Source organism: Carex rostrata, chromosome 25, assembly GCF_964058835.1.
Source record: "Carex rostrata chromosome 25, lpCarRost1.2, whole genome shotgun sequence".
Taxonomy (NCBI): Eukaryota; Viridiplantae; Streptophyta; class Magnoliopsida; order Poales; family Cyperaceae; genus Carex; species Carex rostrata.
The window spans coordinates 314,385-386,473 of record NC_135942.1 but is presented as its reverse complement, the minus strand read 5'-3'; the positions used below and the strand labels follow the sequence as shown (position 1 = coordinate 386,473).

Here is a 72,089-nt window from a genome sequence, read left to right as displayed (position 1 = left end):
CAGTATCATCAAAACAGTTGAATTTTACTGGTACGAGAATACCCTTCTACTCTCCGCGCTTCCCTCTATCTACTGCTAAGCTCCTAATTCTATTTGCTGCTTACAATCCTTCTAAGTTCTTAAAGCTTCCTAAAGCTACAACTACTGTCTTCTAATTTAAAACTACATCTATGCCAGTCAAGGAAAATTAAAGCTTCTAATTTAAATTCCACAACTTAATTGAACATCTTCACCTCAAAGACCTGAAGACTTTTGAGCTTTTCCGAGTTTTCTCTGTGATCTTAGCATATGGGTCTTTCCAGGACTAGCCAAAGTGTGGTTGTGCTCTAGTTCAGGTTTAGTGATTTTGAATTTTCCGTTCTTTTGCAATCTGATATGCATAGTTGCCTGACAACCTGTTCTTGTTTCTGGACGATGATTTACAACATTAGTCTCCCTCTTATCCACACCACGGAAGCCTTCTTTTGAACAACAAAAGATTCGAAATTTCACCACACCTTGAGCTGTTTTTATCTTGTGATTTCTTATACTGAAACCCTTCTTTGCACCATATCTATTATAGAACTCGTATGCAGCTTCCACATCATCAAACTCCATCCCAAGCTTTGGTGTTTCTTGATCTAACAAGGTAGTTTCTTTCGGTGAATTAAAACATTTGTCACGATCATCGTTTGTGGGGCTGTAAAGATAAAAAAAACTGAGCAATATAAACATGATAAAGTTGAGTACAACTAGGGTGTTCTTAAGCTCACCAAAGTGTTTGGTGAGCTTGACTCCAAAACTCGTCAAATCGGTTTCAAATGACGAATCCGAATCGTTGGAACCCGTCTATTTTACGTGTGATGCGTCTACATGTGAAATTTTTTAACTTTCGAATTAGTTTAGTATAAAGTCAATTGGTCAAAATTAGAAGGTTAATAAATTAATTTTAGTGCATTCATTTTTTGAACATGTTTTGACTGCTTGACTTTATACTAAACTAATTCGAAAGTTTAAAAATTTCACATATAGACGCATCACACGTAAAATAGGCGGGTTTCAACGGTTCGGATTCGTCATTTGAAACCGTTTTGACGGATTTTGGAGTCAAGCTCACCAAACACTTTGGTGAGCTTAAGAACACCCTAGTTCTACTCGATAAAGTTTTTATTATGAATTTATGAGAGTTCATTATTTACCTTACAGAGACATCGGATTCACTTCCAATTTGTTGGTTCTCTTTCTCCAAATTGTTTCTCACGCATGCTTCAGAAATTTCATTATCAACTCCAAACTTTTCTTCATCTATAAACCTAGTAGTTCAAATAATAAATATATTATAAAACTGGAAAACTTTTTTATACAATTTTTTTCCATTACATGATTTAATTTATTAAACATAAAAAACACAATAAAAATTACCTCAATTGATTAACATCTTCCAATCTGTATTCGAACAATTCGTTGAGTATATTTGAGGGGCTTTTGCTTGAAGTTCCAATTTGTTGAATATTATGCGGAGAAGCCACATCAATGCGTAAATTCAAGTCCAAATTTTTTTCTGATGCCATCTATAAATTGTTTAAAATAATTTGCACATTAGACTTTAAGTAAGGAAGTGTTAATTGCTATGATTTAAAAATGGGTTTTTTTTTTTTTTTTTTTTCTGATGCCAGGGATGCTGTGTGTTTGCCAAACTAGAATACTCTAGATTAGGCTTGTGAGGCCAAGTGACTGGGACGCTAGGACTCAGTGATACTGGTTCTGAAATGGTACTGGTATTATCAGGATTTTATACCGGTACACTTGATTAATACACTATGAATGTAAACATTGCAGTTGAATCAATGAAAGCTGACTACGGACTATTTATCCAAAAAAAAAAACGGGGGGGGGGAAACATAAGAACCAGTAGAAGTTATTTTGCAAGTTGTAACTCATATAATGTTGTTTCAGTTTAATACATATTGCCTACGTGGTTTCTCTCTAAAAAGAATTCAAAGATTGTAACTTGCAACAGAAAATCTAGAATATTTTGCAACACAAAATACTACCAAATGTCAAAATCTAAAATTTACAAAAAAATAATAATAATAACTTACAAGTAAAATATTTTGCAACTTGATTCAACTCAAAAGTTCTGTCATAGATGGCTTAAACTTTGAAGAAAAAGTTTCTCATTGCTGATATAGAGAAGAGAAATAATCCCAATTTGGAAGGTGAAGAGACAGAGAGAAAAATGTGCAAGCTACAACTTTCTATAAAAAAAATTAATTGAAAAAGGTTGCCATGTGTCAACTAGAAATTGGCTAGATTGAAGAAGGAAATTTACAAGTAGATCCTCAATTTTTCTGAATTTGAAAGTTAAAGAGACGGGGGAAAGAAAATATGCAAGCTACAGATTTTATAATAAAATAAATTAATTAGAAAGATATGCCACGTGTCAATTGAAGATTGGTCAAAATGAATGGGGGTAGGAAAATCCTGCCCTCTGGGGGGCAGAGGATTCGGTTCCCTAAAACACTTGCCTGCCCTTTTTTAAACTGCTTGGACTATTGTTTTGCACTGAAGTCCCTTTAATTGGAGAAATATTACCTCCATCCATTGCATTCCCCTGCTTATTTTCTGAAAAATAATCATCCTTGAAACAAGTTAATTTGGACATTCTATGCACTGGCCTCTTTTACCGCAATTTCGGCAGTCCTCCGCAACTTGAAATGCATCACTTTTACCAGGAGATAATTGTTTGCTTATCTCAGTTCCAGTAGCAGCTGTACTATTAGGGTCTTGTTCTTTGCACCAAAAATCAATGGTTCTCATGTCATTCTCCCCAAAGAGGTCTTTTACAGATTCATATGGAGAGAGTGTTTGGTTTGGCTCAGGGGTAGTCACATCAACTATCGATATATTATTTTGGATTCTTTTTTTTGTTACTCTCTGTTTCATGTGGTTTTACCAGGCTATCAACCCATTCAAAGTGTTTGCAAGTTCCGTGACCCTAAAAAACAAAATGGAGAAACAATTAATGCAACATGAATATATGTGCATTTCATGCATTACTGACTATGCCGTTCCTTTTTTGCTTTACACTTAAGTTCCTGTCTAATGCATCCTTTCTGTTGAAACATGCCTTTTTTGGTATAGCTTACCTCTTGCATTAATACATGTTTGTCTAAATAAGTTTCTCTTTTTGGTATAGATTACCTCTTTGCTAAGGATTGACAATTTTATACGCTGCAAAATTCACAGGGGTGTGCATATAAAAAAAAAATATAAAAAGACATCAATAAACTGATAATTGAACTTATGTACCTTCCTTATAGGGCAAGCATAATACTTGCAGCCCTTGTTTTCTCCTTGGTGCATGGTCTAGCCTTGCAAGAGCATGTTGGCTCTTTAGGCTCTAAAGGGGCATTTTGGGGATTGATTATTTTGCCCGGGCTCCTACTGCATCTTGGGCCTGGCTTCGAAGGGCTTTGACTACTCGGGCCCAACCCATCACACCATTGAAAGAAGTCGCACTTTTGAAGTACAAGAGCATAATATAGATTATTGTGAAACAAAAGATACAAGAAATAAAATATTTAAAATGGCACGGAGATATAATTAGGGGATGCTACCAACATAGAATCAATTCTATAGGTAGTAACAACTTGTTTATCTATACGTACATATCTGACCTGAAACAAATAAAAAGGTACGGTGGAGGGTGTCATGCAAATTTCAGATTTTCATCTGAGGTAGGGTGAAAAGTTAACCTGGGTTTTAGCGAGGTCAATTCCGGGCATTTAATTTTCATGAGGAGGTTTTTCAGGTTCACATCCATCTCCACCAAGGTAAAAATTGAAGTCTCAATTTAAGAATAAACTTTATGAAATTTTTTATGGATCAAATTATCGAAATATTGAGGTAAATAAATGATAGGCGCCATTGCAAGTTTCATTTGACTCTTGTTGTGAATACATACTGGTTGCACCATCACTTTTATGGTTTTTCCCGAAAAATAAAATTACCAAACTCAACCGTAATCAAAATTCACCACAAGTTATACAGTGATGCTAGTTTGAACTTAAGCTCACGACAAGTTATACGTGAGCTTAGCTTAAAAGACCATTGAATTAGCTTCGAAGGATAATTTTTTTTTTTTTTTTTTTTTTGCAATGCAACATGCCCGTAGTCTTTTCATTTCAATAGAGTTTACAAGTTACAGTGTTTCGCATATTACAACAGATATCATATTAATCCCAATGCTTGCTCTAAACTTCAACAGATTTTAAATGTTGGATAGGAGTATCCAGTAAACCCGTCACTCGACCTGCTATATAGATGGTCAGCCACGCAACTTTCACCTGTCATGCACAATCATTGCCTTTTCACTTGCACCTATTTTACATAGTCAAATTATCAGAATACTGTAGGTCATGAAATTGGACTGATGTCCTTCACGATCTATAGTGGCTGTAAAAACCTATATGTGATTACATACTAGATCATTTAATATTGCATCTTTTCCTTTCATGTCCCCAAATCGTGTCCTTATCTTTTGGGCTGGAGTTCGGTGAATTGACTACTTTTTTCGTATAACTCATTGCTACTTTCAACAAAGAAGGTAATTACCTTTCTTTATACATTTTGTTATCCACAAGTATCTCATCAACTGTTTCTACCGATTGGATTATCCCACTAATCGTGCACCGGATTGAGATCTTACAATCGTGCTCAATTTTATTGTTGGGGATAATTTTATTCTTTGGGGATTGAGAGATGGGAACTTCTATGTAGATTTTGTCTGATAATGTTAATTTTGTGGATTTTTTTATCAAATCAGTCAAATGTGAGAAAAATTTGTTGGTGATTGCGCAAAGAAGGCTGAAATAATCAGAATTTGTGTACTGTGGTATGATCGATTTCAAATCAGGCAAATGCGGGGAAAATTTGTTGGTGATTGGGCAAAGAAGGCTGAAATAATCAGAACGTGTACTGTGGTTTGATCCATTTCGTGATACTGACAACTTCGTTTGAATTGAAGCAATAGTAGCCTAATTGAAAATTGGAATCATGGCGGGTTGGTTTCTCATTTTGTATATGATTATGACTTGAAAAGGGATGTGCCAAGTTAAGGAGTGGGATATGTGAGGCAATTGGAAGAGCTAATGTCAGATCGGCAGGCAATGCCACATGGCGAAATTGGAGAGCCTCATGCATCTCCTACTCCCTTCCAAGTATTTTGTTTCTTTTTCTTTTTTAATTTCCTTTTTTGAAACATAGTTCACTTTGGAGGGTTCTGAACAGTTTTATTTTTGTTTGTAATGAATATTTTGTGTAACTGGTATGTACCAGTTTGTGCAAGTTTCCTGCTCCAGTGGTTTGGAGCTGGCAACAGTTGAACTATTAGATTTCTAATGAAATCGGTGAGTTTCACCCACTTTTTCAAAAAAAAAAAGAAAAAAAGAAAAAAAATCACTTTGGAGGATCTTTGTAATTGATTGATATCAGGTCTACAACTCTGAATACCTTGGTGCTGGATGTTAAGGCACTTGAGATTTTATCAAAATGGAATTATGAAAATCTAACCCGGTACTCTCTCTTTCCCTAATTGTTTGAATTATTTTTTAACTTCAATTTATTGGTTGGTTGCTTCAAAGTTAAGATAATATTATAATTTCTTACTATTGATAGGTATGAATCGAAGCTCTTGAAATACGCGAACGATGTCATGACCGTCGATTGGGTGGTTGAGGGACTGGTCCCTGGAACCGTCGCAATCTGAACCTAATTGTTTCATAGTTAATAAATCTGAACCTAATTACTTCGGACAGTCCGTGCAGTCAACGCATCTGGCGTGACTGCGTGAGCCTGTGCTAGTGTGCTGTCTCCATATATAATAGATTATGAATGCGCATTCCAATAATAGGCGTTGGATTCGGAACGTAAACGGACGGAGAAGATGGAGTCTACGAATGCGCATTCCAAGAGATGTCGGTGTTACAGCTTAATTTGCGTCAGAGCTGGCAGTGGCACCATGCATGAGATATTTTGAGATATGCTAAAATCAAGCTCGGCTCGTTCTAGTATGAGTTTAATTGACACCCCTAAGCTCGACCCGTTTAACAACCCTATTTTAAAATTTGGTGACCCAAATTAATATAATGAAAAGTTCCCTAACTAATGTTAAGAACTTTTAAATATTAACATAATTTTGCAAGATTTATTTTAACTAAATAGGACTGATGACATTTTCTAATTTCTCGTGAAAGAGGAGTGAACATTTTTAATATTACAACAACAAGTTTTACATGACATTTTTACTTCTTTTCTATTAAAGTTTTATAGGAATTTGTTGAAAATAATAATATTTAAAGATGAAATTATCTTCACTTCACATTGTTTTACTCTGACAAATATAAAAGTAAAATTTATATTTAAAATCCAGTATTATTATTTATAAAAAATAATGAGATTTGATATTTCAAAAAATGTATCAATAAATAAGATTAAAATTGCATGAAATATAATTCTCATACTATCTAAATATCTCCCAACATGTTAATTAATAAGCTTACTTTATATATATATATATAGAGATAGGCTAATGTGCATTCGAATGTATATGGTCCGAAGTGCTTACGGTCCAAATTTGATTTTTCAAAATCCAAACGGTCGATCTGAACCGTTCATCTTGTTCTCCATATTAATATGTGCTTGGAGACCAAATTTTACATTTTTCTGAATTATTTTACTATTTATTAAGCCACTTTGAAAATCGTTGATCCAACGGTTTTACTGTTTTGTGCAGCCACCGTTGGATCAGCAATTTTCAAAGTGGCTTAATAAATAGTAAAAAAATTCAGAAAAATGTAAAATTTGGTCTCCAAGCACATATTAATATGGAGAACAAGATGAACGGTTCAGATCGACCGTTTGGATTTTGAAAAATCAAATTTGGACCGTAAGCACTTCGGACCATATACATTCGAATGCACATTAGCCTATCTCTCTCTCTCTCTCTATATATATATATATATATATATATAGAGATAGGCTAATATCAAAACGATTGTTCCTGAGCCATGGAGCAATCAAGTTTTAAACCGTCCGATCTGATTGAAGATTTGTGCATATCGGATTGATCTGATCTAAGAAGTTTCGCTGGAACAATCAAATTTTGTTATCCAGTAACTGAACGTTACTGGACCCGTCCAGTGGAGTATCGCCCCCCAAACCCCGAGCCCCTCTCTCTCACACGCCATCTCCCGTCTCTCAGTCTCTCTAAACCTAAATCTCTCAGAGTCTTTCACACGCGATCTCCCTTCTGTCCTGCTTCTCTCCTCTCTTGGCGCTAACTTCTCCAACGACAACCTTTCTCTCTCTCGGCACATTCTCGGTAAACCGTCTTGACCTTTTTTGTTACTTTGCTCTGTGTTGAGCTACTCTTGATGGTGGGCTGAGCCCCTTGAACTTTGAATTTCTGAGATTTGTGTGTTAATTGCTTATGGTTGTTAACACAGCTCGAATCAGATTTTGGGGAATTTCTCAAACTGTGAAAGACGAACCGAACTGTCGCAGTACTTGTGTTATGTATTGCTTGCTGCTTTTAGCTTTGTTCGGGGCCTGTATATAAAATTTGTAGTTTGAATTGTGTGAATTGATCTCTTAAAGGGAACAAAGAACTCTCATATGAATTAAATTATTATAAATGCCTTCTCTAAAATTTTGTAAGGGTCTGCGTACATAGACAGGCTGTATCAACCAAGTGGATTAAACATTTTTATAAATTTGATTCTGTTACTAAAGTGGGCTACTATTTTTACCAATTCCTAACATAATCTTTGGTAAATTGTGGTGCCTTTTCTTTGGTAAATCTGATTTGGTTTACCGACAATCAAATTTAAGGGAGAGCGAGCTTTGGCAAAAGCACCAGTAACTAGTGAAATTGTTGAAGGAGCTATTATGTACTAACTAGTGAAATTTGAGGATGGGAAGGCATTACTGGTACCTTATACATGGTCTATGGATTAAATAATTTCAGACCATAAAATCAGAATTATAAATACTGGTACCTGATACTGGTAACAATTTGATGTGTAAGTTAAAAAATTATAAGTTTCAGTAGTATAGTGACCTCTATGTCAGTACTTGGTAACAATTCGATGCTGTTCATTACTATGAGAACAAAACGTAAATGTAAATCAGAATTAAGAAAACCGGTTGTAAACATTAAGTAAACGAGTACGGCTAATGCAATCAAGGGTAATTTGCTAATTTTCCTTTTTGTTACCGCTGGAATTTTTCTGTTTTGGTACAACTAATTTCAGTTATTCAATTAAGGGTAATATGGTTGTAGTATTTGTTTTTTCTTCTTTTTAATAATTTCTACTAAGTATTGATCTGTTCATCCAATTAACAGATATCATAAGGCCTTGGAAAGGATAACCAAAAAGCTTCCGATAATGAGGACAATGATGAAGATGAAGATGAAGATGTTGGAGATGATGAATCTGAACGATGTATTTTGTTGTTATTTGTTTTCTTTTGTTAAGAGTAATGTTGGTTTTCTGTTAGTACATTTTTTTTTTTGATATAGTGCATTTTGTTGTACAAGTTGCAGTCAAGGGTATTTTAGAAAAAATGAAAATTCATCATTTGTACTTTCTGTTTTTATTAATTGTGCAGTGGAACTAATTTTGTTTATTTTGCAACTGTTTACTCCAGCAATTAAACTGCAATTCAATGAAACTATTTAATTCATGTATCAAAAATGTTTTTAATACAAAATAAATAGAAAACAAGCACTAGAGCAGTAAAAAAATGAATATGTATTCATCGTAACTGTACTTAGCCTATGCTTACAAAAGCTAAACAATAAGATCTGGATCTCAACATAAGAAAAGTAATATATTAATTAAGTATCAGTATCCAAAAAAAATTAAGCATCACTACTCTAACAATGTCCATATACTTCATGCACAATCTGGAGTGAGCATTCCTTTAGTACAACCTGCAATTAAAAAAAATAGAAGTTTAGAAAGTCAAAGGTATACTGCAATCTGTCATTATACCAGATGAGAAACTTAATCCAATATTATGCATTAACAAAAAAGTTGCATTAACAGAAACAAAGGGTAATGATTTTTAAGGGAGAAACATGATAATTATGAAAACTTTAGCAGTATTGACAAATTCTACTTATTTCCTAGTTTACTTAAAAGTTTTTCTTCCTACCATTGTCAGATGAATCAAAAGAGCCGCGACACTTCTTTTTCTCAAATTTTGATTTCTTCAATCTGCTTTTATCCTGAAATATAGATCCACAATACAACCAATCCTTCAATATATCAATTAGTTTTTGCTATTAGAGAAACTACTTAAGAAATTAAATCAAAGATATTTTGTCACTGCATAGATACCTCGATAACAGAAAATTATAATTCATGGTGAAAATAAGGTGCTTCAAAAATTGAAATAAGTCATTCAATAATCCTAGACTGGTGCGAAGATAAAAACTTAGAAAATTTGATTACGCTAAAAACCCTAAATCTGCTACTTCGGATTGGTGCGATTTCTGATTTCTCCCTTCGAACGGAGATACCAATTTTGAGGTAGCGTTTTGATGGACTGGTGCGATAATAGTAATATTAGTACCAATTTCAGGTCGGGGAGAGAGAGAGTATAAGAGAGAAGAGAGATCGCCTGTGAGAGAGAAGGGGTCGGGGTTTGGGGGGAGGGTTACTGCACTGGACGGATCCAGTTACTGGATAGCGAAATTTGATTGTTCCAGCGAAACTTGTTAGATCAGATCAATCCGATATGCACAAATCTTCAATCAGATCAGACGGTTTAAAACTTGATTGCTCCATGGCTCAGGAACAATTGATTTGATATTAGCCTATCTCTATATATATATATATATATATTTTGTTTTTAAATATTAATATAATTATCAACATAATCATTGTCTAAGTTACTCGGTCAATGATGTCCTCGTACGGATGGGTCAGCAAAAACCAAATGGGGCCATATGGATGGTATTAATTAAAGTAATCCACCAAGATAATACCTATGCAGGGTGTGTATTTTAAATTAAGAAAAGAAAAAACGATATTGTGTTACTAACAATAAAAGCAATAAAAGCGACATTGTTGAAAACAATAAAAACATATATATAATATAGGTAAATAATATTATAAAGAAGATAAAAAGTTAGAAAAACGGCATAGGAAAATTGGGCAGAGCGCCAACGGACGGTCAAAGCAAAGCGAGAAAAGTAAAACTAACACGTACGAGATATATCCGAATGAGAATAAAGAGGTGCCAAGGTCTTTTAGAACAAAAAAAAAAAAAAGAGGAGGGAGAGGGACTGAGGGGAGAGAGAGTTGCTGAAGACTGGAGTGAAGAGTGCGAGCGCAGCTGTCGAATCAATTCAGTTGTGGTTTCTTCTTTCTCAGATCCAGCAACAGCAGGGGAACAGGGGCCTATCTACTCCATAGAACAGTAGCAGCACTCTCTGTACAGTGGCCCGTTATATTATGTTATTGAAAATCTTGCTTCATCTCTGATATCAATGCATGAATGGTAGATATTTAGGTGAGGAAAGAGCTAGAGTTTGATTAATTAGCTAATTACGGAAAGAGCTAGAGTTTGATTAATTTGCATGAATGGTAGATATTTTGTGATTCGTTTGAGATAGGTTTATATGTGGCTCACAACATGAACGAGTTGTTAAAAAAAATTGATTTGTCTTAGTTCGTGATCAGCTATGCTAAAATCAAGCTCGGCTCGTTCTAGTACGAGTTTAAGTTTTACCTAGCTCGACCCATTTAACAAACCTATTTTAAAATTTGTTGACCGAAATTAATATAATGAAAAGTTCACTAACTAATGTTAAGAACTTTCAAATATTAACATAATTTTGCAAGATTTATTTTAACTAAATAGGACTGATGAGATTTTCTAATTTCTCGTGAAAGAGGAGTGAACATTTTAATATTACAATTTATAACAACGAGTTTTACATGACATTTCAACTTCTTTGCTATTAAACATTTATAGAAATTTGTTTAAAATAATAATATTTAAAGATGAAAAATCTTCCCGATTTTTTTATTTATATCCAAAATAAAATATAAATTTAAAAAAACTAACCAACTAGCTAATGAAATTGCAAAACTACCCAAACCGGTTAACCATTAACCGGACAAAAATCAAATTTCCGGTTATTGGTTTTCCGGACCCATTGAAATAGTCCGGTTAACCATTAACCGGAAATTTGATTTGAGTCCGGTTAATGGTTAACCGGATTTGTGCATTTTTTTTTTTTTAAAACAGAAATTTTTTATTTTTTGTATTAAAATATTAGAAATGTTGAATATATTTCTTTGAAAATAAATGGAATACAATATAATTTGATTTATTAGAAAGACTGCAACTAATAACCCGGATCAATATTTTTCAGGCAGAAATTTTCGCGGCTGTAAGAAAAATTAATATATTTCTTTATGTGCTATTGGAAAAAAATAAAAATGCTTAGATTCTGAGTTGTTGATCCCGGTTCAAAAGTCACTTCTATGTAATCTAGAAAATATTGTGATCCTTCTAGGACATTTAATTTATGAAAAGTTGTATCTATTTTTGAAAAAAAACAAAAACTTTAATTTATTTAATGATTTTTAAAAAAAAAGAATTCTCAAAATAGATACAACTTTTTATAAATTAAATGTCCTAGAAGGATCACAATATTTTCTAGATTACATAGAAGTGACTTTTGAACCGGGATCAATAACTCAGAATCTAAGCATTTTTATTTTTTTCCAATAGCACATAAAGAAATATATTAATTTTTCTTACCGCCGCGAAAAATCCGGCCTAAAAAATATTGATCCGGGTTATCAGTTGCAGTCTTTCTAATAAATCAAATTATATTGTATTCCATTTATTTTCAAAGAAATATATTCAACATTTCTAATATTTTAATACAAAAAAAATTCTGTTTTCAAAAAAGAAAAGAAAAGGAAAATGCACAAATCCGGTTAACCATTAACCGGACTCAAATCAAATTTCCGGTTAATGGTTAACCGGACTATTTCAATGGGTCCGGGAAACCAATAACCGGAAATTTGATTTGAGTCCGGTTAATGGTTAACCGGTTTGGGTAGTTTTACAATTTCATTAGCTTGTTGGTTAGTTTTTTAAATTTATATTTTATTTTGGATATAAATAAAAAAATCAGAAAATCTTCACTTCACATTGTTTTAGTCTGACAAATATAAAAGTAAAATTTATATTTAAAATCTAGTATTATTAATTGTTTATAAAAAAAAGAATGAGATTTGGTATTTCAACGAATGTATCAACAAATAAGATTAAAATTGCATAAAATGTAATTCTGAGACTATCTAAATATCTCCCAACCTGTTAATAAATTATCTAAATATCTCACGTGAAGTACTTATCACATACTACATACAGATTTCCCTATTTAAAAATAAGAAGTTACCACCAAAAAAAAAAAAAAACGAGCGGGAGTGACGAGCCAAGAAAATAAAAATAAAAATAATGCTAAATAATTTTGAAAATTACCTTGATTAGTATCCATGTTAGTTTTTGCATTGGTATCAAGTTGATTTTGTAATTGATATTATTTGCCAACTAGAGTAGGAAAATTATTTAAAAATTATGGCAGTATATACGTAAAATAAGTTCAAAATTGCTTGAAAATCAAATAATAAATATGTTGGTATCTTTTTTAATTTGAGTATCTTTTTTAATTTGAGTATCATTTGATAATAAATGCAGAAAAATAAAAATAAAAACGTTCTATAAATGGTACATATCCATAAATTTTCATAATATTTTACATGATATTTACTATGAATTATGCCTATAAAGTTGATTTTTGTATTATAATTTTTACTTGTTACTGTTGTTAAAATTATTAAATTTATTATCTTATCATCTATAAATATGGGGGCGGTCAATCATGGAAGAACAACATTTAATCAGATAGATCTTAGAAATGATACCAATAACACAGTGCCTCCATCTGATACACTAGTTCACCCTGTGCCAGTAGTGCCTTCTTCTACTCCAATAGACCACACTGTGTCAGTAGTGCCTCCCTCTGATACCGTAGGCCACACTGTTCCAGTCACTGATAACCATAACACAGTGACTCCAGTTGTGTCAGCAGTGATTCCCACTGAGAAAGAAGATCAACCTGTGACAGGCACTGATTCCAATCGCACAGTAAGTCCAAAATCTTCCTCTCCCCCACCCAAGGAAATCCCAGTTCCTGTCTCTCCACACCCTAAATCTACCTTCCCTGTTTCTTCCCCCCCCCCCCCCCCCCCCCCCCCCCCCACACCACCTCATTCGACTGACAGTGAGGATAGTGAGAACATCCCCATTGCTGGCCAGAAAACTTAACCCCTCCCCCAAGTCAGCTCCAAAACCCCTCTCTCCAGCCAGTAAAACTAGGACCATACCTCCTTCTAACCTTACGCCCAATCAGCAACTGTGGGCTGAAAGGCTCAAGAAATTCCCTCCCAAAGGGGATAAATCTAAATACACCTGGGGCAGGAAGCCAAAAACCAACCAGCTATCAGTGAAGAAACAGGTGTTCTTTGCTGGTAAGAAACCAACCTCTCACCTAGGCAATGGTACAGCTTCTCGGAGCAGTGCCAGACTTAGAAATGCTCATCTCAGAGCTGGCCCAGGCTCTACTCCTGACAAAGCCATACCACTCTCTGATTCCAAAACTGAAGAGCTTCCTATTCCTACACCTGAGATACCTGCTCCTGTTGGACCCAGAAGAAGCCTTAGAGTCACCAACCAAGCTGATCCTGCTTCCACCATGAGCAAAGCCAGAAAAAGGAAATAGGCCAGTGGGGACACTGTTCAGTCCTCAGGTATCCCTCTCCTTAATACATTTCCTTATTCTAGACTTAGTTTAGATCAAATAATAACACTTTTTTAGGTATATAATATTAGATTAGGCTCCTCTTCTACGGATTGTAGATTCTTGATAGAACAGATACAACTTATGGATCGAAGTAGGTTTGAGCAAGTCATTCGAGAATTACTTACCCAGTCTAAAACACATAATATAGTAGTCACTCTAAATTTAGCACAACTTAGTTATAGTTCACCAGAGACACAATTAGAAAATAGATGAAACTACTTAACTGGAACAGTAGAGGTCTTAACTCTAGTAGTAAGAGGCAGAGACTTAGGGATATGATCATAGATAATAAAATCAATTTGATAGCTATCCAGGAAACTAAGAAACCTTCCTTTACCACTAGATGTCTAGCCAGTATTTCTACAAGATTTGATATCTGGTTTTGGGTCCCTTCCATTGGGAGATCTGGAGGCATACTCTTTGGAGGGGATAGTAATATAGTTAAGGTCTTACACCATTCTCCACATATTTTTAGTTTAAACATCATTTTAGAACACAAGTTAGACAATACTACCTAGCAACTCACTATTGTATATGGTCCTGTCTTATGACAACACAAACAAGCCTTTTGGGAAGAACTTACTCTTCACAGAGAAGATTCTAGACCACTGTGACTTATTTGTGGTGATTTTAACTCCATTAGAATGAGACAAGATAAATCAGGATCCCATTTTGACATAGGTCTTAGCCGTCTTTTTAATGATTTTGTGCAAGATCATCTGTTAGTAGAACACAAATTGCCTTCTAGAAAATACACCTGGTCCAATGGGAGGCAATTTGCATTGTTAGATAGGATATTCACCACTCCAGAGTGGGATGCTCAATATCCAGATAGTTCAATTTCTGATCTTAGTTGTAATGCATCTGATCATTGTCCCATCATTTTGCAAACACATACCATGACTCCACCTAATACCCCCTCTTTCAAATTTGATCCCCTTTGGTTACAACAGGAAGATTTCCTTCGTCTCCTTCCTAAATGGTGGCAAGAAAAACCTTTACAACCCCCAAACATAGCTAAAACTTGGACCCAAAAACTCAACCATGTTAGGAAACGAATCAAAGGCTGGACCAAAAACTTCTATGGGGCTAGAAAGAAAGAAAAGCAACAACTCCTTTCCCTGTTGCATGATTTCGAACTGATTAGAGAAAATAGAGATTTAACACAGGTAGAGGAGGAAGAATGGATATTGTATACCAACCTATTAGATGACATTTATCATCAAGAAGAGGAATCGTGGAAAATGAAGTCCAAACAGAAATGGTTAGACGCTGGAGATGCTAACACAAAATTTTTCCACACAGTAGCTACACATAGATCTAAGAAAATTAGGATTAATACTTTAGAAATAAATGGTCAACTCACTTCTGATCCTGATTCCATTCAACAGCATATACTAACTTTTTATAAAGACCTATTAGGCACACCAGGGCTTAAATTTGGCTTTTTAGATGACCAATTTTGGGACCTCGAAGACAAACTCACATCTCTGGAGCAATGGTCTTTAGAGAGACCATTCACAGAAGAGGAATTGAAAAAGGCTCTGTTTGCCTCTGAACCAAATGGAGCCCCTGGACCTGATGGGTTCACATTCAAATTTTATCAATTCTTTTGGAATTTGGTCAAGTCAGACCTTATGATAGTCACACACTATTTTTTTGAAAACACTCTAGATTTACACAAAATCAACAAATCTTGCATTTGCCTCATCCCAAAAGAAAAAGATGCTAAGCTGTCTTACCAGAGAAAGATGCAAATTCAGACTGTCACCCGGGTCCCTTGGGACGGGTGAACTGTAAAAGCAAGGTAAAGGTCGGCTTTGAAGGACAAATATGTTTGCTGGTACTCTTTCAAATTTGTTTGGTTCATTCTGATACAACTTCATACCATATTGGTGTATTAAGGTCTCAGATTAGTTGTTTAATTTCTTTCAAATTTTGGAGTTAACCCTGGATGGCCAGATATTAATATCATTTTTGCCATGATAACTTAGATAGGGCTTTAATATACGTGCTTGCGCACACGCCTCCGTCATTCTGTTAGTTATGTCCATCAAACAAAAAAAGAAACATCAACAGGACCTTTTTCCCATATCAAATGTTAATTTCTTTCTGTTTTCTTTACAAATGTGCTTTTGAGCATATAGTCCCTTAGCTAAAATACTTGAATTCGAGTATAGTTTTATTTCTGACTTTGAATTTATGCAAATTTTTTCATTTAGATTATATCTCATGTGTAAAAAAAATATGCAGGAGGACATATGAGATATTTCAGTAACTTGACAACACAAGTGCAGACAATATTTGTGATTTGTGGTATATAAGAAGGATTGTAATATTTAACTACTATTTACATAGTTACAACTGTATCACTTATTTCAGATCAAATTGTGCTATTTAAATGGGACTATGAAAATCATGTTCAATTCAAAATTTATGATATATTAAATTGTCAGAATTAGAGAAAAAGTTGTTGCTGCTTAATTACATTTCATTGCGATTAAATAGTATTAATTAAAAATAATAAGAAATATTTTCTAATTATTAAACAACAATTAAGGCATTAGATTGGAAATTTTTATTGAAAAAAGATAATCGTTAGACACCAATTGTCTCTTATATTATTATTTTTTATAGTGGAAATGCATATTAAAAAAAGTATTATTTTCTTTCTCTTATAAGATGTTAATCAGTGTATGTGTCTGATATATTTTATTGAATTTTTAAAAAAAATATCATTAAACTTTGTTAGTTTTGATATAAATATGTATTATCATTTTTTATTCCAAAAAATATATTAAAATTCTTGTTGTAGTCGCTTATAATTATATTAACCGTTTGAAGGGAGAGATCATATATTCACCAATAAATTTACATGAACCTTTCGTATAAAATTATTGTAGTCACTTATAAATTTGTATTATAATTTTCTTTCTCTAAAAAAAATAATTAAAGTTTTTGTTGCTGTGGTTTATATTTATATTCACCATTCAACTATTAAAGTCTCTCTATTTAGAAATTAAACAATAAAATATAATAAACAACATCCTAAAAGTCCTTTTGAATAATAATAATATAAAAAACTACATTAAAAACAATTGCAACGGTGTCGCTTGCAAATAGTAATGGACTTCACAATAAAATAATATAAACATAATCCTTAAAATTATTTGCAACGGTGACCCTTGCAACTAGTGTGTGGGGCCGTTTAGGACTCATGTTTTGAGTGGGTCTTATTATTTGCAAGGGGGAATAAGAGATATTAGCAAGGGCCAATAGGAGCCATTAGCAAGCGTGATTATTTGCAAGGGTCTGCCGTTGCAACTATATTAATTTAATCAGAAAAATCAAAAACTCAATTTCTATTGCAAGGGCCCTTCCTACGCTTGCTAATACCACTTAGTACCGTTGCTATTATTAGGAATTCTAGTAGTGGTACACTAGCTACCAGATTTCCCCAAATTTACAACCTATGCACCAACAAAGAAATACTCTTGTCTGAAGTCTTATCTACTCATGGGGGAGCTATACAATTTAGGAGAACTTTAGTTGAAGCAAACCTGACTGACTGGTCAAATGTCCTCTTCATCATTAGTAACACACATCTTCCACCTTCTTTAGATACACTTCACTGGAGGTGGGAAGTTTCAGGAAAGTTCACTACTCATTCTATTTACCATTTGCTTAATAATAGAGGTGTGTTACCTCATAATCCCCTCATCTGGTGGGTCCTACCAGTACCACCTAAAATCAAGGTGTTCATGTGGCTCACAAATGCATCAAAAAATCCTTACCAAAGACACATTAACCAAAAAAGGGTGGGTTGGTAATCAACAGTGTCAGTTCTGTACTGAGTATGAAACCATATGTCATCTTTTTCTTCACTGTTTCTTTGCCCAACAGGTTTGGTTTTGGTTAGGTAAAAGCCAGCACTTCCTCGGCCAATGGAATACATGGGATGCAATCTATAACTATGCTCTTTCACTTCCCCCAGTTGAATGCCGAGGCCTTCTAATAGTCCTTAGTGTTGTATGTTGGACACTCTGGAAATATAGGAATGACCTATGCTTCAATGATTGTGCACCTAAATCTGTTAGAACTATTATTTTTCTCATCAAATCCTTAATTGATTACTGGTCAGGTAAAATGAAGAAACAAACTGCTGAGGCTGCTCATTCCTGGATGCCTGTGATAGAAGATGCTGTGCCATTGAACATCATTCCACCTAACATGGAGCTGGTGCTGTACGAGCCTCCTGAAGTAGCAACCGCTGGCGTTCCCTCCACTTCTGAATGAATGCCAATGAATCTCCATTAACAGTTCTCTTAATACTTAGCATACTTTTGAGTGGCTTAAGCCTTGCTACTTGTGTTTACTTTTGGTATATTGCCTCCAATAGAGGCTGGTTGCATTGTAGGTTAACGGTTGAACTTTTATATTTTCTTCCTGTTGCTTTGACTCAAATTCCTCGGTCATCTGGCTGATGGTGCTTTTGTAATTATAATATTTCAGTAATGAAATGGGCTTCTAGCCCCTTTTTTTTTTTTTTTTTTTTTAAATCTTATTGTATCAAGAATCAAGATAAAGAGAAACACATCGTAGAATTAACAATTATTAAGGTGGGTCAATCCAGATATTAATTCTTACCACGGTTACATGGTAGCACATGCCTAAATAAATCTGCTGTGATTCCAAGGAACAAGAGGGAGCCTGTAATTCTAAATTCAACCATTCATCTGTTTTAAGATTCGTGCATAAAAACTATCTGTTTCTGAGATTCGCACATGAAAAGCAATGAATGGTTGGATTTAAAATTGCTGGCTCTCTGTTATTCCTTGGATTCACACCAGATTTATTTCCAGCACATACGGCTCCTGATGATTTTGATCGGCCTTTCTTCAAAAAAAAAAAAAGGATTTTGATCGGCCTTCAACTACCGTGTATCTGTACTGCAGGTCTGCAGCGCACCAACACAGGTCTGATTCAACACACACACACACACACACACACACACACACACAATGACACAAGCCAGCTCTGATAATTAACCTGTACAGTGGACCCGTCTTATCGATTCAAATCGCTTTCTCTATTTTTTAATATGAAAGGGTCAAGACTGAAGATAGTGGCGTCGTGTGTGTCAGTATCACCCAGGAATCCATTCACCCTCCTCTTTTTCATCACACTCCCAAGTCTCTCTCTTCTAAACCTCTTTTAATGCAACACAATGGCCTCAGCATGTGCCATTAACGCTGCCACAAGCTCGCCTGATACGCTTCTCTGGTTAAGCCCTCGCCTTTCCTTCAGCCGCGACCTCTCCGACCAACCCGAATCCGACGCGCTTCCTCAGTCGGATCCATCTACATCTCCCAAACCCGCATCAGATTTCGAGTTCCACCTCCACGAACCAGCCTCCATTATATCGGCAGATGAGCTATTCTCCAATGGTAAGCTCGTCCCGCTCCAACCTAGCTCTTCCCCTCAACCTCTATCGGATCAGGAGACCTCTTTGTCGGATCCGGATTCGGATCAACCCCCTAACGACAGTTCATCCTCTGATCTCCTTGCTCCTTCACCTCGGGCACCAATGTGTGTTAGTCGATGGAAAGATCTGTTAAGGCTGAAGAGAGCCAAAGGAGTACCAATTCCCGCTAAAAAAACGGGTCCCAACCAGAATCCGAATCCGCGAGCACTTAGATTCCTTCTGAAGAAAAACTCAAATCCGAAAGCTACACCTGAGCAGTCGCAGTCCATGAGTTTACCTCTCCTCCCATTTGGTTCTGACCAGGAACAAAAATCCGAATTTGCTTCATTTCCGCCTACGATTCGCTTAGTCCGTCCTGTTCCACCTGAAGAACCTCATTCGGATATGGACCCGATAAGGCCGAACCGGGTCGCTGCTCACCATGCTCCGACCCAATCGGCTCAACCACTGAGAACGGGTCCCTCGGTGGATAGTCCTAGGCTAAATGCAGCTGGTAGGGTAGTCTTTACGGGTCTTGAACGGAGCTCCAGTAGCCCGGGTAGTTTCACTGGTGGACCCCGTGTGAAGTACCGAGGCATCGAAAGGTCTTACTCCGTCAATGTTAACGGGGTGAGGATTGCACCCGTTTTGAATGTACCCGTTTGCTCACTTCGTGGTTCGAGAAAGTCGGTGTCAGTTTTTGGATTCGAACGGATCTTTAAAGGTGAGAGAAAAGAGAGAGGAGGTCCCACTTCGTCAGTGGGTGCAAGAGCTGGTGCAAGTGCTTCTACAAACAAGGGGAAGAGCGAGGGTGAGTAGTCAAGTCAATAGAATAAAAAGACATTTTTCTGAAGGCTGGGTATTTTGGTTTTCCTTCTTTTCATTATTTTTTTTTGCTGCTGGAGTGCAATCCTTTTCTTTTATTTTTTGTTAATTGGATAAGTTTGTACATAGATTGAATTTTAAAATGTTGTTTTTGTACTGATGGGTTTCCTTAATTGGGACTTTTGTCTCTGCACCTTGATCCTAATATTGCCCAAGAATAAGGAGGCGTATGCTATAATTTATATGCGTTCGTTTGTGCTAACATGCGCCATTAGGAACACAGCTAGATACTTCTTTTGTGTACGTGTAGGTAGATGCGAACTTTAGCGACAGCCGCTAATCAACCCTGTCTTTGGCCTGAAGTGGAACCGACTTTTGTAACATGTGCTTAATTTACCGCGTTTTCATCTTACCCTGTAGGTTGTAGCTCTTTCCATTTTAATTAATTTCGTAAATTCCCTTCTCAAATAGTTTTAATGTAAAAATATTTATTATTCAATCATTGTTGGAACGGCCTAATTAACTAGGGCTGTTATATCTGTTCTTTCCCATATGTACTTCATGGGAAATTCAAATAATTTGAATAGAACTAGGGTGTTCTTAAACTCACCAAAGTGTTTGTTGAGCTTAACTCCAAAATTCATCAAATTAGTTTCAAATGACGAATCCGAACTGTTGGAACCTGCCTACCTTACAAGTGATGCGTCTACATGTGAAAATTTTAAACATTCGAATTAATTTAGTATAAAGTTAATCGGTCAAAATTAGAAGGTTAATAAATTAATTTTAGTGCATTCATTTTTTGAATGTTTTTTTGACCGCTTGACTTTATATTAAATTAATTCGAATGTTTAAAATTTTCATATGTTGAAGCATCGATCACTCGTAAGGTAGGCGGATTTCAACGGTTCGGATTTGTCATTTGAAACTAATTTGATGAATTTTGAAGTTAAGCTCACCAAACACTTTAGTGAGTTTAAGAACACCCTAATTCTACTCATATAATTTTAGTACATATAAGATGTATATAAAATTACACGATTTGAAAAGTTATTTGGTTATGATAATTTTATACTACAATTTTTTTATAAAGAATCAACTTTAACTTAGTGACAAAAGCAACACTCTTTGTTTGAAAGATTATAAGTTTGAATTTCCATTCAAAGATTATAGGTTTGAATTTCCGAATGGGAGGTTTTATATGGACATTGTTATTTAAAAGGCTTGACGGTCTCCAATTTTTCTCTCAAAAAAGCTACAATTTTTTTGACAACTGTTAAATGGTTTTCATCATTATTAAATTTTCCTGAACAGTAAGAATTAATGTCTGGAATGACCCACCTTAATAATTGATAATTTTGTTGTTGTTTTTTTTTTTATGTTGATACAGTGTGCTGATTAAATGATGCTATTCCATAATTTTGCTTTCCACGTGCCGACTGACTAGAGATTGAGGTGCGTGAATGTTGAAATGATAGTCATAGACAAAGTATCTGTCGAATCAATTATCAGATCCGGGCATCCGGCAGCAGTAGAGGGCCTATCTACTCATCTACTGTAATATATAGCACAGTTCTGCAGGAACTCGTATCCTCTGCATTAACTCAAAGAACAATCTTTTGAATTAATGCCTATCGACCGTCCAATAAGCTTTATGATCCGTGTGAACTAGATTCGCACTAATATTTAAGAATCTCGGAATTATAGACAGTGATTGGATTAGATCCGTTTAATATCAGACGGTCGAGATGCGTTAACTCAAAAGATGCTCTTTCGAATTAATGCAGACCATGGAGACTCGTTCTTCAGAGCACCAACACATCTGTACAGTGGGTCCATCTTATCAATTCAAATATCTTTCTCTATCTTTTTTAATATCAGATCAGGAATCCATATCTTGACACGTTTCGACAAGTACAGCTTAATTTTGTATATTTATGTAATTTTTCCCATTTATTTATTTACAACACTGTGAGCGTGTTTCTGATTGCAGGAACATGGAATCCTTCTCTTTATTTCGCTGCTTCGTCCCGGAGAAAACTTTTATATATATATAGAGTAAGACTTGGGTGCTATGGATAGCATAGAGGGCTACGGTGCTACAGCTCAATATTTGAGTTTTTAAAATTCTAACGGTCGATCCGAACCGTTCATCTTGTTCTCCATATTAATATTTGTTTGGAGACCAAATTTTACATTTTTTGGAAATTTTTTACTATTTTTTTTTAGATAGGTAGAAAATTAAATATCTGAATGGTGCATAATTTTTTAGATCAAGTGATTTTCTACCAAGCTAAAAAAATAGTAAAAAATTTTCAAAAAATATAAAATTTGGTCTCCAAACACATATTAATATGGAGAACAAGATAAACGGTTCGGATCGACCGTTAGAATTTTGAAAACTCAAATATTGAGCCGTAGCACCGTAGCTCTCTATGCTATCCATAGCACCCAAGCCTTACTCTATATATATATATATATATAGAGAGAGAGAGAGAGAGAGAGAGTGCGGCTAATTTGCTACCGGAAGCACTTCGGCCGAAGTGCTTCCGGAGTTATATTTTAGTGTGTGATGATCAAACAACAAATCTAAACCGTTAGATTTTCAATCTATTATAAAATCTGCTTTGAGACCAAATTTTATAATAGATTGAACATCTAACTGTTTAGATTTGTTGTTTGATCATCACACACTAAAATATAACCCCGGAAGCACCTCGGCCGAAGTGCTTCCGGTAGCAAATTAGCCACACTATATATATATATATATATGAGGTTGATTACGGAGAGTTATGAAGTAAAACGCGTTTGTACTTTACGTTATATTTTTATTTTGAAAGTTCAAACAACCGATCCGAACCATTAAATATGATCTCTATATTGAAATGTGCTTGGAAACTAAATTTTATATTTTTTGAATTTTTTTTACTATTTATTAAGCTACTTTGAAAATGGCCGTTTTGATGTGAACAGTAAAAACATTAAAAATTCCTGGACCGCCGGATTAGTTATTTTCAAAGTGGTCTAATAAATAGTAAAAAAAATCTCAAAAAATGTAAAATTTGGTCTCGAAGCACGTATTAATATGGAGAACAAGATGAACGGTTCGGAACGACTATTTGGACTTTAAAATCTCAAAAACTGACTCGTTATAACTCAGGTTGAAATTATAACGTTATGACATTAGCCGGACTCTATATATATCCTGATTTCCTTACAACACCTCAGTATTGTCCTGTAATAACTAATAACTATAATTTAATCAGAACATATAAGAATATCGATATTACATGATTATAAGACTTGGATTGAATTCAAATTTCTCATATGCAATTAATGAATGAGCCTGACATGCACTAAACTTAATTACAAGTCTCGGTATAAAGAATTAAATTTGATGCAGTTCAATCTTGTCGATCAAATGTTGATGAAATTAAACTATCATTCTACTATCATGTCCATCTGACCATCTCAATTTATCCCATCCCCTTATATTATATCAAAAGTTTTTCTACTTTAGTCTGAAAAATGTCATCCGATTAATTTCAAAATATTAATTTGGTTCTTTTCTGCAACTTAATTATTTGTCACATCCGACATATAAGGTGATGATGGACAAAACATATTATTATTATTTTTTTTTTGACAAAAATGGTGGACAAAACATTAAGCAATTTTTTTAATATCTGATCCAAATCGGTATGATGCAGAATCATCTAATTTGCTTCATAATTTGTATATGTTTGATCAACATAGATAGTAAAGCGGTACATAGAGGAAAAAATGGCATGACGGAGCCGGTTCCGTCACATAACAGCACGGAACGGCATGATATGCATATCAATTACGTACCGCGTGATCATATTTTAAAACTTTGGCACGATACGGCACGTCACGTGAAAGATCTACTCACAGCACGTAACGTAATCATGCGAATCACATCTAATTAGGACCATTAGATATTGATTAAATGATGAATCTTGAATAAACATAAATTATGATTAAATAGTTACATAAGACATGTTTGGACACGACATGACTCACGTGGCGTGACCACCCCTTGATATTTTAGTCACTGTGCGACACGATACGTAAAAAATTAACTTAATCACAGCATGGCATGGTACGAGACTAAAATCACGTGTTAATTACGGCACGACACAATACGTTTTTCCACTCTAGCAGTACACATGAATATTGAAGCAAACCACGTGGATCATGAAACAAACGGTTTCAAACGGTTATCGAATTGGTTTAAGATTTTCAGTGTTATGTCCATCGGACAGGCCCCGCTCTATTTTAAAGTAGCATTCATTATTGTAATATTGACGAAGATTAATTAAGGGTTATATGCATATATTTTTCAAGTATTATAACAGACGAATGGGAATTTCCATATTCACTTTTTTGGTAAGAGTCGGTCGTGATATTGTGACAAAGTGGTTTATCATATTCTCCACAAATAATTTTCTGAAATAATTTATTTAGAGGAGGGTTCAAATGCCTCCATGTTTTTGTGCCTCCATCATGCCTCCATCTCTCTCCATCATTTTCAAAGTTCAAACAGTCGATCCGAACTGCTCAATCTAACCTCCATACTAAAATATGTTTGGAGACCAAATTTTATATTTTTAGGAATTTTTTTACTATTTTTTTAGATAGGTACAAAATCAGTAAATCTGAACCATCTAAAAACAGTATTTTTGTACTATCTAAAAAAATAGTACAAAAATTCCTAAAAATATAAATTTGGTCTCCAAACATATTTTAGTATGGAGGTTAGGTTGAGCGGTTCGGATCGACTGTTTGAACTTTGAAAATGATGGAGAGAGATGGAGGCATGATGGAGGCACAAAAACATGGAAGCATTTGAACCCTCCTCATTTATTTATTATACTTTTACTTTTACTTTTCGGATTTTATGTAGGATTGTTAAAAAAAATAATAATAATAATCCGTCCAACACATCCGACCCATCCAAAATTTGTGATTGTTTATTCCTAAACAAGAAGTTTGGTATTGCAGATTTGACTTATCTACATTTGGACTATATTATTTATGATTTCAAGCTTGTACCATTTCCTGTAGATGAGAAAAAAAAGAATAATTATATGAAACCTCCCAATTCCATTCCCCCATCTCTTAAACAGATTTTAACTTCCATAAACTAACTTAACAAACTAGTTTAATTAAATTTATTTAAAACAATGTGATCTTCCAAGTTTAATTAAATTCATAGGTATAAATACTTGAAAGATAATAAATTAATACTTGCAAACTAAGATATTAATACTTGCATGTCTAACTTGATATAACTATATGGGGGGACCACTTAAACTACGTGGGAAGAAGAATCATACACGTTTTTAGAGGTGAGTTTTTTTTTTCAATGTCGTTCACATTTCTCACTATCTATGAGGAATTTTGCGAATCTAAAACCACGAACGTATTCTATGCAATTTTATCTCAAATGAGATCTATGATGACATACTTTCGAGCTCATCGTCACACAAGTATTTATACCTCATCGTGCAAGTATTTATACATATACTTGTAAGTATTTATCTCCAATCGTGGACTCCACATCTCCTCATCAACCTTCCCCAATCGTCCCTGTGTCAACCTTTCTCTAATAAAAATAGTTGACCACATAGGTATAAATACTTCAGTGCATATGTATAAATATTTGTAATACTTGATACTAATACTTTTAAATGTCAGTAGTGTCATATGTGGAAAATACTAGGTATAAATATTTGTGTGACGACGAGCTCAAAAGTATGTCATCATGGATTTCATTTGAAAGATAAAATTACATAGAAGACGTTCGTGGTTTTATATTCGCAAAATTCCTTATAGATCATGACAAATGTGGATGAGATTAAACAAATAAAATTAGAGGGATAATGAAAAAATGAGAGTGGGGGACAATTATCAAAGCCAAAACAAACAAAAAAAAAAAAAAATCCAAAACCCATGTAGGTCATAGGTGGAAAAAAATAAAAATAAATAAACTAGGTAGTTATGCTATACACAACCTAATTATTGTGGCCCAGAGTGTTATTTGTTAATTAATTCAAGGTAGTTGGCAATCAGATTTGACGTTCAGTACTTCTATTCCTGTCATGTAGAGTAGAAAGTGCAACTGTCAAACCACAATGCAAGAAAGTTGTGCTCCTTTCTGCTGTAGATGATTCATCTCTTTTGAATAGAGCTGGGCAAAACAGTTCAAACTCGTAACTCGCTTATTTATAGCTTGTTTAACTCGACTCATTTACAATTCGAGTTGGCTAACTCGTTTAATAAATGAGCTGAGTTCGAGTTACATAAAGTTACATAGTATAATCAAAATTCGAATCTCTAGACTGTTATTTGTGCTTTGAGATTCGTGCAAAATATGTTTGAACTTGTGTTGTAATACTATCACTGGTTAAACGAGTTGTGAGCCAACTCGAGTTGATAACGAGCTGAGTTCAAGTTGGCTTTACAACTCGTTATTATCATCTCAACTCGAGTTGGCTCGCTCGTTTATTAAACGAGCCAAGTTCGAGTTGAGGGTAACTCTCTCAAACTCGGCTCATTTACAGCCAGTGTTTTAATATTTGGTATTCGGAAAGCGACCGAATATTGAATATACAGTATGCGGCTGAATATTCGGATTTTTATTCGAATTTATATATATGGATTTTCAAATGAAAATTCATAGACATTAACTCTAATAAACATAGATAAACATAGATAAATATTACAAATAAATATAAATAAAACATAACACAAGTTAACAACCCACGGTACAAATTACAAAACTACAAATAAGCATAAATAAAACATAAGTTCAAACTTAAATAAATGAAATTATAACTTATTCGGTTCTTATTCGGTTCTTATTCAGATTCTTATTCTCTATTCGGTTCATATTCGGTTCTTATTCGGATTCTTATTCTCTATTCGGAAATATTCGGTTCATATTCAGAAATATTCGGTTCATATTCGGAAATATTCAGTTCTTATTCGGATTCTTATTCTCTATTCGAAAATATTCATCCGAATAGATAATATGCGGAAAAATATATTCGGCCGAATAGTCGAAACCGAATATTGGACCGAATACTCATTTCCTATTCGGTTTCCAACCGAATACTAATATTCGGTCTCGGCCGAATAGACCGAATATTAAAACACTGTTTACAGCCCTACTCGGGAAGATTTTTTTTTTTTTGTGATGACAAACTAAACGATGAATTATTCGGTTGACTGAATGATTTGCAATTTTTTTTTTAAGAATTATTCGTGAATTTTTTCTGAACTTTTTTGTTTTGCTCTTTTGTGAGACTGAGATTTGCGGTCTGAATAATTTCAAAAAATTCGGAATAATTTTAAAATTATTTATGAATCACAAATTTTTAACCCATCGAACTGAACCTGAATAATTTAATTATTTGTCACTATGTTTGTGAGGGGTTAGTGCTTTGAAATGAATTCTTACTGGAGTTGGGTTTAAAATGAATCTTGTTCCCAGAAAATAATACCTTAACAACCGTCACAAACGTGATTTTTAGAAAAAAAAAAAAATACAAAAGCAAAGAAAATAATTTGCATTTGTTGTAGATATTTATGGAATATTTTAACTCGTCTAAATGCATTCACTCTTTTAAAATTGAAGCCTTTCAGTATATAATTTATTTTTTGAGAAATTATATTATTCAATGGAAGATGTGGATCTTGAGATGAAAAATAAATTTATCTATGTTTATTATGCTATATATTTTTAAAATATGTTACTGTATGGATCAGTTTTTATTTTGAGTGTTGAGTCAGTTGTTATTTTTTTTTAATTTGAAACTTAACTTATTTTTACGGAGAATTTGAAACTTATCATTGTCATGAAATATAGAAATGATTAAGATAAGATGCACATAAAAAGAATATCTTTGATTCCAACATATTTAGCAAGATTGGAACCAATAATCCCGATCTAATTATAATAAATTTTCTTTTTCTAAATATGTTACAATCAAAATCAATGGATCAGGTCATCGGTCCTGGTCTTTCTAAATATATTGCAATCAAAATACTCTTTCTATTTCTGTACATTTTGTTTTAATAATTTCCTAATAATTGCAACTAAAAACTCAAGCTCCTATGCATTATGTAAACTTAGTTGTGCTTCAGGTTGATGATATAAACTTTAAATTTCGATCAATTAATAAGGTTTTACATTCCAAACAATATGCACGCCCCAAATTGTAAATTTCGGCAGAATATTTCAAAGAAAATGTTCTGATCCAACACAAGTGGCTGAACGAGCCTTGAAGGAAGCCAGGCTGTGGATGAAGTTCTGTTAATGTTTTTCTTAGAGTAGTTCACTTAATTTGTATTTATTTTCCATGTGGTATATAGCTAGTATCCGGTTTTTCAAATTTTTTTTTTTTTTTTTTGTAAATTTCGGATTTTATTATATGAAGGGGCAATCTGTGCTACAAATCTTTTGCATAATCATATGTCACAATCTCTCTTTTATATTTATTGAAATTTAAATTTACGAATTTATGCATCATTCTGTAACAAACATAGATTAAGAAATTCCCTTATCAATCGTCGCATGTGGTTCGTTGTGGACTATTCAATTTTGAGCGGTTTCAAATATCTTCAGTGTTTTCATTTTGTAAATATTAATAATTTAAATTTTCAAATTTAAATATCAAAATAAAATCATTATATTTGATCGATATTATTTTCTTATGTACATATAAAAAATTATGATATTTCACTTTTATTTTGATTTTGATTGATATTCAGAATCTGTAAAAATACATATATATTGATAAATTATGAATGCTGATTTTTCAACTTATCATTTTCTATTAAAATAAAACCGAAAATTGATAACTTTTTTATGTAAATATAGAAAAAAATAATATAAATTATATCTAATAATTTTATTTTAACATATAAATTAAAAAAAATGTTATTAAAAAATTAAAAAGTGAAACCTTGTTTAGATATGCACCCATCCAAACTTGAAAATTAGTTATTTCATTTAAACTCACTCATATTATTAATATCCCCATTTTTCTAATTTAATCACTTAAAAATAAAGATTAATATTAATAAAATATTTAATTGGACAATATTGCCCCCTATTTCAAACTGTTACTAATTTGTGCATATCTTGACAGTGAACAGGACAATTCCAGGCTCCCTTCCTTGAACACCTAGGCTCAGTAGTAAGTTCTCCCACTCTTCAAAGCTGAGACTACTTAACTAATTTTTTAAATTCTTTTGGTATATCAGAGTTCTGTTTTGCACTCTCAGCCAAAATCTACTGTTGGCACTCCAGCTTACATTGCCCCGGAGGTTCCATCTAGAAAGCAATATGATGGAAGGTAAATCTAATGCTGCTTTTCGTTGCAGTTTGGTCAGATCCTGTACTGGCACGTACCAGTATAATTTCCCATTGCTTAGTGTTATTGGTTGGTTATTTATTACTGACTTTGTGAGTTCTCATACTAAGTGCATCAAGTTGTTGCTGTTTTTAAACCAAAATCTATATTCTGTATCTGTATAGTTAAGTATTGTATTTGCCAGTCAACTATCAGAACCAATTTGTTTTATTGTTTTCAATACATCAGCAGGGTCTGCTGCTTCACACTGGAAGAAAGCATTCAGTAGCACCAAGTTGTTTTAGTTACAACATTACTTGTACTGGTATGTTATGTTTTACCAGAACTGCCATATACTTAATTTCTTAACCACTAACAGAAAAGGAATGCAGAAAACGTGAAAGAATTACGTACTGGTTATTATTAGATTTTGGACTGTCTGGTTTTGCATGTTCCTGGTGAAATAATGTAAACAATGTTAAGGACTAAACCTTTGTTCAATTATGCAAAATGAGATACATCATCTGTGCCAGTGCCATCCAACAAGGAAACATATCTCTTATGCCCCTCTTCTGCCAAGTTGCCCCAAAGTGAACAAATTGCCCCTCTATTATTCTTGTTGGTTAGAGATAAATCATGTGAAAGTAGTGGCACTATAGGTATCTTTCGAAGTTATTGGGAAAGGAAAGGTCAAATGAGATGATTTTCGCATGCTTTTCAGGGGTTAATCTTGATTTTCCTATTGCTGCCACAATGCCACAGTATTTCTCCTTTTGCCAAGATGAGTTTTGAGTTCTGACATGTAAAATTTATAGTGGATATACATTAATTGTCTTTTTTTTTTTTAGTTTTTACCAATTATTTTTCAGGACATCACAGTCGCAAATTTTCAGATGATCAGGTAAACACGATTAAACCGAAAACTCATATTTGAAGGACATTGGACCAACTGTGGTACAGAAGCAGCCTTACCAATTTCATGAAAGTGGCACATTAGTCCCTGTCAGCACCACACCAGTACCAGAATCGGCTCCAATCTAGCACCAATCTGGTACGAGTTTCCAAAAATCTCACATTTAAGGTCTCTACTGATTTACAAAGAATATTTCAATTGTAAAGCTTTGCTTTGCCATAAATTACACAAATGGGCATTTAGGGCTGGTACCAACCAGTACCAGCTAGTACCAGCGTCGCAAGGCTCTAGAATAGGCAATTCAGGGTGCTAAAAGCTCTGGTACCAAGTGTACCACTTGGTACCAGAGTACATATCGGATCCTCAGCTAAGATAGTCAAGAACAGTGCATGAGTCAAAAAAGGGCACAGTACATGAGCAAGAGGGGATGCAAGCAAGCAATACTAGCATTATACAATCACAACTTGAGCGGAATCAGATAAAGTACCAAATATAGGTTTTTACAAGTCAAGTGCATCAAGTAGAGCCTACAAGATGGGGTATGCAAGTCAGGAATCAATTTACCCCACAACACATTATCACAAAAAAGGGGAAGTAGCAATCAGGATGTGTCAGAGAGAGAGGAGCAAGGCTTAAAGCCTCACTAATTACAACCAACAACAATTCAATTACACATTACATGCTCAGCAGAAAGGGAGAAATTATATAGCGCTTTCTTTAAAAGAAAACTTTCTAAATTAGAAATCACTATAAATTGCAGAAAGCAAAATAGAAAGTACCAGTGTACTTTTGGCAATCAGAAAAAAAAAATTATAGATGAGGACAATGAGATAATACACGATTCCAATATTCAATTTTCAATCAAGGAGCAACATCTTATAATAATACAACCACAAATGTCTTAAATTTTTTTTTTCCCAATAATCTTCAATCAAGGAGCGACATCCAATAATAATACAATAACAATTTTGTTCTCCACTCTCAACATGGCAGCTCTATCACCACACTTTCCCAATTGTCTTCTCCATTTCACGTCCCTTTTAGAAATCATGACATTAGCCCATCTATAAGACTGCTGTAGGTTACAACATTAGGCTCATGCCCTTTGGAAATCATGACATCTACAAAATTAATTGCCTTCTCAGTTTTGCCATTCTTGCACAGCCCACCAATAAGACTATTATAGGTCACGGCATTAGGGTCATGCCCTTTGGAAATCATGAAATCTACAAAACCTATTGCCTTCTCAAATTCACCTTTCTCGCATAGCCCATCTATAAGAGTGTTGTAGGTCACGACATCAGGCTCATGTCCATTGGAAATCATGACATCTAGGAAATTCATTGCCTTCTCAATTTTACCGTTCTTGCATAGCCCATCTATAAGAGTGTTGTACGTCACGACATCAGGACCAAGCCCTTTGAAAATCATGACATCTAGAAAATCCATTGCCTTCTCAATTTCATCGTTCTTGCACAACCCATCTACAAGAATGTTGTAGGTCACGACATTAGGCTCATGCCTTTTGGAAATCATGACATCTACAAAATCCATTGCCTTCTCAATTTCACCTTTGTTGCACAGCCCATTGATAAGAGTGTTGTATGTCACGACATCAGGCTCTTGCCTTTTGGAAATCATGATGTCTAGAAAATCCATTGCCTTCTCAATTTCACCATTCTTGCACAGCCCATTGATAAGAGTGTTGTAGGTCACGACATTAGGCTCATGCCCTTTGGAAATCATGACATCTAGAAGATCCATTGCCTTTCCAATTTCACCTTTCTTGCACAGCCCATCTATAAGAATGTTGTAGGTCACAACATCAGGCTCATGCCTTTTGGAAATCATGGCATCTAGAAATTCTAATGCCATATCACCATTCATGCAGAACCTTTTCATAAGAGTGCTATAAGTGACGACATCAGGGTCACACCCTTTGGAAATCATGACATCTACAAAATTCATTGCCTTCTCAATTTCACCATTCTTGCACAGCCCATTTATAAGAGTGTTGTAGGTCACGACATCAGGCTCATGCCCTTTGGAAATCATGACATCCACAAAATCCATTGCCTTCTCAATTTCACCATTCTTGCACAGCCCATTTATAAGAGTGTTGTAGGTCACGACATCAGACTCAAGCCCTTTTGAAATCATGACATCTACAAAATCCATTGCCTTCTCAATTTCACCATTCTTGCACAGCCCATTTATAAGAGTGTTGTAGGTCACGACATCAGGCTCATGCCCTTTGGAAATCATGACATCCACAAAATCCATTGCCTTCTCAATTTCACCTTCCTTGCACAAACCTTTTATAAGAGAGTTGTAAGTCACGATATCAGGGTCATACCCTTTTGAAATCATGACATCTACAATATCCATTGCTTTCTCACTTTCACCTTTCTTGCACAACCCATCTATAAGAGTGCTATAGGTCATCACATTAGGCTCATGCCCTTTCGAAATCATGACATCTACAAAATTTATTGCTTTCTCAATTTTACCATTCTTGCATAGCCCATCTATAAGAGTGTTGTAGGTCACGACATTAGGTTCATGCCCTTTGGAAATCATGACATCTAGAAAATCCATTGCCTTCTCAATTTCACCTTTCTTGCACAGCCAATCTAAAAGAGTGTTGTAGGTCACGACATTAGGCTCATGCCTTTTGGAAACCATGACACCTACAAAATCAATTGCCTTTTGGATATTACCTTTCTTGCACAGTCCATCTAAAAGAGTGTTGTAGGTCACGACATCAGGCTCATGCCTTCTGGAAATCATAACATCTAGAAAATCTAATGCGTTATCAGTTTCACCATTCTTGCACAACCCCTTTATTAGAGTGTTGTAAGTGACAACATCAGGGTCATACCCTTTTGAAATCATGATATCTACAAAATTCATTGCCTTCTCAATTTCAGCTTTCTTGCACAGTCCATCTATCAGAGTGTTGTAGGCCACGACGTTAGGCTCATGCCCTTTGGAAATCATGACATCTACAAAATCTATTGCCTTCTCAATTTCACCTTTCTTGCACATCCCATCTATAAGAGTGCCATAGGTCACGACATCAGGCTCTTGCCTTTTGGAAATCATGACATCTATAAAATCTAACGCCTTATCAGTTTTACCATTCTTGCACAACCCTTTTATAAGAGTGGTATAGGTGATGACATCAGGGTCATGCCCTTTGGAAATCATGATATCTACAAAATCCAATGCCTTCTCAATTTCACCTTTTTTGCATAGCCCATTTATAAGAATGCTATACGAGACTACATTGGGTATACATCCTACCTTAGCCATTTTATAGCGCACTATAGTAGCGGCCTCACCAGTTCTTTTGTCCCTACAGAGACCTTTAAGTATAGGACTGAAGATCGCAGCATGAGTTCTGTGACCCTCTTTAAGAAACCGTCCCAAAAAACCAAACATTAGGTTGATCTGATTCATTTTAGCACAATAGTCCATCAAGATCTCATAGGTATAGTAATTAGGACTAATTCCTTTAGCTTGAATTAAGCAGGTGAAGAGGGAAAAGACAGTGGGGTGAGGGTTTCTTGAGATTTTGGTGTAGTCCTTGAGGTATTGATTGATTTCACGGAGGTTCTTGGAAGCCAACAGTTGATCAAACTGGTGAATTGCCTCTTGGTCAGGAGCAGCATCCGTCTTCCAGGGCCGCCTTTTCTCCTCCTTCTCTTGCTTACCCTTCCAATGCAGCTGACGTCGTGGATTTGGTCTGTTGTATTGAGATTGAGACTGGGGGGACGCATTAAAAACAGGGAAGAGGCCTCGGCGATAAGCAAATGGGGATTGGGAAGCTGAAGGTGAAATGAAGGGAGCAAGAGATAAGGTTGATGACACCATTTGATTTGATTTGGTACAGGCTTACAGACTTACAGTCTCTTTATCTAACAAGGTTGAGCTTCGGTTCCAGGTTAAACTACTGCCTTAGCAAGGAACACAGAGAGAAAGGGAGTTCTGAGTGTTTGGGAGGGAGGGGCACGAAAAGAAAACGGGCAAGTTGAAGGGATAAGGTAACAAGGGAACGCTGTCCTCTGCGGTGCGGAGTTTTTCCAATATGTTTCTTTATTTACCAAACGATGGCCCCACAGCCTGACGAATCGTACATTATTTATGATTTTTCAAAATCGACATATCGTTTTCCTGATTTTTATAGTTTTATACATGGATCCTCCGAAAATAGTACTAAGCCGAATTTATGCATCTTTCTGAAACAAGTATTGAAAAATTCCCATACATTAATCTCAGTATGTGGTTCATAAGCTTGGGGAAAATAAAAAACAAACAAAACCTTTTCTCCTACATAAATGAAGATTACAAGTTTACAGCAATCTAACCTTTGCTCCTACAAAATTTTTGTAGTGCTATCCTCTTTAAAACCTTCCGTCTGGGAAAATTGCAAACAGAAAATTAATAACATTCCATCCATTGCAAATTTCATGTTTAATTCAATAATTTGTCAACATCATTTCTCTATCGCACCTCTATGTTAACTAATTTCCAATCACGAGCTTTTCATCTGACCTGATGTCACCTCCTTTAACTCGCAATGTAGCACAAATTTCACATTTTTTTTTTAATATATGATCATGTAAATAACCTTAAATTCATTTCATTTGGATTGATGCAGAACTCTTGTTACTAAAATATGGTCCTTTCCTGTAATATAATTTTAGTTGGGTTTTTTGCCAATACAGGGACATGGTTACTGTGCCACCATAAATTCCAATGTTAAATTATTTTCAGCTGTCCTTATTTTATCAAATTAGCCTTAATGTAATTAAATTTCACATCACCTAATGTTATTTGTTCAATAGACCCTGACTTCGTTCCTTTTTTTTTTTTTTTTTTTTTTTTTTCCTTCTCTCTCTTTTTTCTTATGCTTGATGTATTGACATACCAGCTCGAAGCCTTGGCCGGAGATGTACAACCTTTGTTGCATGAGGTGCGAGACAGTGCATTGATTAAAGATGTTGAGACTATAACCAAAGAGGAGGGTTCAAATGCCTCCTCTTTGTGCTTCCATCATGCCTCCATTTTTAAAAACTTAAATAACTCAAAATTTACAACTTAAACGTCAAAATAAAACCATTAGATGTGATCTATGTTATTTTCTCTGTGTATATAAAAAATTATCATATTTTGATTTTGCTTTTATATGAATCAATAAGTTGAAAAATTAACGTCTAGAAATTATCCACATTTGTATACATTTTTACAAGCTCAAAATGACAATCAAAACAAAGTTGAAATACCATAATTTTTTACATGTGCATAGATAAAATGATATAGTTCATAATTTTTTACATGTGCATAGATAAAATGATAGTTCATATCCAACGAGTTTTTTTTTTTATAATTTTAAGATTTAAATTTTGAGTTATTAAAGTTTTTAAAAAATGGAGGCATGATGGAGGCACAAAAAATGGAGGCATTTTAACCCTCCTCATAACCAAAAGTCTAGCGGAAGCAACAAAAGATTTCAGGTCTATATTTTTCTGCTTACTCTTGTGGAAGATTTATGACACTATTAACCTTCTTACTATTCATAACCTCTTTACTATTCATGAGGGTATTTTGGTAATTTAGAACCGCCACAAATGCCTATAAATAAGGGTGGAGGGGTAGAGAGAGAAACTGTTGTTTGTGCAATAATCTTTCTTTTCGTCTATTTGACTAATTTGCAAAAACATACAATTATTGAATTTTACAATTTCTTCTACTTTTCAAGAGATGTAGGTTCAAGTCAAATGGAATTGCATTGAGGAATACTTGGACTGAAGAAATCATGAAGACTCTTATGAAGAACGTAAATTGTAAAATCAGAAGTTTAGTCAAGTAAGCTTGAGGTTGTTTAAACAGGGATAAACGTTACTAAAACGTTGTAACGTTTCTAGCACATCTTGATCAAAACGCAGAAGGAATCCAAAACGTTGGTAACGTTTATAGAAACGTTATAACGTTTTAGGATTGTCAGAATTGCTGAAGCACAGCTGTACAGAAATCACTTGAAACGTTGTAACGTTTTCCTATAAACGTTGTAACGTTTCAGAAATGTCAAAACATTAAAAACAGCTGTATCAAATTCAAAATTCAAGTCCCAAAACGTTATAACGTTAATAGAAACGTTGTAACGTTTTATTTAATTCTAAGCTTCAGAAATTCCTGTTTTTGAGCAAGATTTTTACAGAGCAAAACGTTATGGAAACGTCAGACAATCGTTATAACGTTTTATGACATTTAGCTGAACTGTCAGAAAATTGAAGACCTAGAATCGCATTATGAGATAAAACGTTATAACGTTTTAGCTCATACAGCTCATTTTTGAGCTGATTCTATAAATAAGGGATTGGGCTTTCTTCCCTTATCATCTGAGCCGACCCTAATTAATTCAAAAACGATTTTCTGAGAGCTTAGCCTACTCCATTGTTGTGAGAGCTTAAAACTTCAAAATCCCTCAAACAATCTCAAACCCACTTCACTAATCTCAACTTAGATTAGGTTAGAGTGATCTATTGAGTGTTTCTCTTGAGTAGCTTGAACTAAGAGACCTTGTTCTCATCTCTTTGAGTTGGCCGTTTGACTTCCCGCTTGGTGTGTAAGGGCTCAACGGTTCACAAGTTGTAATCCTTTCGTATTGGGTAATAGAAAAGCGCACCACTCAAGGTTGCAAACCTCGGAGACGTAGGCCTTTGTTTTGCCGAACTCCGTTAACATCCCGCATGTCAAATTTCTCTAAACTCTTCTCTTTACTTTCAATTGCTACTTAATTTCAGTTTTTGAGCAATTAGAGGTGCCCCTTTGTACAACAAAGTGGTATCATAGCACGTTACTCGAATTAAGACACACTTAATTGGAGATTAGATCAACTTGACAAATGGCACCCTATAGATCCGTGAAAGAACCCTTAATTTTTGGTACTACTACCAAAAATTTCATGCATTGGAAGAAGACCATGATTAATTACTTGAACATCATTGAGGTGTAGTACGTGGTTGAAAAGGGGTATACACCAACATTCACTAATGTCGCTACCGATAGTTCAACCGAAATCAAAATTGAGACCGTCGATTCCAAACAAACCAAGAAAGACAATGACCTAGCAACCAATGCCATATTCAATTTGGTTAGTGAATCAGTAGCCTCACTCTTTGGTAGTGCATCAAGTGCAAAAGAAATGTGAGATGCTCTTGTAAACCGGTATGAAGGAAATACCCAAATCAAACGAACCAAAATAACCGGTCTAGAGGTGTATGTAATTATGTATATATTTTTCAAAATATGTTGTGTGTCAGTATATATATTTTTAAGTTTTACAATTCTTTTATAAATTCTTGTGTACATACATTAAGGATTATTTTTTTTTTGTTTGGTCCGTCATCATAACCGCCAGTATATTTACTATTTAAGTAATCATATATGAATGTTGTTTTGAGATTCAAATTTTAATCCAATTACAAATTGACATAAATTTGGCCAGCTCATTGCCATCTCCTGTGGAAGAGGATGACTTGAGAAGTCATATAATTAATATAAGATTATGATAACTACTTCCAAGTCAATATGTGACGAATAAAGATATAGTTTTTTTTTGAGACAGAAACGAGGGTCAAGCCCTCCTTTAATTGAATCAAAGTAGGTTACAAGAGTTTTGAACCTAATTCAAGTAAAAGCTAAGGTCGGCTCAGAAATTTGAGCCTAAAATGTGAAAGAAAGTGAATGTGAAAGACAGATAATAAATAAGTAAAAATGCAGACAAAAATTAGGAAGAAGTTCCGTATGTCTATCTGGTTTCATTGTGCTCGCGCCTGTTGTGTTAACCTTCTTGCCGTAAGCACTGCCGTGTTGTATTCTTGTTGAATCTCGTTTGCCAGTTCTGTGATATCCTTGCAGGTTCCTCTGAATATGCGACTACATCTTTCCCGCCACACCACAAACCTTGATATTACCATCACCTCCTTTGTTTTTCTAGCGTATGTGTGTTGTAGTAGCGCCTGTGTGTGTACCGGTATTCCTTGTACCAGTTCAATTGCCACCGCTGCTTGCCGATATATTGCAAGGCTGGTTTGACATGAATTGAATAAGTGTCGCACCGTCTCGGATTCTCTCTTGCACATCTCACACCTGTTAACTAGTGCCCAACCCCTCGAATAAAGATATAGTTGATATCTAGATGGTCGCCTATGTATGTCATTGCTGATGTTTAAAAGATCATCTTCTTATCTATTAATTTACTTATATTAGTTTTCACTGTTAATTTACTTATTATAGAAGTTGTATATATGCACATCTCTATACAAACTCTAGCTAAGAACCAAATTAATAATTTGATTTCTTTTGTGACCTTGAAAAAGATTTTCATCTTTCTGGTTCTTTGTAAAATATTTAATACATTTCTAAAAAAAATGGTTTTTATTGCATATTCCGAGATCGTAAATTTAAATTCAAAAGAAAGACATTAATTTTGCCTGCTTCAACAAAGATTATAAAACTAGTCCAAATTTATTATTGCGTGTGGCAGCAGTGATTTCATTGACTGAGTCCAATCAAGCCAGCGTGGATTAGCGACCTGTCACATGGTCTCATTCACTTCGACGCGCACAATCGGAATTTTTTTTTGGTAGAGAATCAGAAATTCATTCACAAATTTGTCGAGAATCTAGCAAATTAGTTTATTTTGTAATCATGAAAATTTGAATTTAAATTCCGATTATCACACAATATGTATTCTCCGCATTTTACGTTTCAAGATTTTCAGAGTAATATCTTTAGTTCTGCTTCTGTCAAGTCGTATTAACAAGTTATGTGCATTAAATGTAACCAGTGGCATCAACTTTTCTTCCTTATAAATAAAAATAATAATCATTACGCGTTAGTATCTAGTTTACATAATTGATTATTGGATATTTCTACATTGTATTTGTACCATTCAATTGTGCATAAAAAATAAATAAGAACAACACTTGTATTAACTATTAATTTATTTATTAACACTACTTGACATGTTGAAGAATATCCCCTCTCTTGACTGGAATATGCCAACATAAATAGTCAACATTTTTCCTCTATCGGTTTTTAAGCAATATTTGATTTTATTTTTTATTTTTCCCCCAATTTCATTGGATGAATAGTTTCAACGAATTTATACAGGCATAATTAAATTCTAAACATGTTTGTCCGACTCTTCTAATTTTGGTCTGTGGTCAAAATTTGAAACCTTTAAGGTTGAAGATGGTGAAAGCATTGAGGATATGTATAATAGACTTATGCATATCCAAAATGAATTTACCGAATTGGGAGAACCGCTTTCTAACAATAAAATTGTAGGAAAGATATTGAGGGTGATGCTTATGAGGGATAGATGGTCCGGATTGGTGAGTGCTCTAGAGGCAATCCAAGGCACGCACGACACATTCACACCGGATGACCTCTATGCTCATTTTAGGAGTTTTGAAGAAAAACTTCGACAATCCGGTGATTTGAAGCAAAGCTCAAAATCCAAAACTATAGTTTTTCCGGCACAAAACCGTAACTTTCTAAGCTCCTCAAACACCCGTCTCTCAAATGATCAATTTATTAACAAAATTGATCATAAAACATCCAAGGATGCTCTTCTCTTATCCAAGATGTTCCAAGGGATGCTTGATTTTGAAAGAAAATACAACAAGGAACGAGAAGAGAAAAACAAAAGGGTAATGTGTTTCGCTTGCCATAGAGAGGGGCATTCCATTCAAACATGCTTCAAGCTATTTCCACAATTAAAGAACACGGATGGTGAAACACAACAAGATCGAAAACCAAGACAAAAGTACGATGGGTACAAAAAGAAGAAAGCCAAGGCTATGCAAGCCTTGTTCTCGGATAGTGAGACGGATAAATCCGATACGGAATCGGAGAATGAAGAAGAGACCAACCTTGCATTGATGGCAAGCGTAGATGAAGCTTCCTCGGAGATTGACATGGACTCAATTATTGCAAGCAAGAACATCATCGATGAGACTACCATCAACTTTCTCATGGAGCTTGCTAAATCAAGAAATGCCAAGAAGAGGGATGATGGAGTCGAAACCCCAACAAACTTCACTAATGAGGTAAACTCAACACTTAGTCTTGATGGTTATGAGACCGAACTTGAATTTATAAATGAAGGTGGTGAAGAATATAGTGGTGAAATTGACATTGAAAATTGTATAATCACAAATGAGACCAATAATGACTTGAGTACCAATCGGTTAGAAACCAATGATACGAGCACTTTCACAAATAAAATCCTAATGCACGACGCTAATGAATCTAGGTTGCGATCTCTCATTGACGAGTCAAATAGAACCTTGGTTGAAAATGAAGGTATTATTCAAAAATTAATTGCTAAAAATGACATGTTAGAACTTGAAAATAAAAAGTTAAAAGCATCGCACCTAGGTGAAATAAGCATTTTAAAAGTTAAAGTTCAAACCTTAGAGACCGAAATTCGGGCATTAAGATCTCCTAGTGAATTTTCAAATGTCGCTAGTCTAGATTCCTACTATGTGAGCAAGTTGATACATGATCAATCATATTGTAAAAATGATAGAGTTGGTCTTGGATTTGAGAAGGGTAAATCAATCCTATGAACCTAAATTTATGTGCATCAATAAGTACCTTTGATCTTATTTGTAAAATTAATGTCAAGTTGTAGCCGAATCAATCAATCGAAAACAAGTATCATTATGAATTATGATACATGCAGCGAACCGGTTAACAAATAGTAACAATTAATTAATTAATATTTAGTAATGATACTTGGAATTTCACATATTAATTAGGTCCTACACTCCACATTAATTAATTCACCAAAGCATGCATGTATCAGCTCCTATCACTCATAATTTTGTTCACAATAATTAATTGTATTTCTTGGGATCCATCGTCAGGAAATAATTTAATTAATTATGTTCTTGATTCATCATGATTACATTTTTTTTTATCAGTAATTATTTAATTATAAAATAAATATTGTCAAATTCAATTAATCTTTTCCAAACTGTCGGTTTTACAAGTTCAATTATAATTTAAAAAAAAAATACAAAATATGACATAGAGGATGCATGCATATTATTTTCTTTATGTGCACGTGTAGAGTTTACTGCCCTTTGATTTTGTTTTAATTGATATCAAGAGCTTTCACCGATGTACTTGTGTGAATAATTTATCATGTTGTTTTTTAACTCATTGATTCCTATAATAATCTGAATGGGATGATTTATTTCTTTATATAATCTGAATAGATAAAATTAAGTCTAAGAAAAAAGACAATAGACTTTTTATTTCAAGGTGCAAGAAAACAACTTCAAATTCTCAAACTTTAACACAAATTAAAAATTCTCATAATTATATTTTTAAATTAATCAATTCTACACATGATGAATATTAATAGTTTCCCTGATAATTGGAAGAGACCCTGTTATTGAACAAATTTCTGGACAGGTGTAGTGATTCAACAAGCCATATTGGCCCAATACTTATCCTTTCTCCCACGTCAGTAATTAAAAATTGGAAGAATTGAATGACTTAATTCTCTGAATGGGGTCAGTTACTTTAAAGTGTTCTTCATTTCTTTTCTTTAGACTGCATAACTTTATTGAGATTAATTGCGTCAGTTCAATCACAAAATGAACTTCAAATTCATCACAGAATTAATCAAAATTAATTTTGTTATCATAGCTTTCTGTCAAAAAAGAAAATTGTTATCATGCGATATGCAACTATGATACCAAAAAAAAAAAAATACTAAAGACCATGTCGTAATGCTTGGGTCTTAATTTTAGTGATGCCTAGTAGGCCAGCTCTCAAGATGATAGGCTCAAACAGGGGAAGCTATCCATATTTCCCAATAAGCGTACTGTACTGCATGTGCCTAGTTAGCTAAATTTTGACTATATATAATAGGTATGAAAACCGAGTATTCAACTTCGAGGCATCACCAAAAGATCAAGTACAATGCAATTAACAATTTCTTTGCGCAGCTTTTCGTTTCATGTTTTATATTAATTGTCGCTGAGTCTTCCTTTAATTGAAGGGATTATATACCGGCGAGACACAGGTAGAGTCCCATCTCGGGTCACCATCTGGTCTCTTGTGCTTAATAATTTATATAAGTAAATATGCTATTTTCTCTAGTGATTTTTGGCAAACATAATAATTAAATGTTAGTTGCCAAAATATTTTTTCAAAAGTAAACAGTCAATAAATTTATAGAGCCAGAAAAAAATTATCAACATATATAATTAATGCTGATATACTTTTGTAATATAATAAAAGATTTCCTCTTCTAATATATTTAAAAATCTCAAAGATCTAACGGAATACAAATAATGAATATTGAGGAATATTTATTTATTTATTTTACATCTGACTTTAAAAAAGAAAATCATTTTAGAATGCAAGAGATAAAAACAAATTTCAAACAAAATAACATATTTATAACTTTAAAAATAACATTTAAGAAAAATAATATACAATAACATACGATCGAGAGAGCAGCATTTAAATGTCTATTTATTAGAAGTTTTATATAATGTCATCTTGATAAAAAAAAAGCGGTTCAAATATTATGAACCATATCTGGATTGAAATCCTGCAGTCCTCTTTAAAGGAAAATAAAATGCCTTTCTCATCCTGAAAAGAAAACAAATTAATTAAAGATTAATGGAGATTTGAACTGATAACTTGATGAAATGTGTCTAATGCCTTCCCCATCAGCTATATATGACAAAATATGTACTAAAATTTGATATGGAGAATTTTATTTTCTCACTTGCACATTCCGATAAATTCAAGCCATATTATTTATTATCTTACTGACTTTAAGACTTAGTTTTGAATTTTTTGTTTGTTTAGTTATGTCACCCGATAATATAAAAATATAGTTTTAAATACTACTGATTAAATTAAACAAAGAAATAGATTATCTTAGTGACTTTAGAGATTTAATTTGAATTCTTTTACTTGTTTTACATGTTTAATTATGTCGTAAGATTATGTAAAGATATAGTTTTAAATACTATTAATTAAATTATATCAAAAAAGAAATATTATTTTGGAATGGTAATAAATAAAAGATTTTCCGTATCTTTTGATCGCACCGCCACAGTAGTTTTACTTGTTTAAGAAGTAACAAAAGAAGTAACTTACCTTTTCTCAGCTCACTAAAGAATAAGAGTTCATTCTTGAAGTTCCTTCAGCTGGGAGAGAAAAAGACAAAGCGTGAGGAGAGAAAAGAGCAGAGAGAGAAGAGCTCGTGCGAGAGAGAGAGAGAGAGAGAGAGCGTTCGCGCGCGCGAGAGAGAAAGCGATCGCGCGAGAGAGAGCAGGCGTGCTAGAGAGATCGCGGGAGAGGAGGCGGAGGAGAAAGGGATGTCAGCCATGGCGAAGGAGAAGAGATCGGGGAGGAGAGAACGCCAGGAGCGGCAGACGGAGACGAAGCGGAGCCGGCCTTTCAGACCTCTAACGCGCACGAGATAGCCTATCTTTCGATTTGGTCATTATTTTCTTCAATTTCGTAATGTAGAAATCGTGTGTCTCAGGGTTTAAGACGCAGAAACAAGGATTTTCTGGGGCTAGGGAGCTTCAGATCTCTAGTTGGATCAGGATCTGGTGCTGTCAGAGCAGGCTACACTCCTAACGCAGAGCCATCTTTTGAATCAAACTAGCAGGTAGATTTCTTCCCTCAAATTGAGAAAAACTAACTTCATTTATTATATTATGCTAGAGGATCTAAGTGAATGTTGGAATTTTGATGAGATAATTTGGCAGTGAACCTCTGATTCTAGATATCATGTTTCGTTTTGCTAAGTGCAGTGTTAAACAGAGCTAAGAACCCGTTAAAGGTTGTCGACTACGTCGAAGAAATATACGGGACTTACAGAAACATTGAGGTACTTTTTTCTTCTTATAATGTGCAATCAAGCCTTATTTTACAATTTTGGGAATGTTGTCAAGTTAAGTTGCAAAACTGTGGTAAAATGAGGTCACAGTTCAGTCTGTACTCTGGTCTATTTGCTATTTGCCAAATATATGCAAATCAAGCACTTTTGTACTGTTTTGGAAATGTGTTTTTTGTCTGGTGTAGTACCTGTTAAGTAGTCGTGCACTGTTCAAAATTTTCTGGTTACCTATTATTTCATTGGGCTGTCAATCTATTTTATGTTGCAAAAAAATGGGTGAAATAATGCCAAATTGAGTCATAATTTTGATCTAATTTCCAAATATAATTTGGTGCCCAGATGTGCTAATCTGGCAATATTTATTCCAAGAAAACAAACTTTGAGGAAAAGTGGTGATCTCTCAGGAATAGGCCCTTTGATTATCAACGAAAAGTGTATTAATATTATTTATTTTAGAAGTAATTAATTAACTAATTTTACTTCACAGGAAACAAGTTGTGTGAACCCCGAGTACATGGCTAAGCAACCAGACATCAATGATTGGATGCGAGCTATTGTGATTGACTGGCTCATTGAGGTAATTTTGTCGGCATTTGTGAAACTAGTAATGTTTTCAAACCAAGGTTAAGTAAACATGTCAAAAGGATGCACCAACTATTTAAAGGTAAGAAAAATCACAAAGGTGCCCCTAATTTTTTAACGAAAGAAAAATGAATATAATGCCCCGACTTCTAAACATAACCAAAATCTTTCCACAATAGTTCATATGATCTTCATACATGAAAATTGTAACTAGTTAAAACTTGTGATAAAAAAAAGCTTGTTAGATTTTCAGGATTAAATTGTCGGAATTTAACTTATTGTTACTCATCTATATTAATTTTTTCTTTCTTTCTTTTCCATATTCAGGTGCATTACAAGTTTGAGCTCATGGATGAGACACTATATCTAACTGTGAACATTATTGACCGGTTCCTAGAACGGAAAAATGTTCAACGAAAGAAGTTGCAGCTGGTTGGAGTTACTGCAATGCTACTTGCATGCAAATATGAGGAGGTCTCTGTGCCCGTAGTTGAGGATCTGGTGCAAATCTCTGACCATGCCTACACACGTCAGGAAATCCTTAACATGGTAAGAAGGCATTATAGACTTGTTGTGTGCACTCGGCTGTTTATTTTATTTGGCAAAACCAGCTTAATCATTTGCCGAGAACACCTATTTTTAATGGATAGGTTAGAAGTAATTTTTGTTTTAGCTTCAAGAATTATTTTCTCCGTGAAAAAAATTGGGCAAAGGTCACTGCTTTTTATCTCTCTCTGGTAGCAGGGAAATTATGTTCATGTATGGGGTGCTTTTTGCAAATACTATAACTAGTTGGTATATTTTTTGTAACAAGAAGAATTTCTTTATAATATTGCAACATTTTTTTAACATTTGATCAGGAATGGCTGATTGTAAAGACTCTCCAATTCAACATGTCTGCACCGACTCCATATGTCTTCATGAAACGGTTTCTCCAAGCTGCTCAGTCTGATAAACAGGTTATTAAACTATTATACTCTACTTGTTTTTACAAAATATGATTGTTTTTAATTTTTACCCAACAATTTTATTTATTTTTTGTTTTGTGATCATAGATGGACCTGCTTTCATATTTTCTAATGGAGCTGTGCTTGGTGGATTACAACATGTTGTAATTCTTAAGGTAATGCTGGATTCTTGCACATATATTAAGTACCTTATTCTTAGGAGGTTAGAATGTGAACGATTTCTATCAGGATACATCATTAGTGTTTACTTTTGGATCATGTCTACTAAACATAAACAATTGATGAGGAACTTTGAATAGCGGAATCTAAACTATATATGTGATATTATTTTTGCATAAGCCTATTAAGAATTTTTATCAGCTCTTTAATACTCTGGAACTATTCTAGAATTCATGCCTTAGGTACATAGGAGATATGTAATGCCAGACCATATTTTAGACTATTTGTTAATTGGCTCTTAGATAATGTTTCTCCAGATCTTGATGGCGCTAATTGTCAGGTATGTTTATTATATGGACCATAGCATTGTAATAAACTGTACCTTATCTTACTGGAAGTATTACGTAGATATTACAATTTCTCGTATCTGTCAATGTAATTATGAAAATGTAGAGGTTTTTCTTGTATATAATGCCATCAACCTGAGATTTATTTGATTCAATTTAGATGTATGATCAATTAATATGAAGCCATGGCTTCTATGTAAAGTCTTCTTTGTTGGTGCTCCTGTTCTTTTATAACATGAGGTTGTTATTTCAGGTCTTGACTTGTTTTGCAAGTGCCTTCCTTGCGTTGCTGCCACTGATAGTGCCAAGCTTTAGGTTTATCTCTCTCTTTTCTTTCCATTCTATTGGTTCATTAGTTTGTTTATTCAAGCTTGCTGCTCTTATTTAGAATTTTCAAGTTTGTCTGATAGAAATTTTTTTTAATTTCTCTATAATTGGGAATTATTTTATTTATGATTTTATTTTCTCTTTGTCCTTTTTTCAGTTTTCCTTGGCTTGAATTGCTGTGCCACGAGAAAATCATGCCTAAAATTCTGACATGCAATTCTCCTAAAGGCTGGCCCCATTTCCAGCGCTTGCTTGTTTGTTTATTCAAGTTTGTGGAATCTTTCTTGAGAAAATCACAACTTCCTGAGCCGGTTTGTCTTTGTACCTCTTACATTATGTTTTCCATGCAAACAATTTTAGGGGTACATGATTTTGCATTCTTTTTATTTTTTATTTTTTTTGAACCTTTTGTTTGCATGAGGGTAATTATAGAAATAGAGACTTGCTTATCTTAATTTACAATTAAGATAAATTGAGCACATAGTTATAAGAAGAACCAAGTAGCTTGTTATTGCAGAGTCTGATCATTATTCTGGCAAATTTCCACTGTATTATTTAGTTTTTTACCATGTTAGTTGTAGTAATTGTGTTACTCATTTAGGTAGCAACTCTCTTCACTAACTCATGTGATCTCATTTCATGTAGGTTGTACTTTTGTATAAGGGCATTTTGGAAATGATACTCCCATACTTCTATTTAGTGCCATTTAGTTCTTCTCAACGGAGAAAGAGCGAGGTAGAGAGCGCAAGAGAGATCGGGGAAGACACTACAACAAAATGGGGTTATACTGGTGCTAGCCAACCGGCTCTGAGTAAAAACGCCAGCCTTTTCTCTCTGTGTTCGATCGAAGCAAACAAAACGCCGACCTTTCCTCTCCGTGCGCCAGACCAAATATTCCCTCCAAATTAATTGCGCCAAAGCCAAAGCCAAACCCCAAACCCTCCCTCCTCTTTGCCTCTCGACCAAAACCCTATCCCCCTACCTCTCCGCCTTCCCGCCTCTGGACCCAAACCCTATCTCCCTGTCTCTCCGCCTCTCCTCTCTTTGTCGTGTCGTCTCCTGGTACACTTATCACTAAATCAAGAGACTTGAGTAAGGTGTGTAATATTCATTTTTAAATTTATGAATTTTGAAATTTATGCTTCCTGCTAGCCCTTTTTGCGCATTGGAACAGCATTTTGTATAACCTGTTTCACCTTAATTAAATGTTTTCTCACATGATCAGATTCTTCAACCTTTTCTTCCTTGAGAAAAATGATTTGTAACTTAGGAAAATCAGATGCATATGTATAACTTGTCGGTCTTCTCTTTTTGGTTCTTGATGCACTTCTTCTTTCTTCAGATTTGTTTGAAATCAAAACATGACTTACTGGTACGTAATGTACACTGGTAGACTGGTATGCTTGTGTTGATTGGGTCTTTCTTATTTGTATAAGATTATGCCTTAACAATAACCATATTTTATCTGTGATTTTTTATGTGTAGGTGCTAGACATGGCATGGACCATTATTATGGAAGCGAGTTAATATCGAGCTATCTCTAAAGGTGGAAACCTAATATCAGGTCGACAGATCAGGTCAGCACTGCTTCTCGAGCCCAATTTGTTAAAGCCTCTTCGCCAAGACCCGCCTCATTGTGAACATACTACCAAAACCATATCATTTTTTCCCAAATATATTAATTAGTGCATCACTTGATTGATATCCCATGCATGTATTTCCTCAATGTGATCTTCAACACCCTTAACAAGAAGATCACAATTACTTCCTGTACCCATAGTACATGGTTATTTGGCTTTGCTTACTGTCCTTTCTTTTTTTTTGTAAAAAGTGTGGGGCCCAGTGTCGAGCTGTTGAACTTATAGTAAGCTGACATCTATCCTTCTTTTTCAGCAGTTTTGTGTCAGCAATTCATCTAACCGTGGGAGTAGTGTATTTCCTTGTCAGCTGGGGCATGGGTCTACTAGAGCGTGCAGTAAGTTAAATAGAAAACTTTGTTAACATTTTAATTTTCAGCAAGGCTATGGTACAATGCATAGCGCAGATTGGTCCGTACTACGGATCAATATTTTTGTTTTCGATGTCCAAGTAGTTAATCTGAACCGTTCAATGTGAAATAATATAAAAAATATACTTGCAGACTAATTGTCACTACTTTTGAAGGTCTAGAATCTTTAGATAAAGTGATTTTCGACCTTTTTAAAAAAATAGTAAAAAATTCTAAAAAAAAATGTAAAATTGATCTGCAATTACATTTTCATACGAAAATCTTATTGAACATTTTAGATCGATTGTTTAAACTTTGAAAATGAAGAAATTGATCCATAACACGAACCAATATGCACTATGCATATTACTGTAGCTGTGACTTTTATTCTGTCTCTTGTCTCTACGCCAACATTTTTTTGTTTTGTTTTGTGTTTCTTCAGCCTTCGAACCAGTTGCATTCTTTGGAAAGAAAAAAAATACTAATGAAATATAACAATACCTTGTTTGTTTTTGTAGCCCATCAACTCGGAACTGGTCAAGCTACTTATTCCAGTTGCAGTTTGCCATGGGGTCACGTCACTAGCAATATATCCTTCGCTGCTGTTGCTGTCTCATTCACGCACACTATCAAAGGTACCAATCATTTATTGTTGTTCTTTATTTTGTAATTGTGTTTCGACATTCTAACTTGTATTTAATTTGACACAGCTTTGGAACTGCCTTTAAATGTGTCCGCTTCTCAGTTCATCCTCAGCCAGCCATATCTCTCTCTCTCTCTCTCTCTCCTACTTATTTTGAACATATACATTCTTCTATTTTTGTCTGTATTGTGACCTTGTATTGCAGTGTCACCTGGTCTGGATGGTAGTAGTACTAAGAACAAAATCTTATTCTTCTAAATACGGCCTATATCATGAATTCTCTGCGGTGCGATTTGCCAACTGTCCTTTAATAATCTAACGAGTAAAAGAAAGACAAAAACTGGTTTATTATGGATCGTGACTTGTTTCGTATTACAGAAACTCAGTTGCATGTTTTTGGCTATATGGATATTCTGGTATTAGTGGTTTTAGTCCATGTATATATTTGTAACTCTTAGTGGGGCGTATTGAGGGGTTCTATGTGTCAATCCAACGTGTCAATTTATATAATTCAGATTCAATTCTAGAGTAATTTGTAGTGTAAAATCATTGTTCCATGAAACAAGTAAATGTTTAAATCGAATGGACCATTTTGTTTCAGAAGAACATGTCAATGAGCAATTCATTCATGATTGTTGGATTTGTTTAGTATATCATATTTGTTTGAGAATTTGCATGGTAATTCTAACTTATCAGGTGTACATTATACTTTTTTGAGTTTTTTGCAAGTTTTTTGCATTGCTGCAAATTTTTGTTCAAGATACCTCTTAAATCTGTAATTTTTGTGCCATAATACCTTCAAATTTTGTTTTTCTGTTCTGAATTGATTCCTTATTTTTTATACATGGTCATTGATTATTCCTAAGTTGAACTTATTTCCTATATTCGCAGAGCATACTTACAAGCCTAGTTCTGAAATGAAATGTGACAATGCTGGATATAGTTAGCACAAGAATGCTTGGTCAATTTGGCTTCCTAGCTAAGGTACGTGCAAGCTGTTAATTGACTTCAAAAATCTAACTAAATATTTTTTCTAGTTTAATTTCATTTCTTTCCATTTATTTTTTCTGGAGTAGGTATTTTCTATATTTGAAGACTTGGGTATATCAGTTGACTGTGTGGCTACAAGTGAAGTTAGTGTCTCTCTCACACTTGATCCATCTAAGCTTTAGAGTAGAGAACTAATTCTGTTTTTTGAAATTGCTTGGTAGTGGCTACCAAGTTTACAATAAATGAGAACTAATTCAACAGGTCAGCTTTTTTTTACTGTCGAGTGTAGTTTAGTTTGTTTAAAAGTGAGTCTATGGTACTATGCATAGCACATATTGGTCCGTACTATGGATTAATATTCCATTTCAAAGTCTAAATAGTCGATCTGAACCGCCCAACATGATCACCACATTATAAATATTCCATAAAATTGATCACTTATGTTCTCTTCCTTAGGATATTGTGCGCATTTTCTTAGAAAAATGCTTTCCCAGTTATTTAATACACAAACTAATGAAAGAAAACATATATTGGTTTTAAGAGCTGCTTTGATAACACATACTTCCAGTTGCTGGTACAGGTTATTGCATCTTAGTATTACAAAGTTTTTCAAAAGAATAAATGATACATACTTGTAAGATCTTTGTTACATAGTTTGAATCATAGATTTGGAGATTTCATAGAATTATTGAATATATTCAAGCATCACATTCAAAATCCTAACCTCTCAACAATTGCAGCCTAGAATTCCATTTCAGCCCCTTACAAATGTTGCTCTTCCACCTATTTCGGATGAGCTGTTCAAACTTGAAAAATTGAGAAATTGTTTTGTAGCACAGTTCGGTCCATATATGCATATTACCAGAACTTCTCGAAAATTAGCGTTTAAAAAAGAGATTAAAATTAAACAAATCCATCATATCAAATTCAAGTACACTTTAGTTCTATACGACAAATTTCATTAAATCTCATTAAATTTCATTAAATTTTCATGTTTGTTGTTGTTCAGAGGTTGATTTAACTTTCATCCCACGAAGACATGCTACATGTGTAATTGACAATATCTTCAGAAGAATAGAAGCTCTCCTAGACTGGTAAATTATCAATAAAACAATATGAAGTTAATTAATTCCAAATTTAGTTATATATTGAAGTAGGTCAAGAACCACTACACCGTTTTGTCTACTATTCATTGCATTGTTCTCCGTTCTGCTGATGATGAAAGCTCTACACCACTACACCGTGAATGACATAAGCACTGTGTTATATCATATCACCTAAGTGTTATTGTCATTTAATTTGCTAATCATTTTGTAATGAACTAATGTTTACATAACTAATGTAGTTACCTACTATTGGCAGTTCATGTAAAATATATGATATGCTTGTCACAATTTTTGTTTTGTTTGATAACTTATATTTCCATGTAAAATATGTCACATGTTTTTTGCAATTTTTGTTTTGTATGATAACTCTTGCTTACATTTTCCAATATTAATGACTACTTTAAAAATTGCTAGCACTTGTAGTAATTTATTTGTGAAATTAGCTCCTTACCATATAAGTTTGTGGTGTAATAAACCTTTACAAATATTTATTTGCTCTCTAATAAAGCTTTATATATACTATTATACAAGCAAGAGCTCCTTTAATCTTCATATATGCTCCTTTCTTACAAACCACTAGAACTACCTTTGGATAGGATACCGTCCGTTACATACAAATTCAAGAAATATTTACCTGTCTAGCATAATTTGTAACATATACCTTTGCATACGGTATCGTTTGCTACATAGAAAATCACTTTATCTAAAGATTTTAGACCATTCAATAGTAGTGTTCTACCTATATAAAACATATAAAACTTAGTCTGCAAGTACATATAAATGTGGAGATCGTGTTGAACGGTTCAGATTGACTGTTTGGTCAGATCTCACAACATCTACTCTTGGTCGTTACTTGTTTGAGCTGATAGGTCCAAGTTATAGTTTTTATTAGGTGGTTAGATCTCACAACTTTCACTCTTTGTTAGTACCGATAATTGAGATGTACTTTTAGTTTTGTAGATTAAGCTTTTCTTGGAGTGAGATGCTTTTTTGGAAAGGCACGCATGCGACAATCATGGCTTCCTTGCGATTTCATTTGTAAGATAAGTTTTCTTCACATTATTTTATTTTGTTATTTTGTTGCATGACTTGTTTCTTCTTCTTGTATCTGTTTCGTGTACATATTCGGTAGAAGTCAGCGAAAACTGACTTGGCCGTTACTTGTTTGATCTGATAGGTCCAAGTTATAGTTTTTATTAGGTGGTTAGATCTCACAACCTTCAGTCTTGGTTAGTACCGATAATTGAGATATACTTTTAGTTTTGTAGATAGAGCTTTTCTTGGAGTGGGATGCTTTCTTGGAAAGGCACGCATGCGACAACCATGGCTTCCTTGCGATTTCGTTTGTAAGATAAGTTTTCTTCATATTATGTCCTTTTGTTTTTTTGTTGCACGGCTTGTTTCTTCTCCTTTTGATTGTTTCGTGTACATAATCGGTAGAAGTCAGCCAAAGCTGACTTGGTCGTTACTTGTTTGAGCTGATAGGTCCAAGTTATAGTTTTTATTAGGTGGTTAGATCTCACAACCTTCACTCTTGGTTAGTACTGATAATTGAGATGTACTTTTAGTTTTGTAGATGGAGTTTTTCTTGGAGTGGGATACTTTCTTGGAAAGGCACGCATGCGACAACCATGGCTTCCTTGCGATTTCGTTTGTAAGATAAGTTTTCTTCACATTATTTTATTTTGTTATTTTGTTGCATGACTTGTTTCTTCTCCTTGTATCTGTTTCGTGTACATATTCGGTAGAAGTCAGCCAAAGCTGACTTGACCGTTACTTCTTTGAGCTGATAGGTCCAAGTTATAGTTTTTATTAGGTGGTTAGATGTCACAACCTTCACTCTTGGTTAGTACCGATAATTGAGATAGACTTCTAGTTTTGTAGATTAAGCTTTTGTTGGTGTGTGATGCTTTCTTGGAAAGGCACGCATGCGACTACCATGGCTTCCTTGCGATTTCGTTTTTAAGATAAGTTTTCTTCACATTATTTTATTTTGTTATTTTTTTGCACGGCTTGTTTCTTCTACTTGTATCTGTTTCGTGTACGTCTTCGGTAGAAGTCAGCGAAAACTGACTTCGCCGTTATTTGTTTGAGCTGATAGGTCCAAGTTATAGTTTTTATTAGGTGGTTAGATCTCACAACCTTCAGTCTTGGTTAGTACCGATAATTGAGATGTACTTTTAGTTTTGTAGATGAAGCTTTTCTTGGAGTGAAATGCTTTCTTGGAAAGGCACGCATGCGACAACCATGGCATCCTTGCGATTTCGTTTGTAAGATAAGTTTTCTTCACATTATTTTATTTTGTTATTTTGTTGCATGACTTGTTTCTTCTACTTGTATCTGTTTCGTGTACATATTCGGTAGAAGTCAGCCAAAGCTGACTTGGCCATTACTTGTTTGAGCTGATAGGTCCAAGTTATAGTTTTTATTAGGTGGTTAGATCTCACAACCTTCACTCTTGGTTAGTACCGATAATTGAGATAGACTTCTAGTTTTGTAGATTAAGCTTTTGTTGGTGTGGGATGCATTCTTGGAAAGGCACGCATGCGACAACCATGGCTTCCTTGCGATTTCGTTTGTAAGATAAGTTTTCTTCAAATTATTTTATTTTGTTGTTTTGTTGCATGACTTATTTCTTCTCCTTGTATCTCTTTCGTGTACATATTCGGTAGAAGTCAGCCAAAGCTGACTTGGCCGTTACTTTTCGAGCTGATAGGTCCAAGTTATAGTTTTTATTAGGTGGTTAGATTTCACAACCTTCACTCTTGGTTAGTACCGATAATTGAGATAGACTTCTAGTTTTGTAGATGGAGCTTTTCTTGGAGTGAGATGCATTATTGGAAAGGTACGCATGCGACAACCATGGCTTCCTTGCGATTTCGTTTGTAAGATAAGTTTTCTTTAGATTATTTTATTTTTTTGTTTTGTTGCATGACTTATTTCTTCTCCTTTTATCTCTTTCGTGTACATATTCGGTAGAAGTCAGCCAAAGCTGACTTGGCCGTTACTTGTTTAAGCTGATAGGTCCAAGTTATAGTTTTTATTAGGTGGTTAGATCTCACAATCTTCACTCTTGGTTAGTACCGATAATTGAGATGTACTTTTAGTTTTGTAGATGAAGCTTTTCTTGGAGTGGGATGCTTTCTTGGAAAGGCACGCATGCGACAACCATGGCTTCCTTGCGATTTCGTTTGGAAGATAAGTTTTCTTCACATTATTTTATTTTGTTGTTTTGTTGCACGGCTTGTTTCTTCTCCTTGTATCTGTTTCGTGTACATAATCGGTAGAAGTCAGCCAAAGCTGACTTGGCCGTTACTTGTTTGAGCTGATAGGTCCAAGTTATAGTTTTTATTAGGTGGTTAGATGTCACAACCTTCAGTCTTGGTTAGTACCGATAATTGAGATTTACTTTTACTTTTGTAGATGAAACTTTTCTTGGAGTGGGATGCATTCTTGGAAAGGCACGCATGCGACAACCATGGCTTCCTTGCGATTTCGTTTGGAAGATAAGTTTTCTTCACATTATTTTATTTTGTTGTTTTGTTGCACGGCTTGTTTCTTCTCCTTGTGATTGTTTCGTGTACATATTCGGTAGAAGTCAGCCAAAGCTGACTTGGCCGTTACTTGTTTGAGCTGATAGGTCCAAGTTATAGTTTTTATTAGGTGGTTAGATCTCACAACCTTCAGTCTTGGTTAGTACCGATAAATGAGATGTACTTTTAGTTTTGTAGATGGAGCTTTTCTTGGAGTGGGATGCTTTCTTGGAAAGGCACGCATGCGACAACCATGGTTTCCTTGCGATTTCGTTTGTAAGATAAGTTTTCTTCACATTATTTTATTTTGTTGTTTTGTTGCACGGCTTGTTTCTTCTCCTTGGATCTGTTTCGTGTAAATATTCGGTAGAAGTCAGTCAAAGCTGACTTGGCCGTTACTTGTTTGAGCTGATAGGTGCAAGTTATAGTTTTTATTAGGTGGTTAGATCTCACAACCTTCACTCTTGGTTAGTACCGATAATTAAGATAGACTTTTAGTTTTGTAGATGGAGCTTTTCTTGGAGTGGGATGCTTTCTTGGAAAGGCACGCATGCGACAACCATGGTTTTCCTTGCGATTTCGTTTGTAAGATAAGTTTTCTTCACATTATTTTATTTTGTTGTTTTGTTGCACGACTTGTTTCTTCTCCTTGTATCTGTTTCGTGTACATATTCGGTAGAAGTCAGTCAAAGCTGACTTGGCCGTTACTTTTTTGAGCTGATAGGTCCAAGTTATAGTTTTTATTACGTGGTTAGATCTCATAACCTTCACTCTTTGTTAGTACCGATAATTGAGATGTACTTTTAGTTTTGTAGTTTGAGCTTTTCTTGGAGTGGGATGCTTTCTTGGAAAGGCACGCATGCGACAACAATGGCTTCTTTGCGATTTCGTTTGTAAGATAAGTTTTCTTCATATTATGTCCTTTTGTTTTTTTGTTGCACGGCTTGTTTCTTCACCTTGTGACTGTTTCGTGTACATAATCCGTAGAAGTCAGCCAAAGATGACTTGGTCGTTACTTGTTTGAGCTGATAGGTCCAAGTTATAGTTTTTATTAGGTGGTTATATCTCACAACCTTCACTCTTGGTTAGTACCGATAATTGAGATGTACTTTTAGTTTTGTAGATAGAGCTTTTCTTGGAGTGGGATGCTTTCTTGGAAAGGCACGCATGCGACAACCATGGTTTCCTTGCGATTTCGGTTGTAAGATAAATTTTCTTCATATTATTTTATTTTGTTGTTTTGTTGCACGGCTTGTTTCTTCTCCTTATATCTGTTTCGTGTACATATTCAGTAGAAGTCAGTCAAAGCTGACTTGGCCGTTACTTGTTTGAGCTGATAGGTCCAAGTTATAGTTTTTATTAGGTGGTTAGATCTCACAAACTTCAGTCTTGGTTAGTACCGATAATTGAGATAGACTTCTAGTTTTGTAGATGAAGCTTTTCTTAGAGTGTGATTCTTTTTTGGAAAGACACGCATGCGACAACAATGGCTTCCTTGCGATTTCGTTTGTAAGATAAGTTTTCTTCACATTATTTGATTTTGTTGTTTTGTTGCACGGCTTGTTTCTTCTCCTTGTATCTGTTTCGTGTACATATTCGGTAGAATTCAGCTAAAGCTGACTTTGCCGTTTCTTGTTTGAGCTGATAAGTCAAGTTATAGTTTTTATGAGGTGGTTAGATCTCACAACTTTCAGTCTTGGTTAGTACCGATAATTGAGATGTACTTTTAGTTTTGTAGATGAAGTTTTTCTTGGAGTGTGATGCTTTCTTGGAAAGGCACGCATGCGACAACCATGGCTTCCTTGCGATTTCGCTTGTAAGATAAGTTTCTTTCACAATATATCATTTTTTTGTTGTTGCACGGCTTGTTTCTTCTCCTTGTATCTCTTTCGCGTACATATTCGGTAGAAGTCAGCCAAAGCTGACTTGGCCGTTATTTGTTTGAGCTGATAGGTCCAAGTTATAGTTTTTATTAGGTGGTTAGATGTCACAACCTTCACTCTTGGTTAGTACCGATAATTGAGATGTACTTTTAGTTTTGTAGATGAAGTTTTTCTTGAAGTGGGATGCTTTCTTGGAAATGCACGCATGCGACAACCATGGCTTCCTTGCGGTTTCGTTTGTAAGATAAGTTTTCTTCACATTATATCCTTTTGTTTTTTTGTTGCACGGCTTGTTTCTTCTCCTTGTGACTGTTTCGTGTACATAACTGGTAGAAGTCATGCAAAGCTGTCTTGGCCGTTAATTGTTTGAGCTGATAGGTCTATGTTATAATTTCTTTTTAGTTGGTCAGATCTCACAACCTTCACACTTGGTTAGTACTGATAATTGAGTTATACTTTTATTTTTGTAGATGGAGCTTTTTTTGAAGTAGGCTGCTTTCTTGGAATGGCACGCATGCGACAACCATTACTTCCTTGCGGTTTCGCTTGTAAGATAAGTTTCATTCAGATTATATCATTTCTTTTTTTGTTGCACGGCGTATTTCTTCTCCTTGTGGCTGTTTCGTGTGCATAACTGGTAGAAGTCAGCCAAAGCTGACTTGGCCGTTACTTGTTTGAGCTGATAGGTCTATGTTATAGTTTTTTTTTAGGTGGTCAGATCTCACAACCTTCACTATTGGTTAGTACCGATAATTGAGTTTTATGTTTGTTTATGTAGATGGAGTTTTTCTTGAAGTAAGATGCTTTCTTGGAATGACACGCATGCGACAACTATCGCTTCCTTGTGGTTTTGCTTGTAAGATAAGTATCATTCACATTATATCATTTCTGTTTTGGCTGAGCTTATTTCTTCTCCTTGTGGCTGTTTCGTGTACATTACTGGTAGAATCAACCAAACTGTCTTGGCCGTTACTTGTTTGAGCTAATAAGTTTATGTTATAGTTTCTTTTTTGGTGGTCAGATCTGACAACCATCACTCTTGGTTGGTACCTATAATTGAGTTGTATTTTTGTTTATGTAGATGGAGCTTTTCTTGAAGTGGGCTTCTTTCTTTGAACGGCACGCATGCGACAACCATGGATTCCTTGCGGTTTCGCTTGTAAGATAAGTTTCATTCACATTATATCCTTTCTTTTTTTGTTGCACGGATTATTTTTTCTACTTGTGGCTGTTTCGTGTACATAACCGATATAAGTCAACCAAAGCTGACTTGGCCGTTGGTTGTTTGAGCTGATAGGTCTATGTTATAGTTTTATTTTAGGTGGTCAGATCTCACAACTTTCACTCCTGGTTAGTACCGATAATTGAGTTGTACTTTTGTTTTTGTAGATGGAGCTTTTTTGATGTGGGCTGCTTTCTTGGAACGGCACGCATGCGACAACCATTGCTTCTTTGCGGTTTCGCTTGTAAGATAAGTTTCGTTCACATTATATCCTTTCTTTTTTTGTTGCACGGATTATTTGTTCTCCTTGTGACTGTTTCGTGTACATAAACGGTAGAAGTCATCCAAAGCTGACTTGGCCATTAATTGTTTGAGCTGATAGGTCTATGTTATAGTTTTTTTTAAGGTGGTCAGATCTCACAACCTTCTCTCTAGGTTAGTATCGATAATTGAGTTGTACTTTTGTTTTTGTAGATGAAGCTTTTTTTGAAGTGGGCTGCTTTCTTGGAAAACGGCACGCATGCAACAACCATTACTTCCTTGCGGTTTCGCTTGTAAGATAAGTTTCCGTCACATTATGTCCTTTCTTCTTTTGTTGCATGTCTTATGTCTTCTCCTTGTGGCTGTTTCGTGTACATAACTGGTAGAAGTCAGCCAAAGCTGACATGGCCGTTAGTTGTTTGAGATGATAGGTCTATGTTATAGTTTCTTTTTAGGTGGTCAGATCTCACACCTTCACTCTTGGTTAGTACCGATAATTGAGTTATACTTTTGTTTATGTGGATGATGTTTTTCTTGAAGTGGGCTGCTTTCTTAGAACGGCACGCATTTGACAACCATGGCTTCCTTGTGGTTTTGCTTGTTAGATAAGTTTCGTTCACATTATATTCTTTTTTTTTGTTGTACGGATTATTTCTTCTACTTGTGACTGTTTCGTGTACATAACCGGTAGAAGTCATCCAAAGTTGACTTGGCCGTTAATTGTTTGAGCTGATAGGTCTATGATATAGTTTTTTTTAGATGGTCAGATCTCACAACATTCACTCTTGGTTAATACCGATAATTGAGTTGTATTTTTGTTTATGTAGATGAACTTTTTCTTGAAGTGGGCTGCTTTCTTGGAACGGCACGCATGCGACAACCATTGCTTCCTTGCGGTTTCGCTTGTAAGATAAGTTTCATTCACATTATATCATTTGTTTTTTGGCACGGCTTATTTTTTCTCCTTGTTGCTGTTTCATGTACATAACTGGTAGAAGTCAGCCAAAGTTGACTTGGCCGTTAGTTGTTTGAGATGATAAGTCTATGTTATAGTTTTTTTTAGGTGGTCAGATCTCACAACCTTCACTCCTAGTTAGTACCAATAATTGAGTTGTACTTTTGTTTATGTAGATGAAGTTTTTCTTGAAGTTGGCTGCTTTTTTGGAACGGCACGCATGCAACAACCACCGCTTCCTTGCAGTTTCGCTTATAAGATAAGTTTCATTCACATTATATCCTTTCTTTTTTGTTGCAAGGCTTATTTCTTCTCCTTGTGGGTGTTTCGTGTACATAACCGGTAGAAGTCAGCCAAAGCTGACTTGGCTGTTAGTTGTTTGAGCTGATAGGTCTATGTTATAGTTTTTTAGGTGGTCAGATCTCACAACCTTCACTCTTAGTTAGTATCGATAATTGAGTTGTACTTTTGTTTTTGTAGATGGAGCTTTTCTTGAAGTGGACTGTTTTCTTAGAAAGGCAGGCATGCGACAACCATGGCTTCCTTGCGGTTTCGCTTGTAAGATAAGTTTCTTTGACATTATATCATTTCTTTTTTTGTTGCACGGCTTATTTCTTCCCCTTGTGGCTGTTTAATGTACCTGACCGGTAGAAGTCAGCCAAAGCTGACTTGGCTGTTAAATGTTGGAGCTGATAGGTCTTTCTTATAGTTTTTTTTAAGTGGTCAGATCTGACAACCTTCCCCTTGTGACCGTTTGAAATTTTTTTACTATTTATTAAGTATTTAACAAAATCGCTATATTCAGACCGTTGAATTTTTCTACCCATCTTAATAAATAGTAGAAAAATGTAAAATTTGATTTGCAAGCACATTTTAAGATATCCATCAAGTTGAATGGTTTGGGACCGTTTGGACTTTAAAAAATTTGAAAATGCACGATGTTATCCGATGTCACTAAAAAAGGGTGTCATCCGATCCCTCCTCTATATGTATATATATAGTCAATATATATGGTTTGATTATAGAATTAGTATATATGGTGGAATTTTTTAAATATATATATATAGAGGAGGGTTAAAATGCACCCTTCCTTTTGTGCTCCTAACGTGCACCATCACCTCATATCTTCATTTTTAAAGTTCAAATAGTCGATTCGAACCTTCCAACGTGTTCTTCATATTAAAATGTGCTTGGAGACCAAATTTTACTTTTTTTGGAAATTTTTTACTATTTTTTCAGAATTTTTGATTAAGCTAAACAATAATAAAAAATTCAGCAAAGTGATGATTTTAAAAAATTCTTAAAAAATAGTAAAAAAATTAAAAAAAATGTAAAATTTGGTCTCCAAGCACATTTTAATATGGAGAACACGTTGGAAGGTTCGAATCAACTATTTGAACTTTGAAAGTGAAGATATGAGAGGAGGGTGCACGTTAGGAGCACAAAAGGGAGGTGCATTTTAACCCTCCTCATATATATATATATATATATATATATATATATATATATATATATATATATATATATATAGGAATATGCTAGCATGCTATGCATAGCATAGGACCCCTCCATGCAACGGCTTGGATTTTGAGTTTTCATAATTCTAATGGTTGATCCGAACCGTTCATCTTGTTCTCCATATTAATATGTGTTTGGAGACCAAATTTTACATTTTTTGAAATTTTTTTACTATTTCTTTAGATTTATTGAAAATCGCTGTTTTCAACAAATCTGGACCATAAAAAAACAGCGATTTTCAATAAATCTAAAGAAATAATAAAAAAATTCCTAAAAATGTAAAATTTGGTCTCCAAACACATATTAATATGGAGAACAAGATAAACGGTTCGGATCGACCATTAGGATTTTGAAAACTCAAAATCCGAGCCGTTGCATGGAGGGGTTCTATGCTATGCATAGCATGCTAGCATATTCCTATATATATATATATATATATGAGTTAGGCTGGGGTGCTATGGATAGCATAGAGGCCTCTATGCTACGGCTCAATATTCGAGTTTTCAAAATCCAAACGGTCGATCCGAACCGTTCATCTTATTCTCCATATTAATATCTGCTTGGAGACCAAATTTGACATTTTTATGAATTTTTTTACTATTTATTAAGCATTTTACAAAATTGTTGATCCAACGGTGGCTGCACAAAACAGTAAAACCGTTGGATTAGCGATTTTCAAAGTGGCTTAATAAATAGTAAAAAAATTCAGAAAATTATAAAATTTGGTCTCCAAGCAGATATTAATATGGAGAATAAGATGAACGGTTCGGATCGACCGTTTGGATTTTGAAAACTCGAATATTGAGCCGTAGCATAGAGCCCACTATGCTATCCATAGCACCCCAGCCTAACTCTATATATATATATATATATATATATAGAGTACGGCTAACGCGCTTCCTCTAGCATATGGGCCGAAATACTTCCGGTGGAAATTTGAAATTTCAAAATCCAAAAAGTCGATCTGAACCGTTCATCTTCTTCTCCATATTAATATCTGCTTGGAGACCAAATTTTACATTTTTCTGAAATTTTTTACTATTTATTAAGCCACTTTGAAAATCGCTGATCCAACGGTGGCTTAACAAAACAGTAAAACCATTGGATCAGCGATTTTCAAAGTGGCTTAATAAATAGTAAAAAATTTCAGAAAAATGTAAAATTTGGTCTCTAAGCAAATATTAATATGGAGAAGGAGATGAACGGTTCAGATCGACTTTTTAGATTTTGAAATTTCAAATTTCCACCGGAAGCATTTCGGCCCATATGCTAGAGGAAGCGCGTTAGCCGTACTCTATATATATATATATATATATATATATATATATATATAATATGCGTATCGTATCCAAAATTTTTAAAAATTACCATATCACCGTATTTGTATCGTATCTGGTACGATACCCGTACCCATATCCCTGCAGCATAGCTAAGATGTACCAGTGCCACTAGTACCACTAGTACCGATAACTGTACTGGTACCAGTAGCAGTACTAGTACGACTGATTGATTTGATATCATAAATATTTCTTTAAGTTAATTATTTGTTATCTGATCATAAATATTTCTTAAAGTATAATTTAAATTCTGTTATTAGGCTTATTACAAATTACTTGCCCAAATTCTAATGCAGGATCAATCCATTATAAGTATTTCTTTGTAACTAGGTTTAAACTTCATGATCAATTTCTGGAAAGAAAAATTTATTCTAAATAGCAATTCAAAAAATATATGCAGAGTTTGATATCCCGAATAGCCCCGAGCTGATACTGAAGGATGTACAAACCAATTTAGCCAAGGATTTCGCTATGGAGTTCCTAGCTGTCACTAAAAACACTGACCTCAAAACTCTGACACGGGCAATAATTGTCTTTCGGACCCCATGGGACATTGCTCTGGGCCAGGCCCACAGTGGTAACATCACTGTTGCTAGTGATGCGATGCACCCGATGACACCTGAAATAAGCCTTGGAGCAAGCTCTGCTCTCGTAGATGTTGTGTTCCTTGCACGCTATTTAATTCAAGATTGTGGTGTCCAACATTGGCCGGAGAAAGCATTGCAGAAGTATTTTTTTTCTTTTACTCAATAAACTTGCATAGTGCAATTTTCACTGAACAATTGAAAAATTCAATAAAATTTACATACATATACATTTTGATGAGCATAGGTATATATGGTTTGAGAATTTCTAATTGGAAGGTATGAATATAAGAAAGGTATGTGGAGCAGAGAAGGTGGAGGGTGGCATGGATAGCATCATGTGCATGGTACTCCGGTAGAGTGCAACATAGTGGCGGTATCGACAAGGAGTGGTGGTCAGGTGCAGCTAGGTGGTTCCTGGACCTACAAGTTCATTTTTTCAAGGATAGTAGATTGCCTCTATTTTGATTGTGGGAATATCTGCTTTCAAGGGTAAAATTAGAAAATTGAGATGAATGATTATCTCACAGTAGTTATTTGTTTGGTGTCAAATCCAATTGGAACTATATTTTTCACTGTATATTGAGACTTTGGAATTGGGTTGGCTGGTTTTAATTATGAATTGAGACTTTGGAATTGAAAATAACCATGAATTGAGACTTTGGAATTGAAAATCTAAGTGATGAAATCTCTGGAGTATCTTGACCATGCATCTGTTGAACCCTAAAAATATTGAGAATTTATCAAAGGGATTTATCATGGCAATTATTTGGAAATTTGATTAAATAAGTACCCTAAAACCCTAATTTTTTGAAAAGTCATAAGATTGGGCAATGATTTTCTTAAAATAAAATTATACATAAAATATATTTTCTATGAATTTTATTAGTCCTGGATACAATTGTGGGTGTAATATTGGACTACACTTAGCAAAACCAAGTTAGAAACAGCTCAGGGTGCAACTTGGGTTCGTAAATCACACATATAAACAGTGGGGCCCACGTGTCAGTGTAAGAAACTAAAATTTCACTGGGCTTTCATATAAGGGGATCTGAATGAACTCAGTTTGAAGGATCTAAACTATACATGGACCCACTGTCATGATTGTGGTCTACATAGACCGAGGTTAACCGATAATCAACCCATTTGAATTTATTTGAATCTCAGCGAATTGATCCCTTCGATTTGTTCACATATTAATATACATCAATTATATTGCTCCAATTACACATAAAAAAAAAAACTATGTAATTTTTATGTCTTTTTTATAAGAAGAAAATATATGAAACAATTATTCATAAATTATGCTCATCAATGAATTTTAACAAGTTCTTGATCCTTAATTATCAAAACTACATTAGAAAAAACATATGGCATAATTTATTGCATGTTTGCATACTAAACATGATCATATATAATGGCCACATCTACTAATTTAATTTTGATATTTAAGTTCTAGAGATTATATGTTACCGATGAACTTCTAAAAAATGAGACGATAGTTGTTTCATATGTAATATTAGTTCAACAAAAATATATAATTTTAATTATAGATGTTTAGTTTATTATTCTTTCGTGTCTCCCTTTTCATTTAGCAAAACAGTAAAATCAGCAACCACCGTTAGATCAGTAATTTTCAAAGTGAATTAATAAATAGTAAAAAAAATTCAGAAAAATGTAAAATTTGGTCTCCAAGCACATATTAATATGGAGAACAAGATGAACGGTTCAGATCGACTTTTTGGATATTGAAATTTCAAATTTGAACCGTATGCACTTCAGCCAATATGCATATTAGTCACTCTATATATATATATACACACTAATTAGTGGAAGTGTTTTTTTTTTTTAAAAAAGAAAAGAAAAAGATAAATAAAACATTATGTTAAAGTTAGGTCTAGAAGATTTCAAATCGGGGCATAACATGCAATGGGCCCATGATTTGTTTTCATAGCCTACACCCTTTTAGGCTACGATCTATGTTACTCGAATACGAATATGCACCCGATACAGTACTAATACGGGTCCGATAAGCCAGCTGGCGTATCAAGATACGGAAGATGATACCGTTTTGATGGTCACGGGATACGGATGGCTACATCGGATACGTTGGGATACGTTATTTAGGTTTCCATTTCCTCCTTTAAATACTGTGCTCCAGATTCAAATATATATGGTTCAGATTAATATCAAATACAAATGTGGGATTAAATGAATGACGTGCTCCGGAATGCAGCTTTTTTGGTTGGACCGTAGCTGGACCTGTATATCCATATTTTTTGAACGCGATAATTTAACCAACTTCCTTAACCAACTTTCCTCATATAATAGAAGTGGTTAAAAATTTTATCAAAACAAAAATTTTAGGTTATTTAATGATTATTATTCAAAAAGAATTCTCAAAATAGATACAACTTTTCATAAATTAAATGTACTAGAAAGATCACAATATTTTCTAAATTACCTAAAAGTAACTTTTGAACCGGGAACAATAACTCAGAATCTAAGCATTTTTATTTTTTTCCAATAATACATAAAGAAATATATTAATTTTTCTTACAGCTGCGAAAAATCCGACCTGAAAAATATTGATCCAAGTTATTTGTTGCAATATTTCTAATAAATCAAATTATATTGTATTTCATCTAATTTCAAAGAAATATATTCAACATTTCTAATATTTTAATACAAAAAAATTTAAAAAATTTATGTTTTATATAAAAAAAAATTTTGTAAGACCGAACGGTTCTCACGGTCTGGGGAAAAGGCAAGACCAAACGGTTCCCACGGTCTTTATGGTTTTTAAAAAAAAATCATCATATTGGTTCTGTAAAATTCATTTAATTATTTATGGTTTACAAAAAAAATTCCTAATTGAGAGGATACGCACTTTTTTTTTTGTTAATCTCAGTAGCTTTGGTTCATATATAGTTGCAAATATTTATCATTGAATAATAAGTTGTTCTTAAAAATATTGGAGAATGAGTGCGTCAAAATAATTTAATTTTCAGCATCTTGTTATGTTTCAATTTTTACTTGAAACGTAAGTACACATGATTTGTCGCAAAAATATAGTGTTTGGTGACAAATTAATGATTAATCTCAAATTAAACCCCACTTTGAGAAAACAAAATTACCTTCTTCAAGAATGGGAGCGAACGGCCAAGGGCATAATTGACAAATTTCTTACCAACATGCAATCAATTTCAATTTTCAGCTGAGTTATAGCCTTATAGGCCATCAAGAGGTGTTGTGAAATAGCGACCATTCAGGGTCATAATTGGAAATAAAGAGTTTCATACCCAAATAAAATCTCCTTGTCTCACTACCAATTCTCAATCTGAGAACCATCGAACGACTTCACATGAAAATACTGCCTTGTTATATTAATTGTCCTCATTTCTTAAATTTCACATGATCTCCGGTACATTCCTTTTCAACCCACAAATCCTTCTTTATCATGTCAATATCCATAAACATAAAACATTGAACTAGACTCAAAATATCTGAAATATCAAGGTATAGAACAATGACAGTGACATAAGTTCTATGCCTTAAATTGATGTTGCTGCTTCAAGCAGAAAGACTAGCTTCCTAAAAGTAAAACTGAATCATTTAATTAGAAATAAACAAAAGTCCTTTTGAAAGCAAATAAAATGTAAGCTATCTTCAAAATGGGACCTTGCAATAAGAAACCAAAAAAAACAAAAATAGACCTGGCAAATAATGCCCAATATTTGAACATAGACCAGCAGTTTTCGTATTGGCAAGTGGCAACTGATAACCAAGCTCCTTTGATATTTTTGTAAATATTGACACAGAACAATTAATTAAGTCAGTTCATATATGTAAATTTAGATTTCTTAATTATTAAACACAGAACAATAACTTGGAGCTAGATTGTTTATAACTTTCTTTTTGGGCTTTAGTTGTGCAAATTAATTAATGCTGGTATAGGCTTTACAATTTTTTTATTTTTTTTTGATTGACGGTCAGGATGAAAGGAAGAAATTCATTCAATATATATTTACATTTTTATATTTTTCTACTTTACTTCAACAACTTAATTTTAACAATAATATTTTATTTCAAAATTTTAACGACTCTGTAATATTTTTTTATTTTAACACATCCATTAATTATTTTGATTGACTAATATATTTAGATAGCTGAATTTATTTTGTAAAAATGCAAAATAAACCTATAGTGTATATTGAATGAATCCGTTACAAAATAAATACAGAGTTGTTATAATTTTAAAAAAAAAATATTATTATAAAAGTTTCTAAAAATCAAAATATACCAAAGAAATAAATTATATTTAGATTGGTGTCATGAGAAATTGAACAATCAATTAATTTTATATGGTACACATGGGATATGATCGATGGAGATACTTACTTTTAAGCATAACGGCAACATTCTTAATTATTATTAATTATAATATATATCCGCGTATTGGAGTACCTTAATTATCGATTGAATTAATATTCGGAAAAAAATGGATATTTTATTGACGGATGATCCAATGAATAATAATTTTCATATTATGTTCGAATTGGTCATAAACTTTACAAATTAACCTGATCCTAATTAACTAGGATTACACATAAGCCCTTGTGTTAAATATGGTGAACGAAAGAGAAAAATATAAAGATAACGCAACCCATATAATTAAGAAAGAAATGAAATTAAATGGCATCTGACGACTGACATCAGCGATTTTTAGTAACTTTCTATATTCATCTAAATGATAATCCTGTAGCGGGTTAAGATATGCAATGTAATGTATTAGGATATATCAGCGTATTGCACAGATAAATGCACCGGAATCGACGCGAAAATACAAAAAGAATGTAAGGAGACATGGCCACATGGGCACTTGAGAATTCGTATCCTGTTAGATATCTCATATTTTGCGTGACTTTTTGGAAAATCTCAACCGTTGTAATACGTTCTGCACGAATCTCAAAGTTCAAATAATACTGGACCCCTACACCTCCGAATAGGCACTGGACACGTCGGTCACGCAAAGTATGAGATATCTCAGAGAATACGCACTCGGCACTTGACCGGGTCCGGTTCCCTAAAGCAACTAAAATTTGAGTTTTATCGATCACCGTGAATAAAATTGACATAAATGATTTATGGTGATAATGTTAATAATAGACTATTAAATTAATTTAAGGAAGCTAATGGATTGATTAAAATCACGACATGGATCTAGTCAAATCGAACTTATTTCATCATTAATTTGTTATGCTACTGAATTTTTTTTCCTATTATAAGTTATCATTATATTAACAATTTTGAGCTCTGATATAAGTTTAGTTCCTGTATTATTAAAAAATTGATGGTTGTATCCATTAATTGCATTATTTGAGAATCGCAAACTATTTATAGTTTGATAATCAGTTTTGAACAAATTATATCCAGTTTAAGTTTGATTTGAATAAAATTCGAACCGAACTTATTTCATTTGTTTCAGAACAAACTAATTTCGAATCAAATTAATTGCAAACTTTTTTTAATCAAACTCAAATCGAATTACAAACTACGACTAATTGAGACTAATATTTTTTTTGATGTTAATATGTCAGTTTAGACAATACACTTTTATCATCATCAGATTTCCTCGATATCTACACTAGCTTTGACATCGCAATTTCCTCTCCAGTAATATTCACTATAGCAAGGATTGTGAATGCAAGAAATAAATAAATTATATCATAAAGAAATCTTACACACAAGTACACAACCAGCTGACAGCAAGTTATTTAACAATATTAATTGCTGCTTTATTTGATGCTGATTGCCGATTGGAACTAATTTGAGACTTATTAGATAATATATAATCCTTTCGTAGAAGGATTAAGTTAAGAACTGATGAATCTACTAACAATTGCTTCCATTCCATGATTTCATCCAATTCTTGATTCGGACCTCTACTTTATTGAACAAATTTCAGAAAAAAAAAAATATCATAGTCATTTATATTGCTTTTATCAAATGCAATCACGATTTCGTCTTTTGGTATCTTAATTGATTTCGTACCAATCTAACAACAAAACTTAATATGTATCGCTCACAAAAAAATCTTAAATATATTTTGCTAGTTCATCAGTCAATAAATATGTTCAGTTTTTTAATTTATGTTCAGTTTTTTAATTAATTCAAGACATGTAGATCTTTGCAATTGTTTTGACCGATTATTTTCACTACAACATAAAATAAATCAAAAGTTCAAATATAGGTAGTTTACTTTACAAACAGAGGGAAATTATTACTCTGACTCTATGTTGTTATATGTTTGTTTCTGACTTATTTCTAAAATAAAATCACACATGACAGTTTTCTATAATAAAAGTTCAAATATAGGATAATTCATTTGGAATTGGGATGGATATCAACAGTTTAAATTGGATCATAAAACATGTTAGTAGGATAATTCATAAAATCAGCAGCTACCGTTGGATCAACAATTTTGTAAAATACTTAATAAATAGTAAAAAAAATTAGAAAAATATAAAATTTGGTCTCCAAGCACATATTAATATGGAGAACAAGATGAACGGTTCGGATCGATCGTTTGAATTTTGAAAATAAAAATATAGTGTCATGGAGCACAAACTCATTTTACTCCATGGCTCATTTTAGCCCAAATCTCTCTCTCTCTATATATATAGAGAGAGAGAGAGAGAGAGTGACTAATGTGCATTCGAATGTATATAGGCCGAAAATTTTAATAGTTCATAACGTACAGAGGACGTTATAAGCAATCACGGCCTACTTAGCGAAATCTAATTACTCTCTAACTAAACAGCAAAAAAAAAGTCTCGACTTCATAGTCCATCACGGCCAGAGAATACCTGAACATCATAGTCCATCACGACCAAAGGGGCAGAAAAAATGAAAAATGAAAAATGAAAAATGAAAAATGAAAAATGAAAAATGAAAAAAAAAAACCCTCTCTGGCATATGAAATTTGATTTTCGAATTATATATTTCTCCTCAAATTGTGGGATAAAAGATGAAGAGGGAACTCTAGCACATGATTATACGCTCTGAAGTTTGCTTTTCATCATAATTTAATTATGTAGGAGGAGAGAGTCTATATATGCTGCTATAAATGTGTTTGCTTTAACTGTTATATATCATGATCGTCAAATCAAAATTAAATGGCTTCAAATATATATCCGGCTTATAAATATTACCGAAGGGCTTCTTTTTTATTGAAGATCGGAATTAAAACTTCAAAACTAAGGCAATAAAAAAAATATATGTTCATCTGTTATCTATCTGTATGTGTTTTGGGGATGGTGGTCGTAGTTGTTGTTTTCTGAAAAATGGCCTATTGACATGTTTACTGGATCCTGGCGAGACTTGTTTGTTTTAGGTTATTAATTCCACGGCTTCGGCCCAGTTGAGAGTTAAATGAGGTTCAACTAGCCTATCCCTATTTTCAAGTTAGATCTCGTGCCCCATTTTGCGAGTCCCACATATCAGCGTCTGAAAATAAATCTAGGAGGATTATTCCTAGAAAAATAAGTTACAAATTTGTTTTCTTCTGAAAGAACAAATTAAAAGATAACCGGCGGCCGGCCATTTCCAATCCCAACCATTTCTTTCTTATAAATTATGCAAACTAAATGATGCGCCAATCAAATAAATAAAAGCTTATGATCTTCATGTTTCCAAATTAGTCAAAATTTAATAAGTTTTATGAACTTTGTGAATTTAATTAATTTAATTACATATGAAATTAATCTGTCGGTAGTAGCAACACTCTGCATAGAGACTTGAACAATTTACTCTCTCGGTACAATGGTACATGGCACGACCACATTATCAACTTTTTGTCTTATTATTTTTTATTTTTTCAAAATATGTCTTTTATAATATTTATTTAAAAAGATTATGGTAGTTTTGCATATGATGCACTGTAAAAATATTGTTGTATAACGAATATTCGTACAAAAATCTTTTCACAGTTAAAAAGTTAAGATTGTTTTACATTTTTTTTTATAATAGTCGAAAAATCTGAGTCGATAATTTTTCATGCAACAAGTTATATATTATCAGTGCAAGCAAGTTTTAGGCACTGTCGGTCTGTCAAAATACGAGCATAGATTTGAAACTAATATGCTATATATTTACCACTCATTGTAATTGTCATCTTGGCATAAATAAATAAAGTCATGCTGCACATGTAAATAAAATATGTAATTAGTAATATATCAAATATCAATCAATTTCCAAATCCAAATCCCTCTCTCATGGAGTTGAGCTGTTGAGGCCTTGCTTCTCCAGTTTAATTCCATTATCATCTTCTCCATTTCTCCATGAGAATTTCCTCCCTTGTAAATGAGATTCCTTAATTTAAGTGACACTACACTACGGGTCCCTTTGCTCATTAATTAATTCTGATCATTTTGGGCCCCTGTTCCTTAATTTTCTTCCTAGCTATGCATCCTGACCGTCAATCAAAATTAATCTTATGATTGATCGATTATATGTAACGCACGCGTAGAAGAATTGAAGAAGGCCAACTTCACTTGCTTTTCTGCTGTTTCAATCTTACACAAATTTTTAATTGAGGCCTCAATAAATCCTACGCAGACGCAGTCCCTAAAAATATGAATTCATTTTTCTCTTAATCACAGCGTAAAATAAGATATTTTCGGCCCAAATGATAACTCTTCTCGATCGTCTTGTTCATTTCCTCCAGCCCAATTCAAAAATAAAAAAAATAAAAATTGTAAAGCTTATACCAGCATTAATTAATTTGTACAACCAAAGCCCAAAAAGAAAGTTGTAAAATCAGAAGCTACCGTTGGATCAGCGATTTTCAAAGTGGCTTGATAAATAGTAAAAAAATTTCAAAAAATGTAAAATTTGGTCTCCTAGCACATTTTAATATGGAGATCACATGTAATGGTTTGGATCGATCATTTAGACTTTAAAAATTGAAAAACGACTTGGTTGTACAGAGGCTAGGAACAATCGATTGTATATTAGCATATCTCTCTCTATATATATGTGTGTGTCATTTTTCTATTAATTTTGTTGTGTATTATATTCAAACATATTTGATTAAATTATTTTATATTCCATCAAATGTGTTAAATATGGACCGTAGTAGATTATCATGTCATTTGATCAAAGGCCTGTATAAAATTTCATCATTTCTTATTAGATGATGTGTATAA

The 72,089-nt window shown here is 34.0% G+C and overlaps 5 protein-coding genes and 2 long non-coding RNA genes across 8 annotated transcripts; 4 read left to right on the top strand and 3 right to left on the bottom strand.

The window, feature by feature from the left end:
• Positions 1–234: 234 nt before the first annotated feature.
• On the bottom strand, positions 235–1,605 carry LOC144543892 (protein FAR1-RELATED SEQUENCE 5-like). The gene is made up of 3 exons (XM_078292343.1): positions 1,402–1,605; positions 1,179–1,292; positions 235–679 (listed from the first exon to the last, which is right to left on the bottom strand). Exons 1-3 carry the CDS (start codon positions 1,548–1,550, stop codon positions 235–237), a joined length of 708 nt encoding a protein of 235 aa, XP_078148469.1. The 5' UTR covers positions 1,551–1,605.
• Positions 1,606–8,517: 6,912 nt separating this feature from the next.
• Positions 8,518–9,674, bottom strand: LOC144543655 (uncharacterized). The gene is made up of 2 exons (XR_013508027.1): positions 9,510–9,674; positions 8,518–8,977 (listed from the first exon to the last, which is right to left on the bottom strand). It is a non-coding gene; the product is annotated as an uncharacterized LOC144543655 (long non-coding RNA).
• Positions 9,675–14,580: 4,906 nt separating this feature from the next.
• On the top strand, positions 14,581–15,668 carry LOC144543891 (uncharacterized). Its single transcript, XM_078292342.1, has 2 exons — positions 14,581–15,521; positions 15,611–15,668. The coding sequence occupies exons 1-2, from the start codon at positions 14,581–14,583 to the stop codon at positions 15,666–15,668; spliced, it is 999 nt and encodes a 332-aa protein (XP_078148468.1).
• Positions 15,669–19,081: 3,413 nt separating this feature from the next.
• On the top strand, positions 19,082–20,396 carry LOC144543610 (uncharacterized). Its single transcript, XM_078291935.1, has one exon. The coding sequence runs from the start codon at positions 19,164–19,166 to the stop codon at positions 20,217–20,219; it is 1,056 nt and encodes a 351-aa protein (XP_078148061.1). The 5' UTR covers positions 19,082–19,163; the 3' UTR covers positions 20,220–20,396.
• Positions 20,397–31,352: 10,956 nt separating this feature from the next.
• Positions 31,353–34,539, bottom strand: LOC144543796 (uncharacterized). Of its 2 annotated transcripts, XM_078292202.1 has the most exons (2): positions 32,458–34,539; positions 31,353–32,358 (listed from the first exon to the last, which is right to left on the bottom strand). In XM_078292202.1, the coding sequence occupies exons 1-2, from the start codon at positions 34,395–34,397 to the stop codon at positions 31,569–31,571; spliced, it is 2,730 nt and encodes a 909-aa protein (XP_078148328.1). In that variant the 5' UTR covers positions 34,398–34,539; the 3' UTR covers positions 31,353–31,568. The 2 variants fall into 2 exon arrangements, with proteins under 2 accessions (XP_078148328.1, XP_078148327.1); XM_078292201.1 differs by having other exon boundaries at positions 31,353–34,539.
• A 9,246-nt stretch (positions 34,540–43,785) lies between these two features.
• On the top strand, positions 43,786–49,844 carry LOC144576214 (cyclin-B2-1-like). Its single transcript, XM_078326516.1, has 12 exons — positions 43,786–44,247; positions 44,393–44,469; positions 44,966–45,055; positions 45,388–45,609; positions 45,921–46,019; positions 46,116–46,183; positions 46,788–46,849; positions 47,019–47,172; positions 47,507–47,958; positions 48,347–48,438; positions 48,758–48,836; positions 49,367–49,844. The coding sequence occupies exons 3-6, from the start codon at positions 44,993–44,995 to the stop codon at positions 46,173–46,175; spliced, it is 444 nt and encodes a 147-aa protein (XP_078182642.1). The 5' UTR covers positions 43,786–44,247; positions 44,393–44,469; positions 44,966–44,992; the 3' UTR covers positions 46,176–46,183; positions 46,788–46,849; positions 47,019–47,172; positions 47,507–47,958; positions 48,347–48,438; positions 48,758–48,836; positions 49,367–49,844.
• Positions 49,845–58,428: 8,584 nt separating this feature from the next.
• Positions 58,429–63,298, top strand: LOC144543831 (uncharacterized). Its single transcript, XR_013508094.1, has 6 exons — positions 58,429–58,469; positions 58,700–58,779; positions 59,314–59,391; positions 59,618–59,999; positions 62,697–63,024; positions 63,177–63,298. It is a non-coding gene; the product is annotated as an uncharacterized LOC144543831 (long non-coding RNA).
• Positions 63,299–72,089: the final 8,791 nt, after the last annotated feature.

What these genes read in the sequence shown, in the direction of transcription:
- LOC144543892 (XM_078292343.1), bottom strand. Translation starts at nt 1,550, where the DNA reads ATGGCATCAGAAAAAAATTTGGACTTGAATTTACGCATTGATGTGGCT. An exon ending in GAAGATGTTAATCAATTGAG is followed by an intron (nt 1,293 to 1,401) that starts GTAATTTTTATT and finishes TTGAACTACTAG; the next exon opens with GTTTATAGATGAAGAAAAGT. An exon ending in GAATCCGATGTCTCTGTAAG is followed by an intron (nt 680 to 1,178) that starts GTAAATAATGAA and finishes TTATCTTTACAG; the next exon opens with CCCCACAAACGATGATCGTG.
- LOC144543891 (XM_078292342.1), top strand. Translation starts at nt 14,581, where the DNA reads ATGAGACAAGATAAATCAGGATCCCATTTTGACATAGGTCTTAGCCGT. An exon ending in GGAGCCCCTGGACCTGATGG is followed by an intron (nt 15,522 to 15,610) that starts GTTCACATTCAA and finishes AAAACACTCTAG; the next exon opens with ATTTACACAAAATCAACAAA.
- LOC144543610 (XM_078291935.1), top strand. Translation starts at nt 19,164, where the DNA reads ATGGCCTCAGCATGTGCCATTAACGCTGCCACAAGCTCGCCTGATACG.
- LOC144543796 (XM_078292201.1), bottom strand. Translation starts at nt 34,397, where the DNA reads ATGGTGTCATCAACCTTATCTCTTGCTCCCTTCATTTCACCTTCAGCT.
- LOC144576214 (XM_078326516.1), top strand. Translation starts at nt 44,993, where the DNA reads ATGGCTAAGCAACCAGACATCAATGATTGGATGCGAGCTATTGTGATT. An exon ending in TGATTGACTGGCTCATTGAG is followed by an intron (nt 45,056 to 45,387) that starts GTAATTTTGTCG and finishes TTCCATATTCAG; the next exon opens with GTGCATTACAAGTTTGAGCT. An exon ending in GTCAGGAAATCCTTAACATG is followed by an intron (nt 45,610 to 45,920) that starts GTAAGAAGGCAT and finishes ACATTTGATCAG; the next exon opens with GAATGGCTGATTGTAAAGAC.